Genomic DNA, 72,089 nt, shown 5'->3' on the forward strand with positions numbered 1-72,089 from the left:
AGGCACCCATGAAGTCAGCATACTTGGATAAAGATTTCTGAAGCTCGATAGGAGTGCGTGCTAAAATAACTGCGTCATCCGCATAGAGCAGTGCGGGGATCAGGCGATGTTTCAGTCTGGGCAGATCCTGCCCCCCCCCTCAACATAGTCTCCTCTAGTCCGTTGGTATACAGGGAGAAGAGGAAGGGGGCTAGGACGCATCCTTGCCTTACTCCTCGCTCTATACTAAACGGTGCAGTTAGCTCTCCTTTTGTCCCATATCTCACTCTTGCAGAGGCTTCACCGTATAGCTCCCTCAGAAAGTCCAGAAGGGGAGGATCGACCCCTAATGTACCCAGCAGAGACCAAAGCTTCGCATGCGACACGCTGTCAAACGCGGAGGACAAATCCACGTAGACCATGTATATTGTCCCAGGCTTTGCGTGGATGTATTTCGAAACTAGCATGCTTAAGTTAAGGGCCTGTTCAACTGTTCCAAAGCCTTCCCTAAATCCAAACTGGAGATCCGAAAGGATATTTTTATCTTTTGCCCATTGCTGGAGTTTTTCCAGGACAACTCTGCTGACTACTTTGCCTAGGGACTCAAGCAGCGATATAAGTCGGTAACATTTCGTATCTTGGCGGTCCCCCTTTTTAAAGATAGGGACCATGATGGAACATGACCATGACTCCAACAGTCCGAGTTTCGCTGCTGCTGTACAAACTCTTGTGAGTATTGGTGCCCAAAGATCAGGAAGATGTTTAAATAGATCCACTGGGACCCCATCGGGCCGGGTGCTTTGCCGCTCTTACTCATCGATAGTGCCATTTCGACGTCTTGTAGTTCAAAGTCTATCGGTATTGGAAATACTACCGGGGGAAGATTGAGATGGCGTTCTTCTATTAGCGATGTTAGTTCGAATATTTTTGAGAAATGGTTCACCCAGGTTTCCTCGTTGATGGCAACATCGATCTGAGGAATGTTAAGGTCCGATAGCAGGGGATACTTAACAATTCGCCAAAATGACTGACTATCTTTCATGAGTGCACTTTTATGCAGAGCGTTCCACAAGGACAGTTTCAGCTCTTTTTTCCTTGTCTTTCTGGCGTTATTGTACTCTCGCCGGAGGTGTTGGATCTCTAGGTGATCTCTGTTTGATTTTCCAAGTGCTTTTCTTAAGTTGGTCTGTGCGTTAGTGCAGTCATGATTAAACCAACCTGTGGTACTTGGTTTGTTTTGTTTGGGTAATCTGGTCATCCGTGTTTTTACTTGTTCTAGTATCATCTTAAAATTTTCCAGGATTTGTTTGGCATCTGCTTGAGGGTCCAGGCATGTCATTATATTGTTATAGGCAGTCTTTATTAAGGTGTTAGCGAGCTTGTTAGGCTCCACTTTTTCCCATTTTATAGTGTATCCGTTGTTTTTGCCCAGTTCAAGCCTATTTTGTGATAAGGTATTTGCTATTGTTGCCATAAGAGATCTTGGTTGCTTCAGCTGTAAGTTCAACCTTAGAACAGAGTGGTCGCTTAGAATATTTTCCAAAATTTTAAAGTTCCTGGTTAGCTCTTTTAGACCTTCTGTAATGATTATGTAGTCGACTGCGGTCTTGTGCCCCCTTCCTCGATAGGTAGGTTCTAGTTGGTTCTTTGGTGGTAGAGTTGGGTTTATTATTAGCAGTTCAAAATCTGAGAGGATCTTGTTCATAGCTAACCCCGTTCGTGAGTGGAGAAAGTGGACAAGAGGGTTCTCGTATTCGTCCACCATTCCACAGGTCTGATTGTTCGTCGAAGGGCAGGGGTGTAAGTTGAAGTCCCCTCCCCATATTATATGAACATTACCCTTTCTCTCATAAAGGTGTCGTTGATGGGTGATTTTTTCCTGGATTAAAAAGAGGATGTTTGAGAAATTATCGTCATCTAAATTATTGTATAAATTGATTAATATAATGATATGTTTTTTCCCTATTATGAGTGTAAGCAATTGGAAGTTTGGAAAAGGCTCTGCCTCTAATACCTTCATGTCAGTTATTGTGTTGGCTATGTAGGTTACCAGCCCCCCCTGGGTCTACCTGAACTGCTTGGAAGGGCGGGGGATGAATATGTCCTATATCCTACAAGATGTAGGGGCGTCGTGGCCCATGTCTCCTGTAAGCATATAATTTTACCTTCCTCCAAAAATCGGGCGGCAGAACCATCCTCTATTTTTGGTCGGAGGCCTGCAATGTTCCAGAAGATCACCGGGAGCTGTAAAGTTTCCTTTTCTGTGTCTGCCATTTTAGGTTCTGGTGGGTTCGGGGGATCTTTGGATAGGACCGGGCTTGCCTGTGGGGGCTTCGGGGATTCGACTCGTGGTCAGTCGACCATTTCCAGGCTGCTAAACCGGTTCATGGTCGGTATGCCTGGCCAATTTTGCCAATGTGGTGTATCTCTATAGATGGATCTGTATGATCGATAGGGCGGTCTGTCCCACTGTTCCCAGTTTCTGCCTCTGTTCTGTGGTCCTACAGTCTGCCACGGGCCCTCTTGTTGTTGATAATTCTGGTTTGCTGACCACCAAGAATTGTCAGGATCACTATTTCGCTGAAATATTTTAGGCCCAGCGAAGTCTAGTTCCCATGGTTGTGGGATTGCTTTTCGCCAGATAATATCGAATTCATTCGAATAGTTATTATGATATCTTTTTGGGTAAAAGTAGGAAAGGGATCTTGTAGCGATCCCTCCAGTTGTGTTATTATAGTCCCAGGAACAGATATACTCGACTATACTAGGATCCTCAAAAGTGATCACTATACAATCTCCCTGGATGCTTTTTTTCCTGTGCCCCACCCAAGGGGTCCTACAAACTGATGTTATCCTGCTTTTCCAGGTTGGCGGAACAGGTCGATTTGTGTTCAGCCAATACTGTACTTTATTTTTCAACGACCAATTGGGTTCCGTCCCCTCTCCCGTTAGTTCGGGAACCCCCGTCATCACTACCACATATGGACATGCCTCAGGTGGCATGTTTAGCGGATGCCTGTTATCAGTGGTCCCTCTCAAAGCTTCTTTGTTATTTGGGAGATTTGTTTTTTTGGTGGCAGGAGTTTTGGGGGCCGGTGTATTTATGGTTGGCGTGTTTACTTTAGGTATATGTGGAATGATGTTGGACTGCGGGGGAATTGTAAGGACCTTAGGCGTGGGTTTCTGTACAGCGGGAGCCTTTGGTGCTGTAGAGGCCTTTGCTGTGGGTTGCTGTTTGGGCGACGGGCGGGCTAAAGTTATGGCTTTCTTTTGTGTAAGCAGTGTAGCTGAGGTGTTTGTACCCGTTTTTGGTGGTCCCTGTACCGGTATTGCCTTGGGACAACTAGCAAATTTTGTCAGTTGAGCCTCGATGTTACGCAGTCTAGTTTCTATTGGGCGAATAAAGGAATCTAGAAGGGAAGCTATCTCCTTTATTAGCCTTGATGCTTCTCTTTCCATGCCCATTGTTAGTGGGGGGGGGATTCTAAGGTGGTGATATCTTGGATGTTCTGTGGTGGGTGATGGATCGTTATCACATTATTGGTTGGGTCAGCAATTTGATGGGATAGTCCTGCCGGATTTGTGGTGTCGATCAGATCTATATGATCAACCACTTTGTTGTTTGCGGTGTTGTCTACCTTTTCCCTATCCTTCCTTTTCTTTATGGCTCCCTCCCTCCTCCCTCTAGCTTGCCTTACTTCTTCCGGGGTGTGGTCAGGGAATATTTCGGGAGTTTTTTCTAACTCGTTTTCTGAGAATGTTACAGAAAGTTGAGAGGCAGAGAGATCAACATTATTTGGGAGACTAAGTCTGTTTGTGGTCGCTATGATTTGGGTTGGGACAGACTGTATTTCTGGGGTTCTTGCGGTTGCTAGTAGTCCCATAGAGGATCGCCTTGCGATTGCGAGTTCGGTTGAAACTCTACCCTCGATCAGACTGATACTTTGGTCAATGAATGTGTTTGCTTTAGAAATAAAATCATCCATTGGACCTAACAGTTTTTCTCCTACCCCGATTTTTTTGAGTTTTTTTTGCTTACTTCCTCTCGTGTTCATTTTCAGTAGATGGAGTATGCAAAGTCTTTTGTTAATAATGCTACGTCGTCGCTAGTTTCAGGGAGATGGTAAGTACCTGTAATAGAAGTCAGAAGATGTAATGCTTAGAGCAGGGGCCCGGACCGGACTCTCACGTTCTCAAACGGCCTCAAACGGCCCGCTCTTTGCCCGGTCTTCGCCCCGGGCTGCGACCCGCGCGCGTCCCGCAGTGCACGTAGCCAGGGGCGCTTATATATGACAGGGAGGTGTGGCACTGGGAGGGGGCGCGGCTCGGGCGGGAAGAGGAACCAGCTGGTGATGTTTGCAGGTATGCTGGTCCTCGTAGTCCCGCTCGCCGCGCCTCTCACCTCCTCTGCGGCCAGGAACGAAGGTCAATCCGCCCAGAAGTCCAAGGCAAGGCAGGGATCTTTACGAGCTACTCCAGTAGCGTGGAGCAGAATGCAGGTCACAGAGTCTCTCTCGAGCGGCGCCCGCGAAGCGGGGGCTGCGAGAGGTAATGAGCACACAAGCGGGAGATGTGGCACTGGGAGGGGGCGCGGCTCGGGCGGGAAGAGGAACCAGCTGGTGATGTTTGCAGGTATGCTGGTCCTCGCAGTCCCGCTCGCCGCGCCTCTCACCTCCTCTGCGGCCAGGAACGAAGGTCAATCCGCCCAGAAGTCCAAGGCAAGGCAGGGATCTTTACGAGCTACTCCAGTAGCGTGGAGCAGAATGCAGGTCACAGAGTCTCTCTCGAGCGGCTCCCGCGAAGCGGGGGCCGCGAGAGGTAATGAGCACACAAGCGGGAGGTGTGGCACTGGGAGGGGGCGTGGCTCGGGCGGGAAGAGGAACCAGCTGGTGATGTTTGCAGGTATGCTGGTCCTCGCAGTCCCGCTCGCCGCGCCTCTCACCTCCTCTGCGGCCAGGAACGAAGGTCAATCCGCCCAGAAGTCCAAGGCAAGGCAGGGATCTTTACGAGCTACTCCAGTAGCGTGGAGCAGAATGCAGGTCACAGAGTCTCTCTCGAGCGGCTGGATTCAACATGGTGCATATTGTCACACTTAAATATTCAGCTCCCAAGATTACTCTTTCATAGATAGTCAGCAGACTAGGAGTCAAATGTTGAGTGTGAGTTCTTGTTAAGAGAATCTCAACTGAATGTGGCACATACATTTTGACAGGATGTCCCATCACAATCGATTCACTCTTCTCCAGACTCATACAAATAGCAGCTACTGCTTTTAAGCAGCCAGGTAATGATGTGACCACTGGATCGAGGGTAGCAGGGAAGTATGCTACAGGACATTGAGACAATCCATGTCTCTGGGTGAACACCAAGAGTGCACATTCTTTCCTTTCACAACAGAGCAATGCACATTCTTTTTAAAATCTGGCATTCCTAATGCTGGGGCCTGACACAAACAACTTTTCAATTTTATGAATGCTTCTTCACTTTCATCATCCCACTCAATCGGGTCTGTCATCTCCTTTTGTGTTAACCGTATAAAGGGTTTGGCCAGCAGTGCAAATCCACTTATCCATTGACGACTAGATCCAACCACTTCCAAAAACATTCGCACTTCCTTTTTGGTTTTAGGTTTCCTTATTTGTCGGATCACTTTTATTCTTTCTGGTGTCACCTTTCTGACTCCTTTCTCTATCTTATGTTCAAGATATTGAACTGCTGGTTTACAAAATTTTACTTTTTCTGGGGACACCTTGTGTCTTCCTTCTGCCAAATGGTTCAATAAAGCTATTGTGTCAGTGACACAAGCTTCTCTTGTCTTCGATGCCACCAATAAGTCATCAATGTACTGAACCAAGACTGAGTTTTCTGGCATTACCAATGTCTCCAAACATTTTTTTAGAATCTGATTGAATATCAATGGACTTTCTGTGTACCTTTGAGGAACTCTGCACCATGCCATAACACGGTCTCCAAACTGGAAAGCAAAAAGATATCGGCTATCCGAATACAATGGAATTGAAAAAAATGCTTGGCACAAATCAACTACAGTATACCAATGAGCATCCCATGGTATCTGATAAAGGATTACTGCAGGGTTTGGCACTACAGGACAACAGGGCACTACTATTTTATTAATTTTCCTCAAATCTTGCACTATTCTATATTTTCCACTAGGCTTTTTGAGTCCCATGATTAGCGAGTTACAAGGGCTGCCCAATATTTCTTTAACTATTCCTTGTTCAATCATTTGGTCAATTCTAGGGCTCATTTTGTATTGTGGTGTGTTTGGGTATATGGCACCTTCCTTTACCATAACTTTGATTGTGTCTACCTTTGCTCCACTTTTTCCCATTTTATAGTGTATCCGTTGTTTTTGCCCAGTTCAAGCCTATTTTGTGATAAGGTATTTGCTATTGTTGCCATAAGAGATCTTGGTTGCTTCAGCTGTAAGTTCAACCTTAGAACAGAGTGGTCGCTTAGAATATTTTCCAAAATTTTAAAGTTCCTGGTTAGCTCTTTTAGACCTTCTGTAATGATTATGTAGTCGACTGCGGTCTTGTGCCCCCTTCCTCGATAGGTAGGTTCTAGTTGGTTCTTTGGTGGTAGAGTTGGGTTTATTATTAGCAGTTCAAAATCTGAGAGGATCTTGTTCATAGCTAACCCCGTTCGTGAGTGGAGAAAGTGGACAAGAGGGTTCTCGTATTCGTCCACCATTCCACAGGTCTGATTGTTCGTCGAAGGGCAGGGGTGTAAGTTGAAGTCCCCTCCCCATATTATATGAACATTACCCTTTCTCTCATAAAGGTGTCGTTGATGGGTGATTTTTTCCTGGATTAAAAAGAGGATGTTTGAGAAATTATCGTCATCTAAATTATTGTATAAATTGATTAATATAATGATATGTTTTTTCCCTATTATGAGTGTAAGCAATTGGAAGTTTGGAAAAGGCTCTGCCTCTAATACCTTCATGTCAGTTATTGTGTTGGCTATGTAGGTTACCAGCCCCCCCTGGGTCTACCTGAACTGCTTGGAAGGGCGGGGGATGAATATGTCCTATATCCTACAAGATGTAGGGGCGTCGTGGCCCATGTCTCCTGTAAGCATATAATTTTACCTTCCTCCAAAAATCGGGCGGCAGAACCATCCTCTATTTTTGGTCGGAGGCCTGCAATGTTCCAGAAGATCACCGGGAGCTGTAAAGTTTCCTTTTCTGTGTCTGCCATTTTAGGTTCTGGTGGGTTCGGGGGATCTTTGGATAGGACCGGGCTTGCCTGTGGGGGCTTCGGGGATTCGACTCGTGGTCAGTCGACCATTTCCAGGCTGCTAAACCGGTTCATGGTCGGTATGCCTGGCCAATTTTGCCAATGTGGTGTATCTCTATAGATGGATCTGTATGATCGATAGGGCGGTCTGTCCCACTGTTCCCAGTTTCTGCCTCTGTTCTGTGGTCCTACAGTCTGCCACGGGCCCTCTTGTTGTTGATAATTCTGGTTTGCTGACCACCAAGAATTGTCAGGATCACTATTTCGCTGAAATATTTTAGGCCCAGCGAAGTCTAGTTCCCATGGTTGTGGGATTGCTTTTCGCCAGATATTATCGAATTCATTCGAATAGTTATTATGATATCTTTTTGGGTAAAAGTAGGAAAGGGATCTTGTAGCGATCCCTCCAGTTGTGTTATTATAGTCCCAGGAACAGATATACTCGACTATACTAGGATCCTCAAAAGTGATCACTATACAATCTCCCTGGATGCTTTTTTTCCTGTGCCCCACCCAAGGGGTCCTACAAACTGATGTTATCCTGCTTTTCCAGGTTGGCGGAACAGGTCGATTTGTGTTCAGCCAATACTGTACTTTATTTTTCAACGACCAATTGGGTTCCGTCCCCTCTCCCGTTAGTTCGGGAACCCCCGTCATCACTACCACATATGGACATGCCTCAGGTGGCATGTTTAGCGGATGCCTGTTATCAGTGGTCCCTCTCAAAGCTCCTTTGTTATTTGGGAGATTTGTTTTTTTGGTGGCAGGAGTTTTGGGGGCCGGTGTATTTATGGTTGGCGTGTTTACTTTAGGTGTATGCGGAATGATGTTGGACTGCGGGGGAATTGTAAGGACCTTAGGCGTGGGTTTCTGTACAGCGGGAGCCTTTGGTGCTGTAGAGGCCTTTGCTGTGGGTTGCTGTTTGGGCGACGGGCGGGCTAAAGTTATGGCTTTCTTTTGTGTAAGCAGTGTAGCTGAGGTGTTTGTACCCGTTTTTGGTGGTCCCTGTACCGGTATTGCCTTGGGACAACTAGCAAATTTTGTCAGTTGAGCCTCGATGTTACGCAGTCTAGTTTCTATTGGGCGAATAAAGGAATCTAGAAGGGAAGCTATCTCCTTTATTAGCCTTGATGCTTCTCTTTCCATGCCCATTGTTAGTGGGGGGGGGGATTCTAAGGTGGTGATATCTTGGATGTTCTGTGGTGGGTGATGGATCGTTATCACATTATTGGTTGGGTCAGCAATTTGATGGGATAGTCCTGCCGGATTTGTGGTGTCGATCAGATCTATATGATCGACCACTTTGTTGTTTGCGGTGTTGTCTACCTTTTCCCTATCCTTCCTTTTCTTTATGGCTCCCTCCCTCCTCCCTCTAGCTTGCCTTACTTCTTCCGGGGTGTGGTCAGGGAATATTTCGGGAGTTTTTTCTAACTCGTTTTCTGAGAATGTTACAGAAAGTTGAGAGGCAGAGAGATCAACATTATTTGGGAGACTAAGTCTGTTTGTGGTCGCTATGATTTGGGTTGGGACAGACTGTATTTCTGGGGTTCTTGCGGTTGCTAGTAGTCCCATAGAGGATCGCCTTGCGATTGCGAGTTCGGTTGAAACTCTACCCTCGATCAGACTGATACTTTGGTCAATGAATGTGTTTGCTTTAGAAATAAAATCATCCATTGGACCTAACAGTTTTTCTCCTACCCCGATTTTTTTGAGTTTTTTTTGCTTACTTCCTCTCGTGTTCATTTTCAGTAGATGGAGTATGCAAAGTCTTTTGTTAATAATGCTACGTCGTCGCTAGTTTCAGGGAGATGGTAAGTACCTGTAATAGAAGTCCGAAGATGTAATGCTTAGAGCAGGGGCCCGGAACGGACTCTCACGTTCTCAAACGGCCTCAAACGGCCCGCTCTTTGCCCGGTCTTCGCCCCGGGCTGCGACCCGCGCGCGTCCCGCAGTGCACGTAGCCAGGGGCGCTTATATATGACAGGGAGGTGTGGCACTGGGAGGGGGCGCGGCTCGGGCGGGAAGAGGAACCAGCTGGTGATGTTTGCAGGTATGCTGGTCCTCGTAGTCCCGCTCGCCGCGCCTCTCACCTCCTCTGCGGCCAGGAACGAAGGTCAATCCGCCCAGAAGTCCAAGGCAAGGCAGGGATCTTTACGAGCTACTCCAGTAGCGTGGAGCAGAATGCAGGTCACAGAGTCTCTCTCGAGCGGCGCCCGCGAAGCGGGGGCTGCGAGAGGTAATGAGCACACAAGCGGGAGATGTGGCACTGTGAGGGGGTGCGGCTCGGGCGGGAAGAGGAACCAGCTGGTGATGTTTGCAGGTATGCTGGTCCTCGCAGTCCCGCTCGCCGCGCCTCTCACCTCCTCTGCGGCCAGGAACGAAGGTCAATCCGCCCAGAAGTCCAAGGCAAGGCAGGGATCTTTACGAGCTACTCCAGTAGCGTGGAGCAGAATGCAGGTCACAGAGTCTCTCTCGAGCGGCTCCCGCGAAGCGGGGGCCGCGAGAGGTAATGAGCACACAAGCGGGAGGTGTGGCACTGGGAGGGGGCGTGGCTCGGGCGGGAAGAGGAACCAGCTGGTGATGTTTGCAGGTATGCTGGTCCTCGCAGTCCCGCTCGCCGCGCCTCTCACCTCCTCTGCGGCCAGGAACGAAGGTCAATCCGCCCAGAAGTCCAAGGCAAGGCAGGGATCTTTACGAGCTACTCCAGTAGCGTGGAGCAGAATGCAGGTCACAGAGTCTCTCTCGAGCGGCTGGATTCAACATGGTGCATATTGTCACACTTAAATATTCAGCTCCCAAGATTACTCTTTCATAGATAGTCAGCAGACTAGGAGTCAAATGTTGAGTGTGAGTTCTTGTTAAGAGAATCTCAACTGAATGTGGCACATACATTTTGACAGGATGTCCCATCACAATCGATTCACTCTTCTCCAGACTCATACAAATAGCAGCTACTGCTTTTAAGCAGCCAGGTAATGATGTGACCACTGGATCGAGGGTAGCAGGGAAGTATGCTACAGGACATCGAGACAATCCATGTCTCTGGGTGAACACCAAGAGTGCACATTCTTTCCTTTCACAACAGAGCAATGCACATTCTTTTTAAAATCTGGCATTCCTAATGCTGGGGCCTGACACAAACAACTTTTCAATTTTATGAATGCTTCTTCACTTTCATTATCCCACTCAATCGGGTCTGTCATCTCCTTTTGTGTTAACCGTATAAAGGGTTTGGCCAGCAGTGCAAATCCACTTATCCATTGATGACTAGATCCAACCACTTCCAAAAACATTCGCACTTCCTTTTTGGTTTTAGGTTTCCTTATTTGTCGGATCACTTTTATTCTTTCTGGTGTCACCTTTCTGACTCCTTTCTCTATCTTATGTTCAAGATATTGAACTGCTGGTTTACAAAATTTTACTTTTTCTGGGGACACCTTGTGTCTTCCTTCTGCCAAATGGTTCAATAAAGCTATTGTGTCAGTGACACAAGCTTCTCTTGTCTTCGATGCCACCAATAAGTCATCAATGTACTGAACCAAGACTGAGTTTTCTGGCATTACCAATGTCTCCAAACATTTTTTTAGAATCTGATTGAATATCAATGGACTTTCTGTGTACCTTTGAGGAACTCTGCACCATGCCATAACACGGTCTCCAAACTGGAAAGCAAAAAGATATCGGCTATCCGAATACAATGGAATTGAAAAAAATGCTTGGCACAAATCAACTACAGTATACCAATGAGCATCCCATGGTATCTGATAAAGGATTACTGCAGGGTTTGGCACTACAGGACAACAGGGCACTACTATTTTATTAATTTTCCTCAAATCTTGCACTATTCTATATTTTCCACTAGGCTTTTTGAGTCCCATGATTAGCGAGTTACAAGGGCTGCCCAATATTTCTTTAACTATTCCTTGTTCAATCATTTGGTCAATTCTAGGGCTCATTTTGTATTGTGGTGTGTTTGGGTATATGGCACCTTCCTTTACCATAACTTTGATCGTGTCTACCTTTGCCATTAGACCAATTTCTTTTCCTGTAACATCCCATACATCTGACCTCACTGTTTCTTTTAACTCATCTGGCAAATCATTTTCAGTAAGAAGTGAAAACATCTCATCCACTTCTGTTACCATTTAGCTAGCATCATCTTAAAGGCTACATCTTCATCTGGTATTTGAAAAGCCACACCATCAGGTGTACAAAAGATAGTGCAGTTCATCTTGCATAACAAGTCCCTACCTAATAGATATACTGGACTTGAGTTGCATACCGCAAATCGATGCATATCTTTGAAATTACCAATATTCACTTCTGTTGGCTCTGTAATAGGGGTCCTAATCTGCTTTATTTAAGACTCCTACAACTTGGATATTTTCTCTCGAGAGGGGTAGCTGTGGGATTTCTACTGTTCTCACAGTAGAACGGGTAGCGCCAGTATCCACTAGGAAAGTAATCTCATTGCTTTCAACCTTCCAGTTAATAAATGGACCTGACTGATCTACCGACAAGGATGCGCCTAGTACGCACTCTTCCTTCCCCCCGTCAGGCACCATCATTGCGACATTCCTGATTCTTCTCGTGGAGAAGTGTGGCTCAATGATTAGAGCAGCAAACCCTAATGCAGAGGTCTAGCCCGGGACCAGGGTTCAATTTCCCGCCTCGGCGGGTCTTGGGCTAAAAAAAAAAACAATTCCACAGACCTGATAATTCTCGCCTCGGTGCCTTTTCCAATCATGGAGTCCCACTCTGCAACTCTGGGCAATAGCTTGCTTAATCTCCACAACGGCCCCCACAACGCTAAGGATGTCTGGCCTCCACCTTGGGGGTGCCCAGGAGTGGACGCCTCACAGGGAAAGCCAGGATGGGTTCCAAAGTGGTATTCATACAAGAGCCTTGAGACCCTTGCGGGTGAGTAGTGCGCTATACAAGTATCAATTTACTATTTACATTTACATCTACACCACTCTGAATCCAAAATTGTTGAACAGTCTGTGTATTCTTACCACTTTCTCCTTGGAATCCGGTGTTCACACTGTATCTCTGCACCTGAGCATCCACATTGTTGGGCAAAGTGGCTCGAGGCACCTGTAACTGAGGAGTAACTATCTGCTGCTGTTGCTGTTGATTCACAACCACCCTATTCTGCATCTGTGGATTTAAAATTTGATTTACCCCGTTATTCTGATGAATGTTTCTGCACTCATTCTTCCAATGTCCAAGCTTTCCACACCCCTGACAATGATATTTCTTTCTCGCTTCTTCTCTACTCATTCTTCCTTTTCCTTTGCTTTCATTCAAAACTTGACTATCCTGATTCTGTCCATCCATCTGCTTATCATTTTGAGAACCAGAATTTGCTTCTTGTTGCTCTGACATCTTCACTTGTGCCCACATCATTTTCTCTTTTAGCTTTTTATGTTTTGCATCAATATCATCACTGCCGTATCTTGCATACTTCAGAATGTCATCAATCGGCTTGCTTTGCCAACAAAGCATATGCTGCTGAATCATCTGTCTAATTTCTGATCTTAACCCATATGCAAATCTATATACAAAATGTCCCATGTCGTTATCACCAATGTTCTCAAATCCACTATACTGTTTAAACACCTGCATCAGTCTTTCATAGTAGGCATGAACTGACTCCTTAGGTTCTTGAGTGGTTCTATTTTAACCCAATCTTTTTCTTTAGGGGGAATTTTCCTTTTCAGAAAGGTAATCACTTGGTTATATTCCTTCATTACATACTCTGAAGGTGCTCCTGTTTTTACGTCTCTAGGATATTGTTCGGTGGGCCAATCAACTGTAATCTTACATTCTATCCACAAATCAGTAGGTACTACTATGTCAATCAGACCATCCAAATTTTTCAACAGAACCTTTGAAACTTTAACAAACCTTTCTACCTGCTCGTACCATTAAATAGGTTTCTCTCTCAACCTAGGGAAATCATTTGTAAAAGACAAAATATCCTGTCTGCTCCACGGAACATGAACATATCCACCACCTGGAACTTCCCTCATCGGACACATCTTTTCAACATTTTCTACTTCTCTCAATGGAAATGTAGACACCTCTTTTGCAACTGCTTCCTCTCTTTTCCTTGTCCACCTACTTCTCAATAGATATACATCTCCCCATTTCTTCAGAAGGTGTATCAATTCCTATATTTGTAATCTCCTTCCTGATGCATTCAAGCTTTCACAGGGGCATATCATCAAGGCCTTGCGATAATTATCGCTCAGCGCTCTTAGCGCGAGGATAATTATCGCCGTCCAATTCTGAATTTTATCACGGAGATAGTGTGCTATCAGCAACGCTTATCTCCAAAGTGTTTCAGTTCAGAGCGCAAGCTGCCAATTGTGCGATTATCACTGAAAATACAGCGATAATAGCACAAGGTTTGGGGAAAGCTTGCTGATAGGGCAAGGCATACTTAGCCATGATCTCCACCTTACATAGGATATCATGGCTAAGTCAGTTTTGAAGCAGGCGTAAGGAAAGTAGCAATAACAGAGGTTATCGCTACTTTGCTTGTCGCTCTGCAGGTTAGCGTGCCCATTGATAATTGGAGAAATGTCGCTTAGCGACATTTCTCCAGTTATGTCGGGACAGGAACGCCCACTTTGCATATCATTAGAGATGAAAAGATGGGCATTGGGGGAAGGGAGATAATGCAAGGATTCATTCGATAGCATGACCTTGCTGATTAGGTCATAAAATTATCGCTGCTTTCTGCCCAAAAATGGACGCTAAAGCAGTGATAATTTTATCTCTGGGGCTTGATGATATGCCCCTAAGTCCTTTTCAGTAAATTCTGCTCTATAGCGTTTCTGAAGTACTTTAGATTTTTCTATATCTATTCCGAATTCTAATGCTACCTCAGCTATTTTCTCATTCAAATTCTTGGCAGCCCTTCTTCATATTTTCATTTGATCCCCTCGCGTGTCAAATGGGTATCTCATACCTCCTCTGTATTTCTCATGCTCATATGACTCAAATATCCATTCTTCTAGAGCCTCATACTGTGTTAACTTTGGATTTGGTTTCAAAGAATTCATCCTATTTCACAAATTCTGAAGAACTCTTACATTAAATGTACCATGTTCAGGAAAAGCTAAAACACCATAATCTTTCGTATATTCTACTCAATTTTCCAACCATACCCACGTATGATATCCACTTTCCATCATCATATAGGAAGCCAGTGTGTTAGGAGGGGGCATAAGAATTCTCTCAATAGATATTATGCTCTTGATCTTATTGATCAACTTCATTCTTATTTAATTCACTCGACAAAATCCCAAAACTCTTCCGAATTTTCACTAAACCTATTATTTAACCTTTGTCCAATGCTTGTGCGACTCACACCAACACTCCAATCAAAGTTTAATACGTATTTCTTTCTTCACCCAATAACAGCACACTATCAGTCTAATAACCAATCGAGGCTTTCAACACACCCACTTGACTGTCCAATACTAGCGCAGCTCTTGTGACATCAGTACAGCTCCTGCTACTGACCCTCTGTTCACAAGGTAATACAAAAATGTCTGTTTTCGTCTTTTGTTATAATATTCTTGTTAGTAACAATGTAAAAACAGTGCTACTCTGACCGCTCCACTAAACAAAGATAGTTTCCCCACGCGCTACAAAGTGAAACATTTCTTCCTGTCACTACGAGTAAAAAGCCCTGTTTACTTAAGCTTGGGTAGGACCTGCTACTCCTCTAGGGATACTCCTCCTTTGGGTAAAGCCAAAGATTCACTGATGTCATTCACACTCTACTTTTATACCATATAGTCCCTAATGTAATACTGCCATCCCTCCGTAGCTTCTCAGTATTATGACAACAGACGAGTAACCTTCTGCAGTGTGATTTCCATTTACCACACTGTTCTAAATTCCGTTCCCGGGATTCCCAGGTATCTCTGTACCTGTGCTTCTGACAACATAAAACGTGACACTAACTCTCGGTTTTAAACATATACTGGCACACGCATCAACTTAGGCTTTTGCGATTCCTTAATTGCGATTATTAAGGAATCGCAATTAAGGAATCGCAAAAGCCTATGCATGTAGGAATCGCTATAAAAATAGCGATTGCTACACATTCCTTAATTTGGACTCGCAAATTGCGACTCGCAATTAAGTATTGCTGTCCCATTCCTTCCTATGGGCCTCCAGGCCCATAGCAATTAATTGGAGAGTGCATGAGCAATTTGCCAGTACCAGTAGGTACTCGCAAATTGCTCATGCAATTTCAAGAGTGTTAAAATGACACCCTGTTGCACCCCTGAAATTGATCTGTGCACATATGTTGCACACACACATGCCCTAAGGGCATGTGTGTACGGAACATGAAACTTTGAAAAATACACAAAAGTGCATTTTTCAAAGTTTTTGCAAATTACCATGCAGTTCAACTTCATAGTAATTTGCTACTCCTATTAGTGAAATCGCTAATTTTTTTACTTTCATGCATTGCATTTAAGAAATCTCAATTTGGGATTCCTTAAATGCAATCGTAATTTAAGGAATCGCAATTTAGAGATTCCTTAAATTGCGATTTTTGCATTTGGGATGATGCATCCCAAATGCAAAAATACCGGTCGCAAAGGGGCAAATTCTGAGAATCTGCCCGTTTGCGACCGTTTTTTCCTTCGATGCATGTACCTGATAGTCAATTAGTCGGAAAAATAATCAAGAATCAATAATCACCAAACTAATCGATAATAACCATCACTGTACTACCAGAAAAATTGATCCAGCGGAAGGTCAGGGAAAAATACATTTCATAATCAACAACAATTTTCACACTGGGCCCATAAGCACATTCAGGGTTTCCTGGCTATTCGGCTGGGGATAAAGTTTTCTTTCTTTGATCCTGATTAGTCAAAACCGAACTAATCTTCACAGATCAACACTCTTCCTTTGGTCAATAGACCATTAGTCCAGTAGTTGATGGTGATAATAACAATTATAACTAGTTTAACTTACAGCCTTTAATAAAATAATCACAGACTCCGGGGAAGATTCAATGGATTTTTTCTAATAACTCATTCTAAATGAACGCTCATTTATACAGATTCACAGTGCAAACTCCATCAACTTTCAAAGTAGAGAAAACTTCATTATCAAATGCATTCAATTCATAGTACCATTCAACAATTCAATGCATTAGGAGTGGATAGATGAAGAGACAAAAGACATAATATCATATGTGTGCTAAACGTTATGCACATTTTAAGACAGAAACCTAATTACCAAGTAATGAAATGAAAAACCCAACCCCTGGCCAAGGACTGGTGGTCACCTGATAAAGGATCAGGAGACAAAGACTATAGAGTAAGGGCAGGATAGGATTATACTTACTTACTACACTTCTCTAGAAACCGACGCACCAGAGCGGATCCCTCTGTCACACTTTCCCCCTCATCAATATTCTTCCACAATTTTCCAATCTATTCAGACTGTCTTTCAGTATTGAATCTTCCGAGTCTGTTCTTCTCCAACAGCAGTTTTTCGCCCCTCCTCATTCAGCATCGACATCTGCATCAATCTCAGAACCTGCAAAAATTCTCCTCTCTCTCTTTTCTTAAGTGCCCTAGTTATACCCTTTGCTTCTGCATATCCCACCCACAAAGTTGCAAGTATTCAGAAATCCTAGACTGCGATTGGGCAAGGCAGGGGAGTTGTCATCACCACATGCCGTAATTTTTTTTATTTCTTAACTAATCCTTTGTTTAATGTACCCTTCCCATTTAATGTATTCATATTTCAAGAAAACTTCCTTTCTCACACGTTCATAAACAGATTAGACACAAATTTATATAATTCTTCAGGTAAGAAGCGTTCTCAGGAATCTCGTCCTTGGTTCTTGGCAGCCGGTTAATGATCCGGTCACCAGGTCACTTCAAACTTTTAGTGCGCAAACTCGACTTGTATTGCGTCTCAACCACCATCTTTTCTTTTGGCTTAGCACATCAGGCCCACATGCACACTATCAATAAAAGAATCATAAACAAATGTTATTTTCTTAAATATGTTATTTTCACTGTTCACCACCCGCTTGTACTCTACCCCATGTTATTTTCTTCTTTGTTAAGCAAAAGTATTAGTAGTGACAGCTTTTTTTTAATTCAGGCAAGTATATACCAGGCACACAGTGCCTTGAGACCTACGGTTAATGACTCCTTGCGAATGCGTGAGAGTTTCCTTCTCACATGGATTGATCACATGGTTACTTGCACAACACTAATACGCACATGCGCAAGAGGATTTTCGATTTAAAGCGGGATTTTAGTTATGCAGCAGATTATTCTTTGTTATTCAAGCAAGCATAAAGCCTTTTCCCCATGTATGGATGTTGCGTGTGTGTTAATTCTCCATTATCTATTGTTTCTTTTTGTTAGTATCTGTTAATGAGAACTTGATTCGAGCAAGTTCCTTTTCCTCGAATCCATGCTCTATCACACCCTGTGCTATGACGTAGATGCTGATTGTCTTAGAAAGTGTGTATTGTGAATTAATCTTTCCACTGTGTAACCGATTTATCATTTTGTGCTATTTCAGCTGGAAGTTCCAATGTAGGCATGATTTAATCTCCCAATTGATTGTCAATCATGCTAAGATCATCATTATTGGTGATTTTAACTACTGGCCTTCAGATACACGGGAAAGCTATCTTTCGGAAGAATTTTCGGACCTTTTGCTGGGCATGAACTGCAGCCAACATATTAAAGTAGCAACTCACAGTAAAGGCCACACTTTGGACCAAGTCTGGACCTCCAATCTTGACATATCCCCCTCTTAGTTTTCCCTTGTTCCTGGTCTGATCATGGTTTCATTTCCTTTTTCCTGAACTATATACCGTCCATTCTTCCCACTCCAATTAGTAATTTTACAGCCCGTAACTGTAAAAGTGCCAATCTGGCCGAATTTCATTCCATATTAGCTGCCACCGCTCCTAGTGACCAGTCTTCGGTAGCCCGCCAGGCCTTCCATCTTGAGCATTGGTTGGTGTCTGCCAGTAACAAAGTCGCTCCGCTGAAAGTTATAAAAACTAAACGTCCTCATGACGCCCAACGGTGGTTCACAGAACAACTGAAGCAGGACAAATTGGTCCTCCTTCAAGCTGAGCGCCGTTGGAGGCGTAATTACGACCTGGAACACAAATCCGCATATGTTGTTTTGCTGAAACTCTACTAAAAATCCATTGTGTTGCATAAACCATCTATTTCTCCCAGAAAATTACTAACTCGGCTTCCAAAGCTAAGGATATTTTTTCCATTGTCAATGAGCTCACTTCACCAGACCGAGTCACTGCCCAACCTCAACCCACACAGGCTCTCTGTGACTCTCTCAATTCTTATTTCATTAATAAAATTACAACCATAAAAAATAATATTCCTTCTCCGTCCTCCCCTTCCCCTCCGGTCCTCTCTCCTATGAATACCTTCCGTCTGGATGCTTTCCCCACCATCTCCCCCGCTGACTTCATTTCCTTGCTGAATAAAGTGAGCTTGGGGTCGCCCAACGACTGTTGCCCCCCACAAATCCTTAAAGAGGCCTTCCTGGCTTGTCCGGATTCCCCGCTTGCACTGCTCAACAACTCCTTGGCCACAGGCATTGTACCTGATTCTTTTAAACGGGCTGTTGTAGTCCCTATTTTAAAAAAAACTAACGCCGACCCTTCGGATTTGTATAACTTTCGGCCCATCTCTCTTATCCCCTATCTTGGGAAGATCCTGAAGGCCTATGTCACTCGTTGCCTCAGCACCTTCATTAAGCGATCTTCTTTTTTGGACGACCAACAAGCTGGTTTCCGGCCGGCCCATTCTACTGAAGCTGTCATCGTGGCCGTAATGGACGTACTGAGGAAAGGTGCCGACAAGAACACCGCCCAGGCCCTTGTGCTACTGGATTTGTCGGCAACCTTTGACACGGTCGATCATGATATATTGATCGACCGTGTCAGCAACGCTGGCGTTCAAGGCATGGCTTTGACATGGATTAGATCTTTCCTGCACCAGCGCACCCAGGCGGTCCATCTGTCCACTTATTCAGCTTCTCACTCTTCCCTTTCCTGTGGAGTGCCCCAGGGTTCGGCCCTGTCGCCTCTCCTGTTTAAATTATATATGCAACCCCTCATAGCCTCCCTCCGTAATAACCAGGTCACCATCTTCAACTACGCTGATGACCTTCAGTTGATCTTCCCTATTGATTCTGCCCCTTCCTCTTGTGCCAACTTTCAATCCACCATGCTTGCCATCTCTGAGTGGATGTATCACAGCCAGTTGAAGCTCAATCCCAACAAAATGGAGCTGGTGTTGACGGGTGGGCCGGCCAACCCCTGGAACAGCTACTTCTGGCCCCCCTCCCTTGGGTCCCCTCCCAGCCCTGTCAATTCGGTAAAAAGCCTTGGCATAATTATCTGTAGTGACTTGTCAATGAAGCCTCAAATTAATGCAGTTACTTCCTCCTGCTTTTTTCACCTCCACAGGATTCTCAAAATCTGCAGGTTCCTTACCACTGAGGCACTCATCCTCGTCATTATGGCATTAAGTACCTCCCGGATTGACTACGCCAACGCCCTCTATGTCGGGATCCCTGCCTACCAACTTCATCAGCTGCAGCTGGTGCAAAATAAGGCAGCGAGACTAATATTTCACCAACCTAAACACCAACATGTCTCGCCTCTACTAAGGAACCTTCATTGGCTCCCAGTGGTCAAACGTTGCCTGCACTATTTTTAAGGCCCTGTCCGATCAAGCCCCAGTATTTATTGCGTTGAGTATCCAGCGTTATGCACCCCAACGAGATCTACAGTCTTCCTCCCACAATTTGCTGGTCATTCCGAAGTATAAACAGAAAAAACACGGCAGCCTGTGTTTTTCCTTTTTGGCCCCTAAGTTCTGGAACTCCCTTCCGACCACCGTCAGACTCTGTCCCAGTTATGTTTGTTTTCGTAAGTTACTAAAAACCCATTTCTTTCAAAAAGTCTATGAGTAACTCATGCACCTTTTCCTTGCCCTTCCGTCCTGAGCGCCATGAAACCGCTTGGTGACTGTGCGCTGTACAAATTCTTTTAACATAACATAACATAACACATGAAGAAGAACATAATTTTATGAGTTTTTGTCTGAGAAATGTTTTATATTATATTATACATCTCGGAGTGCAGTTGCTGTGGAGCAAGCTGAAGAATTGCTTTTACCATAGGAAATGGGTTTGTGCTAAGAGCTTTATTTATTATGAAGTATTTATTGACTTGCCAATGTGAGCTAACCATGATCATACCATGCTGAAGCGGCAGTTTCGCGAATTCTTTATAACTAAAATTTGTATAAAACCTCCTAGTTTTAAAGAGTCGAGGGCGACTTCTCAATTTCCTCCAGAGACTCTGTCCTTCTCCCTTAGGATTCTGGCAGTCATCTTTATGAAATTAACACTTAGAATCAGTAGAGATTTATATGCCTAAATAGGGATTTCACTATGATCTGATGATTCTGTGTGCTGTAACAGAGGTTTCCTGTCAAACTATGCGTTTTCCTGTATTGTTTATATCAACAATTCTGTAATAAACATTTTATACTTTATTTTGATCTCAAACTCATTTATCGTGAGGTCCCGTTTTCTCCTATTACTTTGCTAATTATTGGGCCTAATGTTGGGGAGGGTGGTCTCTTGCCGCTAGATAAATGAGAAATCATGGAGCTAAACTACTTGAGGTAAAAATCGATGGGCATAAAATATTAGGGCTCGGTACATTATTGGGGTTCTGCTTCCATAATAGCACAGTTCAACTGACAGAGAAGCACAGAGTCTGTCATTTATTGGCACAGGCAATTACATATAGAAATCCTGGAGTTGCCATAGATTTATAGGCCATCATCAATACAGATAACTGGAAAATGAGCCTCATATATTGGAATTCCAGTCTGTAAGTATAGAGCTACACATCGGTGTACTCACCCATGTACAAATAATGCATATGTTTACGCAGACTGCCATACAGACATGTGCATGGAGTACTGTAAATTACTGACCAAGATGTTCTAGAAAGAAAGCTAAGAGTTAGAAGGTGTGGATTAAAAGTTCTGCGGAGGCCAATAGGGATGTTGAAAATGTAGGAATGAACATGACAGAGATAGATAGTGATTACTCATTTGTATGTGCACACAAATAAAAAGGAAGGTACCGATGTAAAGGCATAGAGTGAGTGTAGAATAAGCATAAGATGTGGTAAACACAGTGTTCTGGTCAATTGGGCTATTACCTGCTTGTGAGAGAGTCAAGATATTGAAAAAAGTAGTGTCCATCGGAATGCAATGATATGAATAGTTTGACTAATTGCGTTCTAACATTTCTAAATATGTGCCATTTTAACAGCTATGTTGATGAAAGTTTGCACATAAAATCAATATACACCAATGCTAAAAAGGTTCTACAGAAGTAAATGAGTGAAGTTTGATGTTTTCTAAATATACTGCAACTACATGAGGGTAAGGCACACAGCCTATACTTACATCCTAGGTGGAATAAAATAACAGATCCTCCATAGTAAATACTAAGCACGTCACACTGGCATTGCTCTGCCATTGCTAGTGATACCCTTAAGGCTTTGTCATGTAATACTTCTAAAGAACTAAACTTAAAATTTGCCTCAGTACAACATTTTGAAAAGTAAGGATGACATTATTTTGAGTTGATTTCTGTCTAACACAATATATATTTAACTAGCTGTACCCGGCCATGCATTGCTGTGGCTCAATCTGGTTAAATGGAAGAGAAAGACAAATCAATAGGGTCTGTTCAGCCTTTCGTATAAAAACATGCGCGTATTGTACACACGCGTATTCGAATCCAAAGTTATGTATATATAAACACGCGCTAATGTTGCAAAGTGAACCAACTCTTCCCCCTCCCTCCACCCACTTCCCGGTTCTGCCATCCTGACACCAACTGTCCATCCTAATATATGTAGAATATTGTCTCTGTGCTAAGCATGAGCGGAAAATCCGTTCTGCTCGCGGAGTTTGCGGATTTTCGGTAAATTCGCAATCCGCGAACGCTCGTGAATTTACCGAAAATCCGCAAATTCGCACGCAGCGGATTTTTTTTTCTTGGTGATACAATTTTGCGGCGTGCGGTGTAAGTTCGCAATTGCGAACATGTAGCTGCGGTGGGCAGCAATAATCTGGCACTCGCGAAATTACAAAAATTGCAACTCTGCACAAGAAATCTACTAGCAAGCAGCATAGACCTTCTGAAAATGATGATTTTTATCAGAATAACTCCTCAGGTTGACATTTGCCTGTACTTTTTTGGATTTAAGGCCTTTTGATTTTCTTTGGATAACTTTTGGATTAGAAATCAACTTTCTCATATAAGCTTGTATGGGGCATTACAGTTGCTGTAATGCTGTTCTGCAGAAAAACGAGTTTTGCAAAAGTGAAACAGGTTCAAAAGTTCAAACTCATCATTAGTAACCATTCCCTGTAGTGCTTCCTGAGAAGGGCCCCTCCAGAGTTCAGTTGCTAGTTGCAACAATTGTATGACCCTGCTCTGACCCTCACAGCAGGCTCATAGAATAGCTACAAGTAGGCCACAAAGGTCCTGGAAAAAAAAATTGCACTGCAACAGAAAGCAAATTACAGATAAGGAAGCAGGTGCCAGACTGGAATTTTAAAACAGTGACACATTAATAAATCAACCCCAAATTAATTCATGTCAGTTGAAGCAGGCAGGTGTGCTTGCCTTTTCCCCCCATAATCTACAGTGATGATGAACCTGAGGGTGGCATTGATGTACCAGAGGGTGGCATGGTTGAAACAGAGGGTGGCAGGGGTGAAACAGAGGGTGCTGGGAACCTGTGATGATGAACCAGACGTAGAAACAACATAATCGTGACCGTTACGAGCCGACATGTAAGTTCGCAATTGCGAACTGGTACAAAACCCTCGCGAACTGTCAGAAATCCTTGCGAACTGGCAGAAATCCTTGCGAACACAAAAAAAAATCCGCAAATTCACGTGAATTCGCGGATTTTGCGGATTGCGAGTTCGCAAATTCGCAAAATTCGCAAACGCCAGATTCGCAAAATTCGCCCATGCTTACTCTTTGCGTCCTTTCTTAATGTTGCAAAGTGAACCAACTCCTCCCCCCTCCCTCCACCCACTTTCCGGTCTGCCACCCTGACACCAACTGTCCATCCTAATATATGTAGACTATTGTCTCTATATGTGTCCCTTGTAGTTGTTGCGCAGCATCTCTATTCATCCTTTCTTAATGCTGCAAAATGAACCATCTCCTCCCTTCACCCACTTCCCGGTCTGCCATCCTGACACTGACTGTCCATCCTATTTTATATGGACTATTGTCTCTATAAGTCCCTTGCAGTTGTTGCGCAGCAACCAAATCGATAGGGTCTTTTCGGCCTTTTGATTAAAAACAGGCGCGTATTGGACACGCACGTTTTCGAATTCAATGTTGTGTATATGTAAATATGCGCTTAATCGAGTCCAACGTTGTGTCAAAATTTCAAAGCAATCGGTGAAGAAATTTCGGAGATTAACGTTTTTTCAACAAACAAACATTGACCTTTTTATGTGTCTGTTCGGGCTTTCCATTAAATACATGCGCATGTTTGACTCACGCGTATTGTGATCCAACATTGTGTATATAAAAACACGTGCGTATTCGAATCCAACGTTGTGTGAAAATTTCAAAGCAATTGGTGAAGAACTTTCAGAGATTTGCGAGTTCATCAGAATATATGTAGACTATTGTCTCTATGCGTCCTTATAGTTGTTGCGCAGCATCTCTATGCGTCCTTTCTTAATGTTGCAAAGTGAAGTAACTCCTCCCCCCTCCTTCCACCCACTTCCCGGTCTGCCATCCTGACACCAACTGTCCATTCTATTTTATGTGAACTATTGTCTCTATGCGTCCCTTGTAGTTGTTGCGCAGCAACCAAATCGATAGGGTCTTTTCGACCTTTTGATTAAAAACACACGCGTATTGGACACGCGCATTTTCGAATCCAATGTTGTATATATATATATATAAACATGCGCTTAATTGAATCCAATGTTGTGTCAAAATTTCAAAGCAATCGGTGAAGAAATTTCGGAGATTTAAGATTTTCAACAAACGAACATGGACCTTTTTATGTGTCTGTTTGGGCTTTCCATTAAAAACACAAGTGTATTCGACACAAGCGCATTGGAATCCAACGTTGTGTATGTAAAAACACGCACATATTCGAATACAACGTTGTGTGAAAATTTCAAAGCAATCGGTGAAGGACTTTCAGAGATTTGCGATTTTGAATAAACGAACATTTACATTTTTATATATATAGATAGATAAAAAGGATAACATTCAAATGTAAAATTAAAAGTGCATTCATTAGTTGCTTGGATTATCTCTCTTTTCTGGGAACTAGCTGTAAATAATTGTCCACCATCCTAATGTCTCGATCTTGCAAAGTTAATTTTGAAAATAAAAAAAGTTATCTATAAAATAGGAAAATAGCTTTAATGCAATGTAATTTGGATCAGCGGTGTGGTGCTATGGCAAATGTCAGACGTTTAGCATGAAGTAGAATATTACAAGGGCCACATGCTCTCAAAAAGAGAAAAAAGTACAGGGTCCCTAACAATCAGAACACAAGGCATGCTTTCTGCAACAAAAAAAGTGGGCCAACTAAGCGTATCTAAGTCTCTGGTTACACAAGGAAAATAGCCAGTCCAAGGCTTAACTCAATACAGGGTGTATGGGGGAGTCTAGGTACAATACATTAAAGTATCCAAACAATAATAAAGTATAAGTGTCCTGCTAAGGGTTGTGTGTATGCAACACATTTAACATTAATATACATTTAGACCATTGAACAGGGAGGTGTGTTGTATCATCCAATATTGCAATCAAGGTAAACCACGAGGTTGAAGGCCAAGTGGGTAGTAAATATCATCAGAATATTGAGATGGCAATACAAGACCATGTTACACCTGCTACCCTTTATTGGGCCTTATTCACAAAGGTAAACTTACACTTTGGGTGTAAGTTTAATACTTTATTGCTATTCACAAACTACGAGTGTAGTTTTATGAGTAATATCTTTACGATTTCAGAGAACTGTGCACATACAAAAGATATGACAGTCTCTGCAGTTGTAAAGATCCTACACAGTACACAAAGTAAACTAAGATGTTTGGTCTAAACTTACATCAAACATCTGGGAATTCACAAAGGGAATTTACAAGCGCTATCTTTATGCCTGCACTCAGGTCGGAGATCCGCTCCGAGTGCAGAGGTAAAGATAGTACTCACAAATGCTTTTTGTGAATTCCAAAAGTTGCAAACTTAGACGTTCGGTTTAAGTTTAGACCAAACGTCTGAGTTTACCTTTTTGAATCGGGCCAATTTTATTTATTGTCTGTTTATTTTGGGGTAGCACGCTTGAAAAATCTGATTTTTCCACAGCACAGCTAACAATGGACACTAGTAGGATTTAGAATGAATAGGCTTTGTTTACTCACAGAATAACCACTAACCTTAGTTGTCCAAATCCACAGGAACTAAGAGTAGTCCCCCATGCTCTCTGAGCATAGTGCTGAGATGAGTTTTTAGATACCACTCACTCTAAGACTACTTTCTTCCGGGAGACAGCGGGAAGATTTCTTTGAGGGACCACACCGACTCACAATAGCAGGAATTGACACCCAAAATAATGCAGTAGTTCATCTGAATCTCCAATTGCAACAAAACAACAAGATAACCTATTAGTGCAAGATATCCCCCACAATACCTACATCTCTCAACTCTAGTGCATTTTACGTTTGGGTGAGCAAAGATTCACTCACTGTGAATACTTCCAACAAAAAATATTAGCAAGAAGAATAGAGGAGTTTTTAATCATTCCTCATGGGGAGTGTAACACCTGTGAAATTTCTTACATCAAAAGTCTCAGAAAGACAGCCTTGAAATGAAGGTCTAGGAAGCCCACATAAACAACAGGAAATGATGAAATGCAAGTAAACAAAGATTGTCAGTGCATTGACCTTTTAGAGCTCCTGGGCTAAGAAATATACTTCCAGGGAGGAGAAGAGGTCCAGAAATCCGGTCAGTTGCCAGCAAGAAAGAGGCACTCTACGCCCTCCCAAAAATGGGTGTCCAATGCCGGCCGACACCAGACGTCTCAAGAGTGAGTCAGTCAGTGGCTCGCTTATAGTATTCCTAGTGGGATACAATTTAACCACTTGGCCGCGGCGGTAATTCCGCCACGGCGCCGGGGGGGTCGCGCGCCCGCCATGCTCGTGACGGAGCCACTCCGCAACGAGCCACAGGAGCGCTGTGCTCATGATGGAGTGGTTCTGTCACGGCCCGCCCGCTCATTAATTCCGCCGTGCAGGCGTGGAATTGCTGCAGCGTGGGTGGGGCGGCAGCGCCGTGATGGAGCCACTCCGTCATTAGCACAGAGCGCCCGTGGCTCGTGACTTAGTGGTTCCGTCACGAGCACGGAATGGGTTAACAGGCATACGCTTTCAGAGAAGGGACGCCCCAAACAGGAACTACCAGCTGTCGTCGAGAAATGAATCAGGAAGCAAAGCTCCTCCAGCCAGGGGGGGGCGTGGTCACGATCCAGAAACAGTAAGCCAAGCAACGGCTTGCTGGCACAAAGCATCTTTAAATGCTTCGCAAGGGAGGAGGAACAAATGCTGACTCCTGTTGGCTAACGAAAAATAAATTGTTCCGTAAGGAACTTTAAATAAAGACAGCTTATTTTGATCAAAATTTAAGTGGCCTTTATCCGCCCAAACATGAAATGCACTCAATTGATTACAGCCTATTTTGGGCTATTGCGAAGGATGCCTGGGGTCTGAAAATAGCAATTGATAAAACCAATTGGCAATGGTGTAGGTCAGTGGATTTATGCAATTCTAGGGCTTCATCACTTGCAGCATAGTTAAGGATTGATAGGGGTTGCACACAAAGTAGTCACATAATTTGCAGATTTCACCAAATATTTTGTTTCTATCTCACACAGAGGAAAATAATCCTACCCGAGAATGTGCTGCATAATTTGCATTTATTGGCACATAATTTAGCAACTTTGATGGATAATTGTTCCTTAATGTGGGATCATCCTAGTATCCCAAATATTAGTAGAGCTCTGCAGAGTGGTTTTGGGGCTCTCATTATGATGAAATTCATATTTCTCAGGGAAGCTTAAAATAATTTCCATATTTAACACTTGCCAAAATGATTCATGATTCCCCAGTAAAGCAGTTTTGCGGATCTCCACATAGACTCAAATTGGATGTAAATAAATAAAATGTGATTGAAAGATGGAGTTTGTTTTCTCCCATCATACATTTCAGGTCCGCAAGCCCAAAGTGGGGGTTGTAGAACTAAAGCTGTCTGATTGGTTGGCCACAACCTCGGGAAACATTTTGTGGTTGGCATTACAGGACCTGGGGATTTGGTATGTCATCATAATATTTATATTTATTTAACACAATGTAAATAGCAACATCAAAAAGCAGAATGTTTTTAAATAACAACACATGTTCAAACCCATTAATATTAATTTATTCATAGTCATCTCTTTTACAGAGTTAAAAGAAATATGGTGTGTAATCTCATCTGTAAGATTATTAACAGCATTTGTAATTACAACTGTCACAACAAGGATGAGGCAATGAACATTGCATTTGATGTGCGAATTGTGGTTTCCATGACGATTGTGTAAGTTATGAATTGTGGTCCTAATCATAACTTGTAAATTTCAGTTGTCTTTCAGTTTTAATTCGCCACCATATATGGAACTGTGTTTTCTTTTCAGTGCACTTTTGAGGTTTAGCTGTTATACTTAATACTAACTATGACTTCTCTATAGCATATATTACAGAATGGCAGCAGCCACTCTATAGTTATAGTTAAGGTTACCAGAGATAGAAATTCCTCAGATTTTTCACCATTAATAACGTAGGCCCTGATTAACAATCTCCAGAAAACTTTGCAGACCTATTCTTTTTTTCACATTGGCAGACAATACAAAGTTTCTCTGTGATTGGTTGAGGGGATGCTAAGATAAAAGGGGGTTACATTTTCCATAGGCTGATATATATTGCATAGCACCAAACCGGTCGAATGGCTTGGCATGAACTTTGGCAGGATTAGACAATATGGTGACCAGATGATTCTTTTGGGTACTACAGGTAAGTTTAGGTTATGAGGAATTTTGACTTAGAGATATCTTGGGCAGCGATTTTCCAGCAAAATTTCACAGTATTTCACAGAAGAACCACAGTACATATTGTGCAGTTCTCCCTAACTGCTGTAAAAATATGGAGAAAATTATTAAAATGTGTCTACCTCCTAACACTTTAATATAGTGGTGAAAGGTAGAGAGCAGCAATAAAAGCTACTACTTACCTAGATCTAAGACCCTAACCCAGAATATAGCAGAACGCAGACAAAATGTGCTGAAAACGGCATGGCTGACTTTTACCTTTAGTAAACACAGCCGTTAACCAATCACAAACTGCCTTATCATGTACATTTACTGCAATATACTGGAAACTTACTGCGGTATACTGCGGCACAATATAAAACTCAGTATTGTAGAATTCATAACTTTAAAACTACTTCCACTATTCACATATGCTACAAAAAGCGACACCAAATGATGTATTTTCCTGCTACCTTACATCTACATCAGTTAACACGCTTTCACGATACGTCTGCTTCAAATACAAAACTCCACTGTATGCTACTACATTATATGCCATTCCACTCTATGCTAATTCACTGTACGACACTCCACGTTACCTCACTCCACTCTACGCCACTCCATTCTACACCACTACACCGTATGCTACTACACTCAACGCAACTCCATTTTAGACACTCCAGTGTACACCAATACACTGTACGCCCATCCTCTGTATACTACTCCACTGTATGCTATTCCATTGTATGCAACTCCACTCTATTACACTATACTTTACACTATTCCACACTGCCATTCCACTTCAGTGTACACCACTACACTGTATGTTATTCCTCTGTATGCCACTGCACTACACGCTACTTCACTGCATGCCACTCCACTAAATGACACCCCCCTCTATCCTAATACATGTAAGCTATTACACTGCACATAACTCAATAATTACGACCTACACTCTAAGCCCCCCTCCTCTATGCCAAAAAAAAAGAGAGACAGCCTTATTCGGAAGCGTCACGGCTTCTTCAGCAGTGGTCTTGGGAATACTGCAGTGTGTACCTAGAAAGAAGGCATAATATAACAAACTACTTGTTCACACTTAATCAAAACTGTGATGCTATTGTTAGTGTATCTTACCCCTTGAGACCTAGGCTATAGCTTCTCTCTTATAGAAAGTATGTTCTTATAACAGATCCTGCAACAACAATACATTGACAGTCAATAGTCTGTAACTCAAGAGTTGCACCCTTAACCCCTTAACCCCCCTTTAGTTCCTCTCATTACCTGGTGCTGTTACAAGGTTGACCTTGACTTGCTTCAACTGGAACTTGGCGAATAATGTATGTCGCACCAATGAAAATGAACCCTGTCTATGAGTAAACTAAGTAGCTAACAAAAGTCTGCGGGGTCAAGTTAAGTATCCAGAAAGCGAACTAAAAATTGCTCTATACAGTTCAAGAGTTCAGGAATTTCCTACCGTCTAAACCACGGCTGACTTCTTCCGAGTTAATTCACTTGAGCAAGAAATTTCTACCTCTGGACGATGTGACTCCCACGTTGCGCATGCGAGATTCTAACTTGTATTCTTCCTCAGACTTCTATGACAAAAACAGCTTTGAGTTCCGATAGCGAAGATAGAACACCTCTTCACTCAGGAACGGTTACAGTTGAAGTGCGTAGTTCACGTGCGGAACGTGCACCTCGTTAGCTCTGCAGCGCTCGTGCTCTAAGACGCTAGAACGGCAACCTGACTTTTGCTGTGGCCATTCTGTTCCGCCATTAGACGTGCAGGATTTCCTCAACACTGACAAGCACTGATTTAAAATCAAGGTAGATATTATGTGTCTCCTTCTCCATCTCGGGTATCTAGCCTTTTCCTTGAAATGGGGTCGAATCTCAGCTCCTCTACTAATACTGTAAGTTGTTGCCACTGCAGTCGTGACAGTACCTCCCTCCAAAAAGGGGTCCCCCAATTTTGTTTTTTTAGGGTAAGCCCTATGGAAGCTTTTTATTAATCTTGGAGCATGCACATTTGAGGAGGGTTCCCATGATCTTTCCTCTGGACCAAACCCTTCCAATCCACCAAATAATATAACCTGTTTCTGGAAATTTTGGAATCTAGTATCTTGCTGACCTCAAACTCATCTCCTGACTCTACATTCACTGACATAGGAGTGTTTTTAAATCTTACATTCATTGGACTTTTCTTTAAGAGGGAGATATGAAAAGCTGGATGAACCCTGAGAGACTTGGGAAGTTGCAACTTTACCACCACTGGATTGATGATCTTTGAAACCTTAAAGGGACCGATAAACCTGGGTTGGAATTTCCTATTCCCTTTAAGTCTCAGATGTTTGGTGGACAACCACAACTGATCCCCTACTTTGAAACTAGCTCCCACTCTTCTTTTCTTGTCTGCCTGTTTCTTGTAGGATTCTTTAGCGTTTATTAAATTTCTCTGAGCCTTTTCGTAAGAAGTTTTTAACTCTGCCATTACATCTGTGATGGCTGGCACAGCAACATCCTGTCGACCAATCATCAGACTAGGATGTCGGCCTGAGTTTTAAAAAAATGGGGAATACCCAGTGGAGTCGTGAAGTGCATTGTTGTAAGCAAATTCAGCCGTACACAACAAATCTGACCAGTTTCCCTCCTGTTCCAGCAGGTAGAGACGCAAATATTGCTCCAATTCCTGATTCACTCTCTCTGTTTGCCCATCTGTTTCAGGATGGTAACTGGTAGAATATCGCGTGTCTATACCTAAATTGTGCATGAATTTTCTCAAAAATTTCGATAGAAATTGTGTTCTTCTGTCAGATATAATTATCTGAGGAACTCCATGTGCACGAATGATGTATTGATTAAATAGTTGTACCAGTTGAGGGGCAGAAGGCACATATTCTAAGGGAATGAAATGACCCATTTTTGAAAAGGAGTCTACAAACACCAATATAACTGTATTGCCCTGACTGGGAGGTAGGTCTACAATTAAATCTAATGTCACTGTATGCCATGGATGTGGTGCATTGGGCAGGGGATGTAACAAACCCTGTGGAGCTTGTCGATTAGGTTTCCCTTTGATACAAATCTCGCAGGTTGAAACATACTGCCCCACTAGAGCCGCCATGCCCGGCCACCAAAAATATCTCTTGATTAACTCCAAGGTTTTCTTCACACCTTTGTGCCCTGCTAGTCGATCATCATGACACCCAGTCATGGCCTTTTCCTGCATTCCTTGAGTTGGAAGGTACAATTTTCCCTCGAAGTATGGAAGACCATCAATCACAGTTCTCTCGTCACCCAACTCGGCCCAATCTTTTAATTTATTACCCGAAAAGGCTTTTTGAATTTCTTTGGTAAATTCCTCCAAGTGAATTGCTACGATGATTTTGTCTGAAGGAATATTGGGTTCCTTCGGTGGGGCTCTCTCTTCTTCACCTAAATTCATTCTGGATAAAGCATCGGCTTTTCCATTCTGGGCTCCCGGTTTGTATGTTATCACAAAATTGAATTCTGAAAAGTACAAGGACCACCTCAGCTGTCGAGGGGGTCAAGGTTTTCGCAGATTTTAAGAACTGTAAGTTTCGGTGGTCTGTAAATACGGTTACACAATGTTTGGCTCCGAAAAGGTAATGGCGCCAGTCTTGAAAAGCTTCTTTAACCGCTAACAATTCCTTGTCGGCTATGGAATAGTTGACTTCGGTATCAGACAGCTTTCTCGAACGATAAGCCACCGGGGGGAGTTGTCCCGTTTGTTTGCTTCGTTGAGACAATATACCACTGGTAGCAAAGTCTGAAGCATCAGTTTCCACATAGAAAGCCTGTTCTGGGTCTGGGTGCATCAAAGCTGGAGCTGTGACGAAAGCCTTTTTTAGATTCTGAAAGGCTGCTTCTGCTTCGTTGGACCAATCAAACTTTTTCCCTTTTTTCAGCAGTTAATTGTTATTAACTCACCTTAAACTTATGCAGGTACCGACATCTTTGGGCTCTCAGGGGTGAGCTGCCGGCTGGGGCTGATTGTGTCTTTCGCGGGCTCCCAGCGGCAGCGGGCGCCATCTTGGCTTGGGCTTAGCTTTCCACCACAGCCCTGCCACTCCCCCGCCGCTCCGCCCCTATTTAAACAGGCAATATGAGGCAGCGCAGCGGACGAGCGCAGCGGGCGCGACGGAGGCGCGCCGGAGTTGCGCCTGAGTTAAGCCCGTCTGCGCCCGTCCGCGGCCGACCGGGGCTAGGGGCACGAGATGCTGCTAGTTTTATCTCCTATTCTCCGTCTCAGCTATGCATTTATTGGGCCCCCGGCAGTATTAACCCCTCTACTGCTACCTTTCTACAACACCTTGGCCTATATAGCTCCCCTCCACACTCCCCCCCTGGGTTAGTATCACTTCTAGCCTCATCAGCCCCCACTCCCCCACCTGTCCACCTTTCACCCCCAACTTCCTCTGCCCAGTTGTTTACTACCTCGGCTACCCTCCTAAACACTAGGTCTGCTGTAAACCATCAATACGAGCTATTTGATTATATCGATTCAACCGAACCAGATCTCCTTTTTTTAACCGAGACCTGGTTTCAAGACCGACTCCCTGCCCAATGTGCTTGCTGCCTTACCATCGACATATTCCGCCATTCGTGCGGACCGTCCCGAGGGCAAGCGGGGTGGTGGAGTGGCTTTAATAGCTCGTACTGATTTCAACTTTCAAATCCTTCCCTCCCCTCCTATCACCGATGTCGATCTCCTTGTAGCTCGTTCTACTTCCCACCAAACTCCCCTCACTTTTGTTCTTATTTATCGCCCTCCACAGCCTACCCCTTTGTTTCTCCCCGATATCCAGACCCTCTTGGCCACTCTGGTAGTTAACAATTCTTCTGTATTAGTTTTAGGGGATCTCAATTACTGGCCCAATGACCCTGCCGAAAACCCCCAATCTAAGGAATTCACCTGCCTTATGAAAAGTTTGAATTTTGTACCGCTCATCCACAGTCCCACCCACCTACATGGCCACATGCTAGATCAAATCTGGACACTGAATGTTCCATCCACACCTCCTACTATATCCCCTTGCCCATGGTCAGATCACTCCACCATCACGCTCTCCCTTGCCCTAGCACCCCTGGTCAAACCCCCCCTTCCCAAAAATACCTGGGTTCGGAAATGGGGTAAGGTAGACATGCCCTCCTTCTGCTCAGCCCTGGCCAAGACCTGTCCTGATTTAAACGGCCTGACAGCCGCCCCACAGTTGGCCTCAATTAACAACTGGCTCACGGTGGCAGGTGATGAATTCCCCCCCCTCAAGCGGCTTTCATTTAAACGGGCCCACGCAGCCAATCGTTGGTTTACTTCCGACCTTAAAGAAAAAAAACTAGCTGCAAGAAGGGCCGAACGAGTCTGGAGAAGAACTTACGACCCTGCCCTAAAAACCATCTACTTGGCCGTTCTGCAAACCTATAAAAAGAGCATCCTGGAAGCAAAAGCCGAATATTACACCAACAGGATAATGGTTGGAGAGTCACAATCGAAGGAAATCTTCTCCACTGTCCATGAACTTGCCTCATCCACCAGAGCCACGGCAACCATCCCCCCGTCCCAATCCCTCTGTGACTCGCTCAACGAGTTTTTTATAGACAAAGTTGTTAAAATTAAACACAACATCCCCCCGCCCTCTTCCACCTTTGTTGATCCTTCCCCTCCCCCCACCACTGTTAAACTGACTAACTTTCCACTTCTAACCGCTGACACCCTTTTCCCCTTGCTCCAACGGGTCAAATCAGGCTCTCCCCTGGATTTTGCTCCTGCCTGTACTCTCAGGGAAGTCTACTCAGCCTGCCCTACTCCCCCTTTAACCCTTCTTAATGACTCACTCATTCACGGTCACGTTCCCAGTTCACAAAAATCGGCGGTTGTCATCCCAATCTTAAAAAAATTGGACGCCGATCCCTCCACCCCTTCCAATTACCGCCCCATCTCACTCCTCCCTTACCTTGCAAAAGTCCTGGAAACTCACATCACTTCTACTCTGAGCACTCACATTGAGGCAAATCATTGCCTCTCCCCCTGCCAAGCTGGTTTCCGTCCCCTGCATTCTACAGAAAAAGTGGTCATCTCAGTCATGGACAAGCTGCGTGAAGGTATCGACATCAACCTTCCGCAAGCCCTGATTCTCCTAGATTTATCCGCCGCTTTTGACACGGTGGACCATACCATCCTCCTTAACCGTGTCATGGCGGCGGGCATAGAAGGCTTAGCCTTTTCTTGGCTGGAGTCTTTCCTTGCTGGGAGAACACAGGGAGTCCGCTTGACTGGCTTTGCGGCGGCCTCTCGCAAGGTAGAATGCGGGGTCCCTCAGGGTTCATCACTTTCCCCTCTTTTGTTCAACCTTTACATTTTTCCCCTCATTTTTATGTTACAGCAACTGGAGGTCACCGTGTTTAATTATGCGGATGACCTCCAGTTAATCTTCAATCTGTCCCATTCCTCTTCATCTGCTCTGAACGTCCAAACAACCATGACTCTCATTCAAGATTGGATGAACTGCAGCCACCTCAAACTCAACCCGGACAAGACCGAGCTGGTCTTGACCGGAGGTGGCTGCAGTCCCTGGTCCCCTTCCTTTTGGCCCCCCTCCCTTGGTGCCCCACCACTTCCTGTGTCCAAAGTGAAAACCTTGGGAATCCTTCTTAATCCCCAGCTCACTGTTCACCCGCAAGTCAGCTCCGTAGTTTCTTCATGTTTCTTTTCCCTTAGAGTAATTAGGAAAGTCTCTCGTTTCTTTTCCCCCTCAGCTTTGAAAATTATCATGTTGGCCATGGTACTCTCCCGTATAGACTATGGAAACATAGTCTATAATGGAGCCCCTGCATACATGATCCATCGACTACAACTGGTGCAGAACCAGGCGGCCTGCCTGATCCATGGCCTACCCAGATATCATCGGGTCACTCCATTACTCAAAACTCTGCATTGGCTCCCTGTGAGAGAGCGCGCCCTGTTTAAACTCAGCTGCCTCACGTATCAGGCCAGATCGGGCACTGCTCCGAGTTCATCCGTTCTCTCATTAAGCCATACTGCCCAGGCAGAGAACTTCGCTCGGCCCACTTGGCCCTCCTCACCATCCCCCGCTTCAAAAAGCAGAGGGCGGGCGGAGCAAGATTCGCTGTCCTGGCTCCAACATTTTAGAACTCCCTCCCAGTTACTCTACGCACCTCACCTTCCTATCTTTTGTTCCGGAAAAATCTTAAAACCTTTCTGTTTACACAAGCCTACCCTTAATCTCCCTGCTGCTGCCACCCACTGATCACCACTAGCGCCATGAAACCGCTGGGTATGTGAGCGCTGTACAAATGTTTTTAAATTCAAAATTCAAATTGAGTGATTGGAGAAACTTTGGTATAGAAGTTTGGAATAAATCGTCGGTAGAAATTGGCAAAGCCAATGAAGCTTTGTATTTCTTTCACACTTCTCGGAGATGACCAATCCTGAATGACTTTAACCTTGGACATATCCATTTCTACTCCATCAGCTGACAGGACAAAACCAAGGAATTCCACACGCTCCGCATGGAATGAGCATTTCTCGAGTTTGACATATAGATGGTTGTCCAGCAATTTTTTCAAAATTGCTCTCACATGCTTAACGTGATCCTCCACGCAATCTGAGAAAATTAATATGTCATCAATGTAAACCACCGCTACTCTGTCTAAAAACTCATGCAGGACATCATTGACAAAGTGCTGGAAAGCCGCTGGTGCGTTGCTTAAACCATATGGCATGACCTGATATTCAAAGAGGCGGTATTTAGTCCTGAACACCGTTTTCCACTCTTCACCCTCAGCTACACGAACCAAGTGATAGGCCCCTTGCAGGTCCAACTTAGTGTAAATTTTGGCCCCTTTGACCTGATCCAGGAGCTGCGAAATGAGGGGCAAAGGGTACCTATTCTTGACCGTCACTTGGTTCAAGGCTCTGTAATCAATGCAGGTGCGCAGGGTACCATTTTTCTTAGGTCGGAAAAGCAAAGGCGACGACACTGGTGATTCAGATGGCCGGATAAACCCTAGTTTCAGGAACTCATCCAAATACTCTTTGTGGTGAACATTTTCTGCTTTGGTCAATGCGTAAATTCTACTGCAAGGCAATGTAGCCCCTGGTTCCAACACAATTTTGCAATCATATTCCGGGTGAGGAGGGAGTCTCTCAGCATTTTGTTTATCAAAAACACTGGCCAAGTCCTGGTATTCCTTGGGAATATTCTGTGTTTCCAGAACACAAATGCTTGTAGTGAGCTGAGCTAACTCATGGGCGGGAGATGCTTCGAACTTGAGTTTTGTACCCTCAAAACATTTCTTCAAACAATGCTCCGAGTTCATTTCTACTGTCCTCCTCTCCCAGTCATTAGTGGGGTTGTGTTCAGTCAACCATGGCAGTCCCAAAAATACCTGAAATTGTGGCACATCAATCAGATTAAGTCTTATGCATTCACGGTGTCCCTGCAAACCCTCCAACTCCAACGTTTCAGTCTCTTCAGTGATGGGGCCAGAAGTCAGGTTAGTACCATCCACCGCCTGGACCACTTCAAAATGTTTTTTCTTGATGGCCTTGACTCCAATTTCATGAGCATACCTCAAATCGCAAAAGTTTCCTATAGCGCCAGAATCAATCATTACCGACACCCCTGTGATTGCTCGTGATCCGAATTTTACGGTAAACGTGAGTGTTAAGTGGGGCGCCGCCGATTTCAAGGTGTTAACCAGTTGTTGATGATCAGGAGTTGACTGTTCCAAACATCCCATCAGGGCAACTCCTTCTACTGATGGGATTTGTCTTTTAACCCCAAACTGACTTTGGGCTTCTTCGGACACTCTTTCACAAAGTGACCCAAGGCTCCACAATACAAACACAAATTGTTAGAACGTCGTTTCTCCTTTACCTCTTTAGTCAAGGGACCTCTGATAGAACCTATCTGCATTGGTTCTTCTCCGGTAGCTACGTCAGTCTTGCCTTCAGGCTTGATGCGATCTAGACGGGGAATCCAGGTCCTAAAATCTTTTTTCTTCTCAGATCGCCTCTCATAAAGTCGATGATCTATCTGTAAAACTAGATCTATCAATTCCGAAATTTCTTGCGGTCTCTTCGGTATTTGAGCTAGGGCGTCTTTTAACTCGTCCTTCAGGCCGCGATAGAAAATCGCTGAGCGTTTGCCTTCGGGCCAGTCTGTCTCCACAATTAATTTGGTAAATTGGGCAATGTATGCTACTAAATCACGATTCCTCTGCTTAAGATCCAGCAACTCGTTGTCTGTAGCTTGGTTGGCAGTGCACCTATCAAAAATTCTCAAAAATTCTTTCTTGAAGAGTTCAAAATCGTACAAAGCAGGGTCATTTCTGGAGATTAATGGCATAGACCAGGCTGCGGCGTCACCGCTCAAGTAGGACAGCATGAATGCAACCTTCGCTTGACCCTCTTTAAACACTACCGTTCTACATAAAAAATGTAAAGAACACTGGATGAGAAATATTTGGGCCTTATGGGGGTCCCCACTAAATCTCTCAGGGTTAGCTAACGGGATAATTGCAGCAAATGAGTGTATCATTTGAGTTGCCGCTTCAGCAGCTGATTTATAAGTAGGATCCAACCCCGGTAAAGGAGTAGTACCCGCCAGAATTCCCTCCATTTTGAGTTTAATTTGTTGAGTCTCTTGTTGGGATCTTTTGACCTCGTCTCTAAGAACCCTATTTTCCTCTTACGTATGAGTTAATTGATTTTGTAACCCTTCTAAAACCCCCAGCTAAAGATTTTAAATCCAAACCTTCAGCCATTGCCGACTCAGGTGGATAAAATGGCACTTCAATCTGTCAAGGCGCCAGACGATATCCACAGGAGTCGACGATGGGCCCAATGCCCCACCACCTCAACCACCACTCGATGATAAAAACAAAGTGATGTCTAAAGCAGCGGGGAAAGGGGAAGTGGAAGAGAAAAAGAGAGACAGCCTTATTAGGAAGCGTCACGGCTTCTTCAGCAGTGGTCTTGGGAATACTGCAGTGTGTACCTAAAAAGAAGGCATAATATAACAAACTACTTGTTCACACTTAATCAAAACTGTGATGCTATCGTTAGTGTATCTTACCCCTTGAGACTTAGGCTATAGCTTCGCTCTTATAGAAAGTATGTTCTTATAACAGATCCTGCAACAACAATACATTGACAGTCAATAGTCTGTAACTCAAGAGTTGCACCCTAACCCCCCTTCAGTTCCACTCGTTACCTGGTGCTGTTATAAGGTTGACCTTGACTTGCTTCAACTGGAACTTGGTGAATAATGTATGTCGCACAAATGCAAATGAACCCTATCTATGAGTAAACTAAGTAGCTAACAAAAGTCTGCGGGGTCAAGTTGAGTATTCAGAAAGCGAACACAAAATTGCTCTATACAGTTCAAGAGTTCAGGAATTTCCTACCGTCGAAAACACGGCTGACTTCTTCCGAGTTAATTCACTCGAGCGAGAAATTTCTACCTCTGGACGATGTGACTCCCACGTTGCGCATGCGAGATTCTAACTTGTATTCTTCCTCAGACTTCTATGACAAAAACAGCTTTGAGTTCCGATAGCGAAGATAGAACACCTCTTCACTCAGGAACGGTTACAGTTGAAGTGCGTAGTTCACCTGCGGAACGCGCACCTCGTTAGCTCTGCAGCGCTCGTGCTCTAAGACGCTAGAACGGCAACCTGACTTTTGCTGTGGCCATTCTGTTCCGCAATTAGGCGTCCAGGATTTCCTCAACACTGACAAGCACTGATTTAAAATCAAGGTAGATATTATGTGTCTCCTTCTCCATCTCGGGTATCTAGCCTTTTCCTTGAAATGGGGTCGAATCTTAGCTCCTCTACTAATACTGTAAGTTGTGGCCACTGCAGTCGTGACAACTCCACACTATTCCACTCTACACTACACTATGCTATTCCACTATATGCCACAAAAGTGGGTTATTAGTGCTCTGAATGCCAGTAATGGGGGTAAGCACCAGGTTCAGATGGCATCGCTGTGTAGCTTATTGAGGCTAACGCCCTCTGTGGAGTAGTATCATGACCATGGTCCTGGATGTTTGCTGCAGAGACAGCTTTTTGCCAACATGGTCAGAATGTAATATTGTCCCTATTTTTAAGAGCAGTGGCCACCTTAATCTTGCATGCTACCATTTAATTTCCTTACTAGACTCCCTAGTTAAGGTGGTTGGCTGAATTATTCTGAACAGACAACAGGGCTGGGCAGATTCTAACAAAATCCTGTCAAATCTACAGTACATATTTCGGGCAGGTTTATGTATGATAGACCAGGCCTTAAAATTGATCCTACTAATAAAGAAGTGCACTAGGATTAGGTGAGGCATCCTTTTTTGTGTCTTTCAAGACCTATCCTCCGTATTCGATTGTGTTATCTATAGCAAATAGTTGGCCACCATGCTTGCACTCAGAGTTGAGGATCCTATTGTAAACCTTCTTAGAGACCTTTTCTCAGGTAGTACAGCTAAGATTTGTTATGGTGTAGGGGTCGAGGCCACTCAGTCATTCTGCATAGAGAGAGGGGTCTGGCAAAATCCCTAGTGTCAGGTGGAATTTCCACCTCTGAGGACATATTTGGTGCAACCTCCCCAATTGAGAAAAGCCACCTACCTTCCCCCATGGGAGGCAAAAAGACGCTATTGGCCCTTCTGGGGCAGGTGTATTGCCGATGCCAGGGTAGGCCACACTGTTCTTTTGTTTTTTTTTGCTCCGGTTGTAAATATCTGGTGTTTAGTGGGGTTTCTGCTAAAGGTGGGGGGGTAAATTGAGGTAATTGCCCCAATGTGTTCTCTGTAGCTCAGAAATACTGCAGACTTTTTAAGTGGGGGCATGGCCATGCCCCTCGTGAGCAGGTCCCAACCAAGTGCTTTTTCTGGTGGCTAGTGGGCTTTCAGACCCCTCAGGCCTACAGATTGAGGTAATCACCCCAACCACCCACGGGGCAGAAAGACTGTTGAGCCCTTTTTAGGGTAGGGGCATGGCCATGCTCATGGTGGGCAGCCACCACTACTATATTGTTTTTTTATACCTATTTCCTGGTGTCTAGTGGGCTTTCTCCACCCTGGAGGGCAAATTGGGAGTGTTCACCCCCAACCATCTGCAGAAAGACTGTTGAGTTCGGTTTGGGGTGGGGCCATGGTTATGCCCTTGAGGTGCAGCCCCCACCTCCATATTTGTCTTTTATTTTATTTTTCCTGGCATCAGTGAGCTTTCTTCCCCAGGAAGAGGGAAGATTGGGGTAATCATCCCCAACCACCCCCCAGGGGGGCATAAATAGTCACATGTTTGGAGGGGGATCACAAGCCTTTGCCTAAGTGGCTGCTCGTGGGTGGATCTCTGCTCGGGAATCATTCTCCTGTGATGATCCCTAAGCAGAGATTTACTGGGCAGAGATACCATTGGAAAGGGGAGATTCTCCCCTTTCCATTGATACCCAAGATAATCAGTGCCTGAAGGACTAAGGTATGACCCAGAGCACTGATGAAGTGAAAGTGAAAAGAGCCCTTCAGCTCATTTTGCTTTTACTTTTATATGTAATGATATCAGTGCGCCCTGCACACTCACCATCATTACAAGCAACAACAAAAAAGCCCAGGCTGCTCGAGAAGTGAGCTGCCTGAGTCTATGATCTAAAAAAGGGTTCTATATTGCTCTCCCTAGTGTCAGCCAATGGCCTACAGACGCACTGGGGAGGGATTGCATTGGCCGGCCATTGGCTAACAGCCACATTTAAAGGGGTTAATAACACCCCACTTGTCCACAGTGAATTGTACGATTTCCAAAAGGCTTTTGGTAAAAAAAAAATTGGTTGAAATGCATTGAAAAAATCAAAGGCTAAACCTTTGTTATAGTTAAGGAAACTTTTTGTATTCTTTCTATACAAAACAAACGTAAAATACTAAAACATCAGACATTCTTCAGTTATAGTTCTACCTTAAATTTATAATTTATACACCACCTTTAAATTTATGTAACTATAGTTATTCTTTAGCTACGAACAAAAGTTAGAAGTACACAAAAATGTACATTTCTAAATGGATACCTTTAATTTATAATGTTTTTATTATTATAACACACGCACCCTCATACACAGTGTATTCAACTCAGAAGCCTCACTACATTAATTATCCTGACTTCTCGCAGCACTACTCATACACTTTTACATTATATCAATTATACCATCTAAATTAATATTATTTACAATAATAGTTATGACATCCCAAATCACATCTTTTGTGAAAATACAGATCATGGTACAGTGGCCAGTTATAGTAAATGTAGTGTGCTCCGGCCCAAGGGTCCTCCCCTCTGTACATTAGTAGGAACTACATGTACAGCCATGACGCTTGTTTTCAATGTGCTATATATTTGGTGGACAACTGCTATTGGTTTTGGTAGCAAGGAACTCCACTACATTTGCGATGGAATATCATGTCCACTTATCTCCACATTAGGACCCAAATTAAGAAGTATAGCGACACTAAGGGGTCGATTCCGATTCGGGAAAGGAATCCGTATGACGATTCGTATTCGTAGCCGTTTCTGTACGAATTGTACAAATCCGTCCGATTCGCGTAGTACGACCCGTTGGTAAAAAATCTGTTCGAACCTTACTGAACCCTACAAAAAACAAGCGAAAATCCATACGATACTGACTCGGAAAGTGAACCGTATGATTCGTAAACATGCTGTACGACCCGACAAGTACCGAGAACGCAATTTGTACGGGAAAACATCGTCGCGTATGAACTGCGATTTGTATGGAAAACATCACGTATGAGTGATCCACAAAATCAAAAACGAAACAAACCCTCCCTTAACGTAGCGCACGCGAACCCCCAAAAAACATCACGTATGAGCGAACCACAAAATCAAATACGAAACGAACCCCCCCTTAACGAAGTGCACGCAAACCCCCCAAAAATGTCACGTATGAGCGAGCCTCAAAATCAAATACGAAATAAACCCCCCTTAATGAAGCGCACGGGAACCCCGTAAAAACGTCGCGTATGAGCGAGCCACAAAATTAAATACGAAACGAACTCCCCCTGAACGAAGCGCACGCGAACCCAGTAAAAACATTGCGTATGAGTGAGCCACAAAATCAAATACGACACGTACCCACCCTAAACGAAGCACACGCGAACCTCTAAAAACACGCACAAGGAGGGTGCAAAGGACTCGCACAACACCACAAAACATGTCTCCTGTGTACAAACCATTGGAAAAGAATGTCCTGGCCAGATCCAAACAGGCAAACAGAGGGCCTAACTCAAACCCACCCCTTATAACAGACCCACCAAAATTTCAAACTAAGCCCCACCCACAAATGGACCAATAAAAAGGGCCCACACTCACAAACCATGATCCTTTGCAACATACCCATTTAGCTACAGAGACTGACAACACACCAACAACTGCACACATCCACCTTCACACATACCCCCAATCACATTCAGATGCGCACACCCCCATTCACATTCAGACCCACACACCCACATCCATACACACCATCACCCCCCAATCACATTCACCCCACACCATGTCTGCACAAAAGAATCCAAAGTTCACAAAGGAGGAGATGGAGATCCTTGTAGATCAAGTCCTCAGAGTCGAGCCACAGCTGTTTGGCGCATTGGTCAGACGGACCAGCATAGCAGAGAAAACACAACTGTGGGAGAGGATCGTCAATAGGGTGAATGCTGTTGCACCCATCAGACGCACCAGGAGGGATTGCCAGGCCAGGTAGTATGATCTGCAGAGGATGGTGAAGCGGAAGATGGACGAAGACTACGCCCAGAGCCAGTTCACTGGAGGTGGTGGTCCCCGCAGACCAGTACAGTACCATCCCTGGAAGGAGAAGGTCATGGCCCTGCTCGGTGGGAGTACATTGCATTGAAGGAGTCGTTGAGCCTGGTGAGTATACAAACAACTCAAGCAACATGGGGGTAATGGCATCTATACTCCAAGTACAAAAATGCCCGCAACAAGCGCCAAGCGCCCGCTGCCCATAACTACAGGCAAAAACATCGGCAATGCCACTAACATGTGTATGCCCCATTGACAAACCAAGGCCATGCTATGTCCCATGCTACAGGAAGCACAGACCCAAGAATGTACGTCCAGTATCGTGGGATGTTGGCTATCACAAAATGCATTGTGAGACTCCAAATCAGACCCAATTGCATGGGCGTCCGCAGGGGAGGGCAAGGGTGGCTCTTGCCCCCCATGGATCGCCAGTGTGTCTGGTGTGGGCCAAGTCAGGGACAGCCCTAGTCCATCATGCTTTTGAAATGGTGCCATTGTCCCAGGTGGCAGCACCGTCCATTGGGTGGGAAGGGTGAAAGGGGGTTGCCGAGAATTGTGCAATGCAGAGGGGAGGAGAGTACAAGGGGGAGGGCAAGAAGGGTGCAAGGCAGAGGGCGAGAAGGGTGCAAGGCAGAGGGCGAGAAGGGTTCAAGGCAGAGGGGAGGAGGGTGCAAGGCAGAGGGCCCGAAGGGTGCAAGGGGGAGGTTGAGAAGTGTGCAAGGCAGAGGGTGAGAAGGGTGTAAGGGGGGGGCAAGAAGTGTGCAAGGCAGAGGGGATGAGAGAGAAGGCAGAGGGGAGGTGGGTACAAGTGGGAGGGCGAGAAGGGTGCAAAGGGGAGGGTGAGAAGGGTGCAAGGCAGAGGAGAGGAGGGAGCAAGGCAGAGGGGAGGAGGGGGCAAGGCAGAGGGCCCAAGGGGTGCAAGGGGGAGGTTGAGAAGGGTGCAAGGCAGAGGGCCCGAAGGTTGCAAGGGGGAGGTTGAGAAGGGTGCAAGGCAGAGGGTAAAAAGGGTGCAAGGGGGAGGGCAAGAAGTGTGCAAGGCAGAGGGGAGGAGGGAGCAAGGCAGAGGGGGGGAGGGTGCAAGGGGGAGGGCAAAAAGGGTGCAAGGGGGAGGGCAAGAAGGGTGCAAGGCATGGTGATGAAGCTAAAAATGTGGCCACTCCTATAAAAATTTCTGAGGACGCACATGTTCAATTGTACTCATCCCATATGGCCCAGGTACACACCCATGCACCATGCTCAATGCACATGGAGTGGGAATGTACTGACAAGAAAGCTGACACTGGGCCCTGGTGAAGGCAGCACAAGGCCCTCCTGTGACCAGTACAAACACAAACACCAGGACAACAAGGTCAGATATCTTGTTCAGGAACTCACAACTACTGTCATGGCAGCATGCTCCATGGGTGGACAGCCACACCACGAGGAAGGCCCAGTTCCAAATCAGACTCCAACTACCAGCACGGCCTGTCACACACACCCCTTACATAAACATAGCCTCCTGGGACAGGCAATGGCGTACCCCACTGTCACAATCGTCATGTAACACAACAAAAGAAACACACATCTGATGAAGCATCCAAGCAAAAAATGCACGGTGCAGATTCACAAGTCCCTTGCGCTTCTTTCACGACGCTGTTGCTTCACCTTTGTGACGCAGCGGACGCACAAAAGTTGCGCCATGGTGCTGTGTATTTACAAGGTGAGGCATTTCGGAGATGTGCCACGTATAAAGCCCTGCGCCAGAAGTAGGTGTTCTGGTCCGGGGGAGGGGGGCGGTGGCTGGCCGTCATGGCGCAGCAACACCTACCAAAAGTGGCTGAGTGAAATCTTAAAGATTTCCTTCAGTTACTTTCATGCACATGCTGCCTCAAAACCCTGTGCATGCTTGAAGCAGGAGTAAGGATTGACGCTGCATTGTGCACATATGGCGCCACAGAGCATTCGTGGTGCTGCGTTGCGCCGGCGTCTCAACTCCAGCAATGTGCCACTCCTACAGCACAGATGCGTGACACAGCTGTGCCGTTTTTCCACCATGCTGATCCGCATTGTAAATGTGTTGCATCCATCCTGGCATAGCTGTGGTGCACAATGACTGGCAAAGCCCTGCTGATATGCATGACTGTGCAAGTCATTGTAAATAATCCCTCACATGTCGATGACTCCTGAGCACAGATCAATCTGACCCCACAACATACCCATCCACAAGTGAACATTGAGAACAATTCAAAGCATAGACAACTATCAGGTGGATCAGTGCCAACGAGAATGTATATGAAAAATGGATGTTGCATTAAATGGCATTAACATTGTCTGTCTCTCACACCCACAGGGCAAAGTGCGGAATCTCCCCCAACAATGGGGGAGAGGAATCGCAATCCCAGGCTACGCAGGACCCTCATCCCACCGACAGCGATGCCCCTCACCACTCAATAGATGACCCCGACCAACCTGGCACCTCTGGTGCCCAAACCCGTGCAGCACCTGGATCAGGAACATCTGCGCCAACCACCACACCCATTCCTGCCACATCCCAGCAGACAGCTTGGAGCCCTGCCCACACACAACAACTGAGCCAGTCTGACAAAGAGGGACAAGGTTCGCCGGGCACCCAGGAGGTGGCAGACACCACCACTGTCATCCCTCAGGGGTTCCATCGACCCGATGTGCCCACAACGGCAGGCCAGGCTTGTGTGGGCAGGGGTGGTGGGAGTGGCACAAGGCGGAGGCGAGAACTTGACCAGCCAGCTGCAGGGCTCGGTACGTCTGAACTGCGCAACATCATGGAGGCATACCGGCAGGAGTGAGGTCCAGCCAGGTAGTGGGGGCCCTCACCGAAATCAAAAACCAGCAGGCCGAGCAACAAGCCAGTCAACAACAACACCAAGGACGGATGGAGCCAAGACTGGCTGAGCTCCTGGCGGTGCAAAAGGACATAAGCCATTCACTCTGTCGGATTGCTAACAACATGGAGCACCCTCGCTGCGTCACCAGGCAAGAAACATTGAGGCGATGACCACCAACAGGCACAGGGAGGGAGGAGGAGGAGGAATCGTCCGACGGAGCGTCCCAGGAATCGTCAAGGCTTGCATATGAGGCTTGCACCCCAAGGAAGGTGGGTCATCCACGGAAAAGGCAGTGAGAGGCAGTGGGCCATGCCCATCTCCCAGGTCACCTGGTCTGGCATCTACCCTTTTTGTGCAACAGCATCACCTTATTGACTGTCCTATTCTCCCACCTGGGCTTGCTGGTTGCAGTCTGAACAATGATGCCAAGCACTGTGGTCTGGACTATGTTGACTCAAACTGCAAGGCATCACATCTCCCTTTGTGAACTTTGGATTCCCAGCATTTTTGGACAGCACCTAGCACTTATTCACGTTTCCCGCACAAGATAGGTATATAAACTAAACAAACACTAGTGAAATTGATGTTGCAGTCTTTTTCCTGAGTCAACAACATACGTGTGGGGATATGTCAAAGTATGCCAGAGTGTGGAGCAAACTCAAGCCATCCATACACTGGGACATGAGTGTGGTCGAGGACACACATAGGTCACGATGTATCATCAAATACATACATGGAGCAGAATACTCACCAGTGATGGTTTCAATCTGCTGAGGTGGGGGGGCTTGCCATACTGCTCGGACAGACAGTTTTGGAAGAGTTTAATGAAGGTATAGAGGTCATGGGTCATGTGGAGGTGCCCAGGGAGGGAGTACCAGGTCTGTTTGGTGAGATGGGAGAACCATCTCCCACCTGCAGTTGTACTGTGGATGTGATGAATGGGGTGTCGGACGGGAGACGTCCATGTATGACTTTGGGGCTGGGGTTGTGGAGTGCCTCCTGAATGTGGCTGAGGAGTATGAAGGTGAACCTGCAGTTGACAGTGAGACTATTGTAGGTATCTCAGGTGGACGGTCATGTGACTGTGGCAGGGGATGTTGAGGATGAGGTGTGCGGATGCACCCTGGATGTGCACAAGTCCTCCTGGAGTCTGGCTGTTGTTCCTGCTGTACTTGAGCCCTCTGGTGTCATGGACCAGGGTGACTGTCTGTCTTGACTAGTATTGGATCTCTCTGAAGATCATTTGCAGCATGGAGAGGGACTTTCAGCATGAGGTAGAGATGGTGTTGGGTTGCATGGTTATTGTGAGCGAGGAGTGTACAATGAGCACCTGCTTGCGTGTGTGGCCACTGTGTGCTTGTGCTCTGCCCAGGCCAATGTGTCACACAAGGAGTTGTCCCAGACGTAAGGGGACATTCCTCTGATAATGAGGTCAGTCTTGTCCAAGTCCAGCCTCATGTGGCTGATGTTCATCCATTTGTCAACGCACCTCATGCCTTCTTGAAGGTTGCATCTGTGAGTAGCTGGGTCTTTGCTGAGGGTGAGTAGCAGCTGGGTGTCAATGGCAGAGGATATGATGATGAGGTCGTGTGCAAATGTGATGTTGGAGAGGGGGGTCATGGAGACATTATAGATTGTCACACTGAGAGATGAGACCTGGGGCATGGGCCCGATGATCCCAGTGTACTACATGCCGAAAGGGTGTTGCGGACTCCCTTGCCCTTGCTGGGGAGGTACTTGGCGATTTCATCCTGGGCCTTCCTCTGGATCCCAGTGTTGGAAATGTGTGATCTGACAGTGTGGTAGCACATGGTGTATAATGAGAGGTTGATGGGGTGAGGGTGGTGCTCTCATCATTGTTGAGCAGGGTCCAAGATGTCGTTGGTGGTGGCAATGAGGGCTGGTGCAGTGGGGTGATTACTGTGGAAGATGGTCTGGTGCGGGTTGCCTGGAGAGGTTTGCTTGGAGGGAGATGGTCAGTTGCTCGCTGACTGTCTTCTTGATGACATTTGCCGGGTAGGCAAGTAGGGGGATGTTCCAGGACATCCTGTGGTACTGCTGTCCATTGTCATAGAAGATCCTGGGTCTCTGCATGCCTCCAGCTCCCATGGAAAGTGGCATACTCAAAGGAGACATTCATGCTGTGCCGGAGGTGGGCTTCAAGGATGGTGTATGCTGTGATCGAGATGTTGTGTGGGAAGGGTCCTGATGGAGATCCGGAGTGGATGGTGTACATTAGCCGGTGGTGTCTTTGCTGCTGAGGGGAGTCCAGGACCTGAGGGGGGTATGTCCTGTGCAAAATAGCGCTGTCTGCCTCTGTGCGGCGAGGCTGTCGTGTACGTCCACGAGATTGGAGTGGTAGTACGTTGCAAGGGATCCCCTTGGCCTTGCAAGGGTGGGATGTCTTTTGGATGGAGAGCTGGGGTTAGATAGTTCGCTCACAATGCCGATGAGGTCATACATGTTGTGTGTGTTGGTGCCTAGGCCATACCTGAAGGTTGTCCTCTTGTCCGTGCTGATGATATGGTGATGTCTGTGTGTTGTTGATTTCAGGGCTGAAAGGTAACTGATGTTTGTTTGTTTTACAAGGTTTGCACATGAGTCCGGCTAGACCTACATGAGTCCAGTCGGTCTGCCTTCTCCCTGGTGGCTTAACTGTTGTTGTGCTTCACATGAAAGTCCGCCAATGTGGCAAGAGTGTTGGATCAGTTGCTGATCCGGTGTGTGCGGTTGCAAGGTGTGGCGGTGTCATTGGTTGGAGTGTCCTGTGTGAGGGTGCCACACAGCTCGTTTGTGTTGAGTCAGGTCAAGCTTTTTTGGTGGATCTGTAGCGGAGTGTGGTACAGTGTGTAGTTTTTAAACAACTGGATGCAAATGTTGATGTACCAATGCAGGATGGTGGCGTGGTTGTCCTCCAGCCAGGAGTTCCTGTCCCCCTGACCCATGTAGTCTGTGCAGGTGAGGTCCTGCATGCTGATGTAGTTGTCCAATGTCTGAGGACCAATCGGTAAAGCCGTTTCCCAGCTCTGTGGTCTCAGAATTAGCCACAATTTCATTGGAAGCCTCTCTGCTCGAAATGCAGATGTGTAAATCTGGTTCCCCTACTGACCCCTTGCCCGCAAAGCAATGCAACATCCTTCCTAAGATTCACAATCACCATTTAAATGCCCTCTGGAAGCTTCCCCTCAGATTGGTCTCTAATCCGGATGCGTGGAAAGACGCGTTCCTCCTGCCCATCTTAAGGAAAGTCAACACAGATCCTGAATCTCCTTGCAATCATAGACCTAACTCTCTTTTACCAGCTCCGGCCAAGATTTCAGTGAAATTATCCTGGCAGCAACTGATGGCCTTTGTGGAAGATAATAGCCTCCTTCACGACTCTCAATCCAGCTTCTATCCCGGCTATAGTACGGAGTCGGCCCTCATTGAAATGGCAGACTCTATACGCTGGGCGGTCGACGGAGGTTCCAGGAGGTGTTGGTGCTGTTAGACTTGTCTACAGCATTTGACACCGTCGACCATTCCATTCTTCTGATCCGCCTTAAGACCATAGGCGTGGGGGTCTCAGTGCTGAACTGGATATCGTCCTTACTATCTGACCGCACACAGCAGATCCGGACCTATCCATTCATCTCCACAGTCAAACCACTGAAGTGGGGCGTACCGCAGGGCTCTGCTCTGAGCCCCCTGACTTTTAATATTTACTTAACTCGTCTGGCTGAATCGATTGCCATGTCTGAAGTCAAATTCATATCATATGCTGATGAACTTTAGCTTCTTTTCACCTTAAATGCTGTGTGTGCGGCAAATTTTGACCCACTCGAAAATTAGCTCAAGATTATTGCAGCCTGGATGGACCACAATTACTAGAAACCTAATCCAGATAACATCTAGATCCTATTCCCCTCTCTTCAAATCTGTGGTGGCCAGAGGAGCTGGCCATTGTTCCGCCACACAAGGACTCGGACAGGAATCTTGGAGTTAGATGGGACAATCAGCTATCCCTTGCCACACAGGTACAAGAGGCATGTGCCGCTTGTTTTGGCAAGAGTAAAATCATCAAGAAATGTATTAACTATCTGCACAATGTAACCCGGAAAACGGTGGTACACACAATGATCACCTCCCATTTAGACTACGCAAAAGGCTCATATGTGGGTTTTAGATTAGACTTGCTCCCTATACTGCAGACGGTCCAAAACGCTGCTGCCCGCCTGGTTTGTGGAGTCTCACTTTGACAACATATCTCCCCACATCTTAGACTACTCCATTGGCTGCCCATGCCTACACGAATAGATTTCAATGCGCTGACAGTCGCATTCATGGCAGGACGAAGCCGTGGTCCGGTCTACCTTAGGAGGAGACTCCGTCCCTATAGTCAATCTCGATCTGTACGTTCCAATGACAAGCACTTGCTCATTAGTCCTTGGTTTGCAAAACCTAGATCAGGAGGTGAAACCTTTCAGGTAGGAACCACCTAATGTTGGACTAAGCTACCTCTTCCTCTTCGTATATTCTGTCTGAATGTGAGTCTTGCAAAGCCCTTAACATCTGGCTATTTAGCCTGCTTGATTAGTTGCTCCTCCGTATGCTGCCTCATTTTCGGCACACTACAGCGCTGGGACACCCCGTTGGGTTAGATGTGCGCTCAATAAATGACTTTGAATATAATTGTAGATGGCTTAGCAGAATTTTGGGTGTAGGCCTGGAGATCTGTAGATGATAGTTAGACTGAGGGTGGTCAGGGAGTTGGTGTGAAACCTGAAGTGCAGATGTTTGACAATGTTGAGTGTGTCCTTGGTGTTGTATGTGACTCTGAAGGGGTACTTCAGAAAGAATTACAATTCATCGTCCTGGATTGTTGGTGTGGTCCCTGCGGGTGATCTCGTATCTGTCTGTGATGGCAATGTCGATGTGCTGAGGATGCGTTCAACCAGGTTACTGTAATGAAGGTGATGTGTGGGGCTGTTGTGTTGATGAGGTGACAGAGTCCAATGGCGTGCTGGTGGATGTAGCGGGTGTGCAGTAGGAGGCACATGACCTGGTTGTACAGACATGGTCTGTTATGCGGGGCAGCGCTGTGTTGGCAGTAGGAGTTGCACACACAGCCTGCAAAGCTGTAATGGGTGCGCTCAGGGGTTGCCTGATAGCAGGTGGATGATTGTCTGGTGTTCACTGTTTGGAGGGTGGCTGGAGCATTAGTATGTTGTGTTACCTGCATCATGGAAGGACCAAAGGGTCTTGCACTCTGCACGTTGCAGCCGCTGACGGTCCTGCTTTTGGCACTGAGGTGGCGCAACAGTGGCACTGACAAGCTGCTACCTGCATTAAGAATGGGTGGAGGGAGGGAGAAGCATCTGGAAAGCGTGTGTAATGCAGATTCAGGGCACTCGGTGGTGCGGTGCCGCAGGGGAGGCAGCAGCAGTAATGATTGAACACATGACAGCAGAAGGGGTGAGACACCATGTAAAAACTAGCACACAAAGACAAGGAGATTTGAAAGGCAAAACGTAACAGGTGTATGGAAAGGAAGGAGTGTCTGGTTACTCATGGGTCACGGAACGAAAATGGATGAACAATCACCACAAATGACGGGCACAGGATCAGGCACCAAAAGGCCAAGCTGCGCACAGGACACACAGTGTCAGCAGGTGTTGCCTGCTCGTTGTGGGTAGCAAGCTGCAACAATACATACACAACCATGTACTTCATGTAAAATATGGATCATTAGCCATGATAAACTGCATGCATGTTGCCACAGTACACATACTCCCATATGCACAATCTTTGTCAATTATGCCATAGATGACGCATGCAAACTGGCAAGAGATCTGTGGTAATGAGGCACATTGGACTGTGGGGAACACATTTTCTACACAAATGGATAACGTTTCTGGAGAGGCCATGCTGCTTTAGGAAATGTCCATGGCCAGTGCCATTGCTCAGAAGAAAATAACAGTCATGCAATGAGTTTACCTGTAATGCTGGTGAAACAATGTTCACACCTCTGCCTGGGACTGTGGTTCCTTGAATCCTCAGAAACGTGCGATGCTGAAAGAGGTCAATATCCACATAGTCCCTTGGTCTGAGTAGAAATGACAGACTCAAAAGGGTGATCAGGCGAGGGAAGGAAAGAAAGGGAACAATAGGGAGGGAGATCTGAACAAAGGTAAACAAGCATAAGGATTCAACACTTCTTGCCACTGAATCACAGAATACCTCTGGACTTATACTGTAACAGTTACACCTGTAAAGGAAAACAACAGCCACTGTATCCTAGTTGGGATCACAGTAACGAAAAAATGATACTAGATCTAAGGATTGAACACGGACACATAAAAGGAAGCAGAGTCTTGCAGCTAAATGAAGGGGGTATAACGCTCTGCAGACTGCTTCCATGGAATTAGAGCCATGCAGAAATCAAGGAAATCACAGTGTATGACTAAGGCTCCAATGAACAGAAATACTAATGCACTGCAGTGCTACTCACACAAAGGCAACAATCCGTAGTTACCCCTAGGAATCAGTGAGGCTCAAGAAGGGAAAATGACACATCACCCGCAAGATCCTTAAGAAGCTCATCCAACGAGGGAGGGAATTATGTAAACACAAGGAAGCACCACAAGAGACAGTCATTGGCTCGTCCAACTGGGCTTTGAAATACCTAACATAACAAGCTGCTGGGCCGGAACTCAAGAAAGTGTAATGAGGAGCAATAGCACAAAACCACCCTTACTGTGACCAGGATATGCAACACGCCACAAGAGAATCCTGGGATTAACGTCACCCGACTTGTGCCATGGAAGCGTTTATATTTGCTACAGCACAACTTTGTGACGTCATCAGCGCAACATCATGGGAATAGAAAGTTAACATCAACTGACCGAGAAGGCTTACAAAGAAGTGCTCTCCACCGGCCCTGAGGAAGCAACGTGACAGTGACATGACATACTGGAACAAGGGGCAATGCATCCATACGAACAGACTCACAGGACACTTGACAGAACATGTGGAACATACGATGGCCCACACCTTCACAACATGGTTGATTGGAAATCAAACTGAACTGGCACAAAGATTAAGTGGATGAGCCAAACACATCCTGCTGCACACAGTGAGGCTGCAATTCCCCTTGGAGCCTGTGGTTGTGATGTCCCACACAATGTCAACCGGTGGTATCCGCAATGTGTCAGGGTCAAGGTTGACACACATTGATGCCTTCACCAGAGTCAAAACTCCACAACAGATGACTGTCAAGAAGGGTGACTGTCCTGTCATGGGAGTGGTGCAACATGTAATTTGATCCAGGGTGATGAGACGTGTATGGATAGTTCTACAACATGCACAGAAACAGTTCCCACACATTCCCTAACCATACCATCCCCAAACAGCCTGTTTGGATCTCTTACCCGAACTGACATTTACACATGTTCGTGCATGGAACGCTGATTCAGCCCATGTTGCAATCATCATGAGGAATAGCAGGAGGACTGAGATGACACGAACAGACAACAGGCATAGCAACCTGGGAATGACAGACACACAAGGGCTAACCGTTAAAAATCTTTGCTAAAGACATGGGCATGTACAAAACAGGAACAATGTAGTACACATGTAAATTTCAAGCTAAGTCATTGCGCATTTCTGTGTGGCATGACATCAGCACTTGCGTGACACATCAGGACACACATCAAAGTGACTTTGCATACAGTCAGCTGGACACACATATTGCAACACATGCGGCTCAATGCTACAAGCTTGCACACTCATTCGCAGTGACTCACAATTATGAGAAGAAGTTGTGTATGAGCTGACTCCGGATATCATCTTCCTCCTCCTCATCACTTGCATCGTGACCAAGCCCTTCATCCTCAACAGGTGGATGTTCCTGCTCCTCAGGATCTAGGATGAGTGGCACTGCCTTGTCAACTGCCATGTTGTGCAGCATGCAGCACAAGATGAAGATGTTACAGACCTTGGCCGAGGCATATGGGAGGTATCTGTCGGTCTTATCGAGACACCGGAATCGGCTCTTCAGGAGGCCAAACGTCCGCTCAATCACTCGCCTGGTCTGCCTGTGTGCATTATTGTACCGCTGATCAGCTGTTCTTGGGTTGCGGAGAGGTGTCATTAGCCATGGCATGTTGGGATATCCCGAGTCACCAACAAATATACATCATGTAAATAAGTGGTTCAGGAGATGCCGTCAGAGCAAAAGATACTGAAACACACAGGACAAACAGAGTTTACCCACCAACAAGACATGCCCTATCGTTGCGCAGCTGCAGCATCAATCCTGGCACCCAGCTACGCCTCATGATGAATGCATTGTGTGCTGATCCTGGAAAAGGTGCACAAACATGGGAAACCAGCATGTTAGAAAGACAAACCACAAGGGCATTTATTGAATGATAAAGTTTCCTGTTGCGGGTGGTAGCACCAAAACCACATGTGTCCCATCAATGGACCCAATGGCATGTGGCATCCTTCCCAGGGCACAGAATTCACCCTTGACATCTCTCAACTCTTCAGGAGTTGGAAATATGATGAATTCATTAATGTGCTCCAACATGGCTGCTAAAAAATCACGCAGGACATGGCTGAACATGGTTTGTGACATTCCACCAACATCAGCTATGGGTAACTGAAACGTACCTGTAGCAAAAAAATGGAGGGCTGCCATCACCTTTATCAGTGCAGTAGGGTACCTGTGTTGCGGTTGGAGATGTGGTTCCAGCCTGTTGGTCAAGTCCTGAATCAACTGTCGAGTGAATCTGTAATGTCGGATGCAGGCACGTTCCCTCATGGTAGCCAAGTCTGAAAAATGGCCTTCGTAGAGGCGGTGCCCTGCAGGACATATTTGGGAAGAATGGAGAATAACTGTCAGCAAACATCAATATCAATGTACATAACACATGCAAAACTGCTACTACACATTAGGTCACTATGGAGTCTGGCGTGTGCAATACATCCAGGACACATTTGCCAGCTTGCTGGCACTCCTACGAAAACCTAGATACATCTGTTGATTGACAAATAAACATGACATGCACTCAAATGAGCTGCTGGTCTGGTCTGAGTGAACAGCCTGAGATATCACTGGAGTGACACACGTCACCAAACCTGTAGTGGAAGGTTGTCAACCCATCCAGACAGCTGACTGCAAGGCACACGCACAGGTCACATGGAATGGCAAATGTACATATCAAACACATTGCGATTAAGGTCTGCATGTGACAAAAAAACCACACACAGCCATTGTCACTGTGCAGACATGTATGCCTGGGGAAAAATTATGTCTGATGCCTTCAGACTCAAAAGCCGTGGGAATGCACATGTGTCATGGTGTGCGTACATGTGAAACCATTCCCATCTCAACACAGACCCATGTTACATGCACCAACAGCAGATGCAGTTTACAGAACACAAACAGCAAGCTCAATGTTTAACATGACACACACCGGACATCGTCACATAGGGTCATGCTGAGCGTGAAATGTCAAGTGACAAAGTGGCCCGGTCGCTGGCATCATGAGACAGGTGCCCGTGGTGAAGACTGTGCCATCCCAGTGTTGATGTGCATGACAACATCTGCATAATGATACATATGGGACAAGTGTAAAGGTGATGTGTGTCCCATCACACATGACATGTGTCAACAGGTCATCACACATCGATTTTGCAACAAGATCAGATTCACTGCCTGCCACACCTAGAGCCTGCACATGTAAGTATACAATGACAAGAACTTGATAGACATCCTTGTTTGAACCGTACCCCTACATCCCTGCCATGTGTGTGCCTTGTATCACTATTGTAATGGTGCCATACGTGAGCGTGCGAAATGCACCGTGTGAAACGCACCATACCCCTGCAGTCAGATCTTCATGTGAAACGCACTGTACCCCTGCATTCGCAGCAGCATGTGAAACGCACTGTGCACCTGCATTCGCAGCAGCGTGAGAAATGCACCGTACCTCTACTTTCCATGCGCGTGTGCGCATCCTCTCACTATTGTAATCGTGCCATACGCGAGCGCACCGTACCCCTACTTTCCATGCGTGTGGGTACATCGTCTCACTATTGTGATCATGCCATACACGAGCGCGCCGTACCCCTACTTTCCGTGCATGTGTGCGCATCGTCTCACTATTGTAATTGTGCCATACGCGAGCGCACCGTACTCCTAATCTCCGTGCGTGTGTGCGCATCATCTCACTATTGCAATGGTGCCATATGCTTGCGCGTGTGACGCACCGTACAAGCTCAATGTTTAACGCGTGTGTGCGGCTCGTATCACTATTGTAATCGTGCCATATGCGAGCACGTGAAATGCACCGTATATGTGTGTGGATCTCAAAAAACGTAGGGGATACCTAGTGGATGAGTAGTAGGCCCTGAATGCATCCTGGTTGTCATGGATACTGATATCTGAGTGTGTGCTACAGGTGCCCTGCAAAAGTCAGTTGGTCAAAATTATACAATGTTGCAAGATGATTGTTGAGCTGAAGCTCAAATTTTAAACCATACAAATGTGTGTCAGAGCCTTATTTTTAAAGGGATTGGAGGAAACGTAGGATGCAACGGAATCTGACCTATCACTCTGTACTCCTCAAACTGATCCCCCCTCAGCAGCACTGATTTAAGGCAGCAGGAAGCCCTGAGAGGGCACTTGCCTGCACAACTTTGGAGTGGACCACACTGCTGCTGTCTCTGCATCCTCTGGTATTTTATGGCTCGTACTATGGACAGGAACCCAGCCTTCACTGAGGAGGAAAACCAGGCCCTGCTGGACAGCCTCCTCCCACAGTACAGCAAGCTGTATGGGAGACCAGGGGAGCAGGTGAGTGCTGACTCCACAACCTTTGACTGTGCACCTGTTGTGTGTATGTCACAACAGGCATTGTGTACAGGTGAGACAGACATGCAATGTGGTGTGAGTGAGTCCCGGGGGTGTACATGGTGGTGTCTCCCAAGCAGAGCATGCTGTAGTTCATGTGTGTTAACTCCTCACTTGCATTGTGCTTACTGTAACATTCACTGCAAAGTGAGTGACACATTCAGCCATGCCACACCTTGGTGGCTTTATTCCCAAATGTCCTGAGGTGGAACAGTGTTCGCCCCGGAGTGACAGGTGAATGTACTCACAGATGTTTATTACTTGAGGGGACCTGTGGTGAGATTGACCAAATGGTGTGTTTAACCTCATGGACATTGAAGTGTGAATGTTCCTTGTCATCTGGGTGAGTGTGTATGTGATGTGTTGCACCACTGCTGCATGGTGTATGCAGCAGCTCTAGCCATCTGATGTGACAAGTAAGCTGTGTGACTGACTTGCAAAGCTAGCACGACACCTGTGACACCCCATTGTCAAGTGGCACATGTGCAAAGTGAGGGTTGTATCCGCTGTTGTCAGTGACAGGCGAGTGATCGGTGCCAGGGTGTGTCTGTCTGGTCTGCTGAGGGTTCTTAAGTGGAGTGGTATATGTGACTGCTTGCCACGTGCTGTCCCAAACCCTGCAGTTGCATGTGTTGGCCAGTGTGTGCCATGATCAGTGAGTGTTTGGCACCCGTTACGCCATCTGTTGCCTTTCAATTCCATGTAGTTCATTGGGGTTTTCCCACAGGCCTAATTCACATGGACAATGATGCAAGTCCTGTCAGCATCCTATGCCCTGTTGACATTATCAATAGTGTGCAAGTGTGTGTCTCTGGGACATGGAGCACGTGTAGTGATGTTGTTTCACTTTGTCTTCCCGACAGGTAACTGCCTACGAGAAGGGGGAAATCTGGATGGACATTGTCAGGGCTGTCAGGTCTGTGGGGGGCCCATCGCCGGCGGCTGTGCAACGTCCAGAAGAGGTGGCAAGGCATCCGCTGCTGGACCCGGCGTATCATCTGGGTCCAGCTGAAGCTGTCACCTCCACGCCGGCATGGTTGAAGCCGTCACCTCATCCCCACATGCTCCGGGTCCTGGCAGTGGTGTTTCCAGCCCTCGATAGGCAGTTGTAGGACAGACAGCAGCAAGGAGGGGGTAGGTACATGGCTGTTTGTTGTGTTGTGTGTCACCTGCTTCTCGAGGTGCTCTGAAGCCTGGTTACAATCCCACAGTTGGGGTGTCTGGTCAGACAGGTTATTTGTGCAGTGTATTTTCGATTCCCTATAGTCACCTGGTGCTCATTTTCATCTCTTCCCCTCCTTCACATGTGCCCCCTGGTGTGTGTGTAATCACATTTGCAAATTGTCATGTAGGGTGTAAGATAATTAGACTGCACATTGATTTGCGCAACATGTGGGAGGGTGGTCTGTGACATGTGTTGTGACCTTGCCTGTGCCATGACCTGTGCACTGTGTTTGGGCTTCATATTTGTTTGCACTGATGATGAGTCTCAACATAGGAGTGTGAGGTTTCAACTGCACACCCTTGCAGCATGCATGACCCATGTTGTGTTCTCAGACATGATGTACATCAGTTGGGAGATATGCATAGTGCCATGACGGTTACTCATGGTACAGTCAGCTCATTCCAGACCCACGGATCAGTGTGCCCACTACAGTCCCCTGAGACACCCTGGCCTCTTAATCATGTGTGTAATCCAACACTGTGCCCCTTCTATGTGCGTTCAGCATGGGTCTGCCTTCGTGGCATTGGTCCCTGGCATAGTTTGTATTTTTCCTGTGTCTGCTACATGTGTCCACTGGACATGGATACAAGATTTGGCTTGTGCAAACTCACACTGGGCAGTGCCTGTGTGCCTATTCACAACAATCTGTTTTGTAACTAATATGTATTTCCTGCCTCACGAGGTGAGCTTGGGTTACTTTTGGAATTGTTGCTGCACAGTTTTTGTTACCCAGATTCTGAGTTCTCACTTCTTGAGCTGTATCAATCTCATTGAGTGGGGTATGGGGATGTTGTGGAGGAGAGGTCTACATGGGCCTGCCTGATTTAGCTTGCCAGTCTGACCTGTGGGTGATAATTGGCTGATCAATGTTTCACCATGCACTGCCCCTGTGATGGTGGCCAGGGCTTTTAGTTTGGGCTTGACAGCCTATGTCATTTGGTTCCAGACATGATTGTGCCTCATACATTTTTGCCACATCTATGTAGTTCTGATGCAACACTGTTTTGTCTTAGTGTGCACACTTCTGTGTTGACATTTTGCCTGGGGATAATGGTGTGTCCACAATGCAACAATGATTTTGTTGATCACAATTGCAGGCCCGTTAGCTTAAGTATTGTCCTGATTTAGGACATGTGGGCCACTTCACATGACAGCCAGTAGGTCTTATGTGCAAGCAACCGTGTCATCAGGGAATGGATGCCCCTGTGAGGACTGACATATTTCAAGTTGTCTCACATAAATGATTGTACCTTGGCACTCACAACACTTGTTAAAAGTTGTTCATGTTTTGAATGTGTTAATATGACGAATTGTGTAAAGGACACTTATGTGCCTGCATGATAGTTGTCTCACAAGGTAGTGCACACAAAACAAAATTTTATATTTTTGGAAAGAAGCAGGCAGCTTTTGAAAGAGGCCAGTCTTAGTGATTAATGGTGTGCCTTGATCTCCATATACATGTGCCCACAGTGGTCTTGAGGTCTTGAAACTCCTTTGTTGTCAATTGTACAAACTAATGAGTATCAAGCCATCAAGACCTCAGTTGGACCATGTATATGGCAAATCTGCAACGCCATTTGTTTCTAACATTGTTTTATCTTAAAGGGTGCCAGCTGTTTCAAAGAATGTGTAAATCTTTTTTGTGTGCATTTCATTGTGAGACATCTGTCATGCAGGCACATACGTGTTGTCTACACAAGGTGGCGAATTAGCACATTCAATACATGTCAATTGTGTAAAGTGTGGTGAGTCCCAAGATGGCAACATTTATTTACATTTATTTTTTGCCCAATGTACTTGCATGGCTCTGAGTGTGGTGTCACCTTGGGAGTGAGGTGGGTTAGTTTGCCCTGAGGGGCACCACTACTGTGTATTTTTTTGTGAACTTGAGGTGGCATCACTTTATTGACAGTAGCTTCTCAGTGTCGTTCTCATTTAAGTTGAGGCCTGGTGTGTTCTTTTGATCCTTGTGTCCAAATAGCATTGTGTCTATACCAACTGGGTAGTACAAGTCTCAGATCTGTGCAGAGCTATCTGGCTGTTACTCATGATGCATGTCATGATTTGCAGTGTGACCTACTGATTTTGTGCTCATGTGTCAGATGTGTACAGGTGACTGATGCATTTCTGTTTCTTCTCCTTGCCCACAGCATCATCAACAGAGACAGAAGGAGACATTAGCACGGACCGAGGAGGGACCCAGCCACAGTGCCACCATCGCTGACGATACAGACAAACAAACAAAAGGAACACCTTTATGAGGAAAAGCTCTGGCACATAGTTACAGCAATTTTACATCCCCTGTATTGAATCCTTGAGCTGTCTCCTCTCCATTCCACAGACATTTGGCTGGGAGTGTAGGAAAATGGGTTATTGGATGAGGGGATGAAACCCTCCTCAGACAACAACCACAATCATTATCAGGGTGGTCAAACAAAAGCTACTAATTAACCTGTGCTCAACTTAGAGGCACTATGTTAAGTACTTTTGGTGCACACAATTAGTAACAAAGTGAAAACACAACACATGAAAAATCCTAAGCCTCTTTAGAAAAATAGAGTAAATATGAATAATATTTTCACACCAAAACTAATTAAATCCAATCAATAGAACTAGAGTTATGAATTTTTAAAGTGTTAAGTGAAAAATAGCACCTAAAAGATCAAAGCGCCAACCTTGAGTGTCTGGTCTTGTTAGACAGGGGCAAAGTCAAAAGTTAAGGCTGACCGTGATGTAGTGTGTTTTAACTACATGAGGTAGATTAGGCCTGGTATCAGATGGCCTTCAGATTTAGAAGACATTTTGCAAAACAGTTCCTAAGAAGGAAACGTTCGGCAGGGCAAGGCAGTCCTTTTGGGGGGGAGAAGTCCTCTGCAAGTTCAAGAATATACTGAAGAGTTTTTATGAGGGTCCAATATGTCTACCTGGTGCCTTCTTTTGAGGTAGGTGAAACTTCTAGTCTACCCCCACAGTTCTGGAAAGTTCCTTCCAACCCCTGCCCAGACTTCAGGCACTCTGGAGGCATCCCTTTGAAATGTAAAGAAGATCCATCCTGGATAGATGAGCCATCTGGACAACACCTAGTCCCCCTTTCTCTTACTGTCTGGTAGGAATACACAAACCCCAACTGCTAAGCTATTCAGTCATGTGACACAGGCTGTTGTCCCCAAATGTCCAGGACAAGGAAATGCAAACTTTCTAAATGTGGCCGTTTCAGAATTGTGAAATAGAAATACAAATTTACCATTAAAGATGATTTTAGATTACAATTTATTTGAGACCAAACATAATATTTCTAACAGTTCCCAATCCAGAGTAAGCACATATTAGGTGTAATACTTATTTAATGTTATCCAATTGGAGAGGCAGGTCTCACAGTAGTGAAAAGTCATACATTTAATTTCAATGCACCTTGACCTTTGGGCTACCAAGGGCCTACTTTGGGGTGACTTATATGCAATGCAATTCAAAAATCCTTTACTCGGTTTTCAAAGATTAGAAAAACCATAAAAGTACATTTAAAATTTGCATAAAAACAATAATTGGAAATACATCCTTTCAGAGTTACAGAAGTTAAAAAACATTGACAAGCAAACCAGCAAATAAAGTGCTAAAGTGCAATCTGACATTAAAAAGCTGTCTAAAAACTAATTATAAGTGGGTGGAAGTATCAATATATTATAATTAATAATTTAATAATGAATAATTGGTTGTTAATGAATTTTAGTTTTTAGCAGGGCATGGCAACAATTACAAATCTGGCAACATTGGTGATTTTAATTGAAAAAGCTACAAGCAAACAAACAGGCCTACTAGCTTGTTACATCGATTTGAAATCTGCTTTTGATAGAGTGCCGCAAGGCCGACTTTGGCTGAAATTGAAAGAATGGGGTTTACCGCAGGAATTGATAAACACAATAATAGCTCTATACGGCACAGCATGGGCCAGGGTGAAGCTAGGAGACGGCAGCAGAATATCATCAAAGATATAAATATCTAATGGTTTAAAACAAGGCTGCGTCCTCTCACCATGTCTAATCAATCTATACTTAGCAGACTTACATAATTATCTGCTAAAGACAAATGGCCATCGCTGAAACTGGCAAATGACCAAATTCAGTTCCGGCAGTATGCGGATGATATTGTGGTTGTGAGCCTAACCCCAATAGGACTGCAAAGAGTCATAAATAAACTGACTGATTACTTCCACACTTTAAGCTTGGAAATAAACATGACAAAAACTAAGGTGGTGCAACTAGCAGGCCCCAGAACCGGAAAATATAAATGGTCTGCAAAGGGAACGCAAATCGAGGAAATCAGTTCCTATAAATATTTAGGCATCAAATTTGTAAAATTGTGCTGGAAATTTAGAGCATTAGAACCTGGATCACTGAACATTTTATGTTGGACCAAAATACAATCTCAATTCAATAAAAAAAAAAATGTATGGGGCGATTTCCTGCGAACTGCCCTTGCTTTATTAGATATGGACAAAACATGGAACCGAAAGCTGGATAGAGCAACATTTAATAAAGCGTGCAACACCACGGGCAAGAAACTGTCGTTTTTGGAAGACAAAAGCAGACCGACCAAACGACGCCATGCATGGGCGGTAATAAACTTGTATACTACACTAAAACCGCAACCCTACTTAGTGGCGCATTTTCGTCTATCTTTAAAAAAGGTTCACGGCATGGAAAAGGAAACAACAAGCTGAAAATTGCCGGCTGTGTTGCAATTAGAAAGAATCAATATGTCATTTGATGTGCGTTTGTTACAAATTCGTACCTGCAGGCAGGCGGTAATAAGCTGGATGGGAGCCTCTTCCAATATCTTAATTTGTCGTGGAGTAAAATTCATGACCCAAGTGGACACCCTCTTATTGAAAGCGGATAATGAATAAATGCAAGGGGTGGACCTGCTTGGGGATTGTTTTTGAATTGGTAATATTTAAGAGTTTTACTGAAAATATGATGTTTTTATATTGCGTTTGTTATAAATTTTATTTTATGCTTTATGGTTGTGAAAAACCAAATAAAGTTGCCTTTTGACTGACTGACTGGTTGTTAATTAATTTTAATTATTTGGTAATTAATTATGGTAATTGTGTAATTAATTAAGTGTGTGTTGCGGTGTTTATAGGAGTAGAGGAGGAAGTAATTTGAGTTTAATGAATTAATATATAGTTAATTAATGGTAATTATTTGATAATTACTTTGGGTAATTGTTTGTTTTTTGTGTGTTGTTTTTACTTTTAAATGGGTAAAGGCTTGGTATTAAATACATGTTAAATATTTAAATATTAGTTGTTAACAGTAATAGTTTTTAATTTACAAATAAGTTTTAATTGTGTTTTTTTATTTTATAGTTTAATTTAGGTGTGTGTTGTGGATATTATAGTGTAGAAGTCTGTGTAGTTAATGATTATTCGTTTTCATGAATATTAATATTTTTTAATTGATTATTAATTATGTTGATTATGGAAATACATTTAATATAAAAATGTTGACGTGTTTTGTTATTGGTGTGGTGGTATAGGGTATGAAATAAATAAAAACATTAATGTTTGATACATTTTTTGGTTTGTAAATATTTTCCAGTTTAAAAGAAGTACTTTTTTATAAATGTATTTATTATTTAGTTTTATATAATATTTGTACGTTTTTGTTATATGTAATTAATATTAAAATATGTGTTCTTTTTATATGTTTATTATATTCGATTTTTCATTTTTTGTTTATTTTCAATATTTTTTGTACATTTTTAATATGTTTTTTACTGTTTGAGTGTGACTGAAAATATCAAAAATGCCCTGTGGGTAGAGACAAAAAAGCCTAAGGTAAAGGAATCGCACTGGTTTGATACGCGTGATGCGGATCTTGTAAAACAGTTAAGAAAGGAGTATAAGAAAAATCTCAAATTAGGGAAAGACACTATAAAAAAGGAAGCATGGGATGCACTGTGCGAGGCATCACAGAATAAGGGTTCTTGCTGCCTTTTGGAAAGTGGTAAATGCTCCCCTTTTTGAAGATAAAACAAAGGCTAGGCTCGATATAGCCATCCCTGAAGCTGAATGGGTCAAACACTATGAAGAACTTTATAGTGTTAAAACTAACCCTGATCCAGACCTTAACGATGAGACCAAGAGGCCTGAGTTGGCACAGAGTAGGGCTAAGCTAGAGCTAGGAATTGCACTGAGCGAAGTAAATTTGACTATAAGAGACAGTGCTGGAGGTAAAGCGCCAGGCCCCGATGGCGTTCCAGTTGATTTTTATAAAACCAACATGGATCTTTGGGGCCCATTGCTTACGCAACTTTTTAATGCATCCTGTTCCTATGGGCTATTATACTTGTGGTGCGAGTCAATAATAGTTCCTATTTTTAAAAGGGCGACAGATCGAGCTGCCACTGTTACCGTCCCATTTCGCTTTTGGACTCTACCATCAACATTTTGGGCAGGGTAATTTTAAATAGATTGCAATCATGGGCTGATGAACGGTCTGTAATAAGCGGCCTTCAATATGGTTTTAGAAAGGGGCTAGGTACCATTGACCAATGTCTTAATCTGCATCTTTTTTTTCATAGCTTGGAGTGCTGTTTGACGAAACAGGTAGATGGGATGACGCAATACAATCCAGGAGATTACTGTTCATCAAATCCATTACAGCATTAAAAACATTTAGCAGATTGATGGGCAAAAAACCCATCAGGGAGCTTTTAACTGTGTATAGAGCTACATGCGTGGCAGGTGCTACATACGGTGCAGGGGTATGGGTTTATGTAAACACTAAAACCCTAAAAGTAGTAGAGAATAACTTCTTAAAATCCCTATTGGCAGTACCGCATATTGTATCGACCTATGTCAGTCACGCTGAGTTAGGGGTACCGTACATAGTGGATATTATTAAGGTTGCCCCGGTTCTACTGTGGCACAGGATTTGGTCAACCGAGGAATGTGTGTTCAATCGCTCTATTTTAAAGGATGTTATGGGTCTTGAGAATGCTGGGAGGGTCGCATGGTATGCCTATGTAAGATCTTTCCTTATTAAGATAGGGCATAGGTAATACTACGAGGAACCCCCATCTATATGTGAAATATCTAGGAAATTACTCAAAGAAGTATGTATGAGTCATCTGTGCGACTCAAGACTTAAATCAGAAATGGTAAAGAAAACTGTAGTCGCACATCAACTGATTATTATTTCCGATCACATGCAGCCATACATTAAATTAAAGATGAGCGATTTTGACAGGTTTTTACTGACTCGTTTTAGACTAAATCTGTTACACCGCTCCCTTAGCTTCCCTGTAGTGAATATCTGGATGAAGCAACTGCTTAAATGTCCTTGCGATGATTCCTCAGAGAAGTCAGACATACATATTCTTTTTTTCTGTAGATTTTATACTAGCCCCAGGAAAAAATGAATCGTGCCCCTGTTGAAAATCATGGAATGTACCCAGTGTCGCCCTGCATTTTTACAACTGCAAAAATTGGATAATATTTTAACTATTGCACACTGGTCTGCTTTTTAAAAATCTGTTTTTAGATATTGGAAGACAATTATTTAAATGAATTAACTAAGACGGGTTATTTTATATCTTTGTTATGAATTATGTATGAATATCTGTTTCGCGATAAATTTTATGTACTTTTATGGTTGTTTTTATCTGATAACCGAATAAAGTTATACTTGAACTTGAGTGTGAATAGTTATTTTTGTTTCTTTGCTATCCAACACTTTCCCTAATGTTGCACTCACTAGAGTGGGAAAAGTAATATTTACCTCTCCGCTATCCAGCACTTTCTCCACTGTTGCACTCACTGGAGTGTGAATAATAATGTTTACTCCTCCGCTATCCAGCACTTTCTCTACTGTTGCGCTCACCGGAGTGGAAATGGTAATTTTCTTCTCTGCTATCCAGCACTTTCCCTACTGTTGCACTCAGTGGAGTGGGAATAGTAATTTTTAACCGTCCGCTTTCCAACACTTTCCCTACTGCTGCACTCTTTGGAGTGGGAATAGTGAGTTTTACCCCTCTGCTATCCAACACTTTCCCTACCGTTGCAGTCTTTGGAGTGGGATTAGTAAATTGTTCCCCTCCGCTACCCTACACTTTCCCTACTGTTGCTCTCACTGGAGTGGGAATAGTAATTTTTAACCCTCTGCTATCCAACAATTTCCCTACTGTTGCACTCACTGGAGTTGGAATAGTAAATTTAATTCCTCCGCTATCCAACACTTCCATACTTTTGCACTCACTGGGGTGGGAATAGTTATTTTTACCCCTTTGCTATACAACACTTTTCCTACCGTTGCACTGATAATATTGTGAAATGTATGTTTACATATTTTTTCCAATAATTTAATGTTTTAATGTATTACAATTTTTTTTATATTTTAAATCATTAATATATATTTTTATTTTTTGAACTATTTTACACTTTTAATATACATTAAAAATAATAGTTTATTAATTGTTTTAAAGTAAATATATATGTATACATTGTTATGTTTGTGTGTTTATTTTTTATTACGTTTATTTTTTATATTTTATTAAAATGTATATTAAATATATTTTATGTTAATATTATATTTAATATATTTAATATATATTATTTATTTTATTTTGATATGAAAGTCGATGTTTTATACATCTATATTTTTGACATCTATATTTTTAGCCTATATTTTTTTACTTACTTGTTTAAATATAGGAGTTGATATTTTTGTTGTTTCTAATTTTTACTCGATTTTTTTAACATCTATATTTTTTACATCAATGTTGTGTCGGTGAACCGCGCCAGAACAAAACCTTGCTTTAGGCCCAGATTTCTGATTATTTACCTTGATAATATGGACACGTCACAAATTTGCTCCCTCACTCATGTGTTCGTATATAACAATTGGATGGTCTTTAAGAGTGGTTCTGGGATACCCCAGAAGGATAGCTTTTGCCACAAAAGGTTCCGACTCACACAATCAAAAGCAGATTTATAATCAACATCACACAAATATAACGCCTGTTTCTTGTGTTTAAGTTAATCTATTAGTAATAATACCGCCAGTAAGTTTGTTTCCTTGCCAGTTTCTTGAGAGAATTCTGTTTGATTTGGGGGTATAATCTTGTTTTTCTTTGCCCATTCCTGCTGCTCACCAAGAATCAAACTGGTGAAATATTTCGCCTCAACATCTTGGAGGGTTATTAGGCGATAATTTTCGGATTGTTGCCTATTTCCGTCCTTAGAAATGGATTGCTTATTGATTCCCTCCATTAGTCAGGTGTCATCTGTTGCTGGAATGAGCTATTGTATACAGGTGCTAACATACTTGCCCAAAACACTCCATTTGATTTCAAAAGTGCTTGGGCAAGTCCATTCGGACAAGGTGCCCCCATCTTTCCAGCCTCTTTGTATTGATTTGCCCATTTGTTCTTAGAACTGGTAGGGGGTCTTTTCCTGAAAGCATGGCTGATTTTTTGTAGCATAGCTCTGTGAATTTAGATGCAGTATGGCTAAGTTGCTGGAGGGTCTAAAGTATTCCTTCTACAACCGTACCCAAACCTCTTCCATCAGATTGGAGCTTGTTGCTCGGCTTGGTGCACGATATAAACCGTTCACTAATTACCAGAAATCTCATGAGTTTTTCTTCTTGGAAAGAAATAGGACTTTTGACCAGAACATTGTTTTACCTCTCTTTTTTCTCTCCAGATGGCATTTCTGTATTGTTTGTTAATAATACTGAAGATTCTGCAAAGCTCTAGGCTATCTGGAAATCTATTGGCCTGCCTCCTAGCGCGATTCCGCTCTGTTCTCAAAGCACGATAATGTGCTATAATTATAATTTTCCTTTGTTCCTCTGAGTTCGATTTGTTTTGAATTACCTTTGTAGATCTGAAAATTATGTCCCCAATAATGAGGGACCAATTTGCAGATGGATTACAAAGATCTTTACTACAAGAACCATGTGCTATAATGTCAGCTGTATGTTTTGTTCTTACTTGTGTGTAGTGAGACCATATCAACTTTCGGTAGTTTGTTGAAGTTACTTCTCCAGGTAGAAAAGGAGCTTTCTGGTGAAGGCGGTTTTGAACACAGATTTCTAGTTTCTGTTGACCATGATCACTTCTGTTTGTCTTCTGTATTCTAAAAGATGTCACTTGGTACAGGAGCGTGAGAGTTACAAACTTGATATCTAGAATGGAGTTTGAAGACATGGTATAACAGGACCATTGTGGTAGGGTCTCTTGTCGGTATCTCCTATTAAGATTTTGTAAGCCTGGGTATTCAAAAACTTTTATTAATGCAATTGATTTTGCATCACCTGTGGGCATATTATCAAGGGGGTTTATCTCCGCTTTTTTGGCTTTAAAAGCCAAGAAAGCGGAGATAAAATTATCTCCCTATTACCTAGCTGTCGCTAACACCAGTTAGTGACAGCTAGTAGGAGATAGCGACCATCTTGGGCCCCACTTTGCATGTCAGTGATATTTATCACTAATGACATGCAAAGTGGGCGTGCCAAGATGTTAGCGACTGAAAACAGTCACTAACATCGCTATCTCCTATTACCAACTTTTGGAGATATTCGCGCTAAGCGCGAATATCTCCAAAAGCTAACACCTGCCCTGAGCAGTTCTTAGCCATGTTATCCAATGGGAGGTGGATAACATGGCTAAGAGCATTAGCTCGGTAATGCATGAATATCGCTGACTTTTCAGCGATATTCATGCATTGCGGCGATTTTTATCGCATTTGCGATAAACCTTGGTAATACCAGGGTTTATTTGCGGTAAAAATCGCCGCAGCTCAGCGGTAAATTTTTGTCTCTAACCAAGCAATAGCGATAATTATCGCTATTGCTTGGTAATATGCCCCCTAGTTTTTTAGTTGTATCTCTTGTAGCCTGTGTTGGTACTGACCATAGATAGTCCTGCTGATTGTTTTGCTCGTCTCGTGCAAACAGCTTTAGGTAAGTTCATATTAAAGTCCCCCATTATTATTATATCTGGAAGCCCTCCTTCTAAGGAGCATTCAAGAATTATTTTTAAAAGCTCAGATACCCCTGCTGCCCTTGTTCTTCTTACATTTGAACTCGAACCCCTCAGACTATACACTCTCGATGCAGTTCTGAATCAAGAGCTATATTTAGGTCACCATACATGAACAATTCAGTGAAGTACAGGACAAATTCAACTTACATTCATAAGGAGCACAGTGAGTTGTTGGCAGTGAGCATTTCACTTCTGAGAGTGAAGTTTGGAATAGCAGGAGCTTTTTCCACTGTGAATCGGCATCAGGTGAACTCTGAGGAAAGCCTTGTGGATTCCCCCTTTGGCTACATAAACAAATGTAGGAAGAGGTGAGGAAGGGAGTTATCCTCTGTGAGAAGCACATTTTCCATCGAACAAAAGCCATTGTTACATTATGACAAATGTTCTTCTTCATCAAGCATCTGAACTTCATTTATCATGTGAAGACTAGCAAGTAACTCCCCTTGATGAAGCTTAAGATTAAAGAAAGGGATTGTGTAGCTCCTGAGCCAGAATCACTGCTGCCGACCTACAGGTAAGTGAGGAGGGGAAAGTATCAAGTGGTCACGACTCAAATGTCTGCATGTGTGTGTGTGTGAATGTCTCTATATGTGTAAATCTATGTGTGAGAATGTACATTTGATGGTGTATCTGAGTGTATGTATGTGTATTGCTGAAAGTACAGTGGAAGGTGGCTAGCATGTGTGTGTGTGTCTATATATGTGTATATCTATTTGTGAGAATGTACATTTGTTTGTGTATCTGAGTGTAGGTTTGTGTATTGCTGCAAGTGAGATGGTACGAGGCTGGCATATTATCTGTGTGCGTCTGTGTGTGTGAATGTCTATATATGTGCATTTCAATAGATGAGAATTTGCATTGGTTTTTGTATCTGAGTGTATGTATGTGTATTGCTGAAAGTACGGTGGAAGGAAGCTGGCATGTTTTTGTGTGTGGGTTTGTGTGGGTGTGTGCGTGTGAGAGAAATAGTGTGGAACGTTAGTTGCTGTCTTTGATTTGTGTTGGTCTGAGCTGATAATAATGCTCCGAAGATGACAATGGCGTCCTGAAATGATCAGTAAAGTCCTCAGATAATGAACTGTGTTAGTTTGCAGTGTCTTAAAGATGACATAGCTTGATTAAATGTGCACAATTGTAGAAAGTGAGGATTGAAGAAGGCTTTGGAAAGAGGGTGAAGAAGGAAGGAGAAACTTATCGCACAGTACAAAAAAAGAAAGGCGGATGATGATGGTGGGAAAGTCTGATCAGAGAGTTAAATAACACTCAAAACACCCAATGATATGTTTGATTTCTAATTGAGCCCTTGCTGCCTATACTTAGCAAATGGTTAAAGCAGATCTTCATTAAGATATTTTTAGACGGGTAAACAATCAGCAACAAATGAAGGACTCAAAATGAATGTATGATGCTACTTAGCATGCCATTACTTAGCATGCTTTTTTTTTTACAAAGTTTTTACTTCGCAAGTGCCACAACCGTCCCCGTTCCTCCAGTCCGTGCACTTCACTCTAACACTACTCTGTACGACCCCCAACACTACCCTAAACCCTCAAACACTACCCTACACTACACTACCACAACACCACTACCCTAAACCCTAAATCACTACCCCTACACTACACATACACTACAACCCTACCCAAACCCTAAAACTCTACCCCCTACACTACACATACACTACAACACTACCCTAAACCCTAAAACACTACCCTACACTACACATACACTACAACACCACCCTAAACCTTAAAACACTACCACACACTACACATACACTACAACGCTACCCTAACCCTTAAAATACTACCCCTACACTACACATACACTACAGCACTACCCAAAACCCTAAAACACTACCCCCTACACTACACATACACTACAACACTACCATAGACCCTAAAACACTACCCTACACTACACATACACTACAACACCACCCTAAACCCTAAAATACTACCATACACTACACATACACTACAACACTACCCTAAACCCTAAAACACTACCCCCTACACTACACATACACTACAGCACAACCCTAAACCCTAAACCCTAAAACACTACCCCCTACACTACACATACACTACAACACTACCCTAAACCCTAAAACACTACCCCCTACACTACACCAACACTACCCTAAACCCTAAAACACTACCCTACACTGCACATACACTACACCACCCTAAACCCTAAAACACTACCCTGCACTACACATACACTACAACACTACCCTAAACCCTAATACACTACCCCCTACACTACACATACGCTACAACACTACCCTAAACCCTAAAACACTACCCTACACTACACATACACTACAACACCACCCTAAACCTTAAAACACTACCACACACTACACATACACTACAACACTACCCTAAACCCTAAAACACTACCCCTACACTACACATACACTACAGCACTACCCTAAACCCTAAAACACTACCCCTACACTACACATACACTAAAACACTACCATAAACCCTAAAACACTACCCTACACTACACATACACTACAACACCACCCTAAACCCTAAAATACTACCATACACTACACATACACTACAACACTACCCTAAACCCTAAAACACTACCCCCTACACTACACATACACTACAGCACAACCCTAAACCCTAAAACACTACCCCCTACACTACACATACACTACAACACTACCCTAAACCCTAAAACACTACCCCCT

The sequence above is a fragment of the Lissotriton vulgaris genome, chromosome 3_1, assembly GCF_964263255.1.
Source record: "Lissotriton vulgaris chromosome 3_1, aLisVul1.2, whole genome shotgun sequence".
Lineage (NCBI taxonomy): Eukaryota > Metazoa > Chordata > Amphibia > Caudata > Salamandridae > Lissotriton > Lissotriton vulgaris.